The sequence below is a fragment of the Marmota flaviventris genome, chromosome 11 (assembly GCF_047511675.1).
Source record: "Marmota flaviventris isolate mMarFla1 chromosome 11, mMarFla1.hap1, whole genome shotgun sequence".
Classification (NCBI taxonomy): domain Eukaryota; kingdom Metazoa; phylum Chordata; class Mammalia; order Rodentia; family Sciuridae; genus Marmota; species Marmota flaviventris.
The window spans coordinates 93,156,832-93,217,614 of NC_092508.1; the positions used below are offsets into that span (position 1 = coordinate 93,156,832).

General features: G+C 38.3%; 1 protein-coding gene and 2 non-coding genes across 3 annotated transcripts; 2 read left to right on the top strand and 1 right to left on the bottom strand.

The window, feature by feature from the left end:
• Nucleotides 1–13,821: 13,821 nt before the first annotated feature.
• Nucleotides 13,822–58,328, top strand: Mcm6 (minichromosome maintenance complex component 6). Its single transcript, XM_027936816.2, has 17 exons — nt 13,822–13,991; nt 21,112–21,258; nt 23,336–23,446; nt 24,829–25,078; nt 28,182–28,347; nt 28,606–28,751; nt 29,961–30,111; nt 34,445–34,586; nt 37,389–37,530; nt 38,252–38,359; nt 39,702–39,857; nt 41,222–41,350; nt 46,048–46,209; nt 50,147–50,282; nt 50,972–51,127; nt 53,650–53,789; nt 57,824–58,328. Exons 1-17 carry the CDS (start codon nt 13,885–13,887, stop codon nt 57,938–57,940), a joined length of 2,466 nt encoding a protein of 821 aa, XP_027792617.1. The 5' UTR covers nt 13,822–13,884; the 3' UTR covers nt 57,941–58,328.
• Trnat-agu (transfer RNA threonine (anticodon AGU)) lies at nt 20,167–20,237 on the bottom strand. Its single transcript has one exon. It is a non-coding gene; the product is annotated as a tRNA-Thr (tRNA).
• Nucleotides 31,323–31,395, top strand: Trnav-uac (transfer RNA valine (anticodon UAC)). Its single transcript has one exon. It is a non-coding gene; the product is annotated as a tRNA-Val (tRNA).
• Nucleotides 58,329–60,783: the final 2,455 nt, after the last annotated feature.

Here is a 60,783-nt window from a genome sequence, read left to right on the forward strand (position 1 = left end):
TGTGGCATTCTATTATAACCACAGAAAACAAAGATATTTTCTTTTCTTCTTTAAGGTTTTTTCCTAGTTTGGTAGGTTTGGATGGGGTGGGTTTTTTGTTGTTGTTGTTGTTTGTTTGTTTCATTTTTTTCTTTCTTTCTTTAGTTGTTTTTTTTCTAATAGTGAATACTTAATTTAATATACTGACTTATTTTTTTTCAATTTTTGTGCCTACCTCTGTTTCTTCTATCTGCATATTCCATCTGGGTTCTCCTTTCTTAGTACCTCTTTAATATTTCTTTTAAGTTAGGGTCTATTGATTGTTAACTCTAGAATGTGCTGCACTCAATAGTTTGGCTCAATATAAAATTCTTTCTTAGGCCAAGAGTGGTAGTGCATGCCTATAATTTCAGAAACTCAGAAGGCTGAGGCAGGAGGACCCCAAGTTCAAGGCCAGCCTCAACAAGTGATCAAGACCCTCAGCAACTTCATGAGACCCTCTCAAAAAACATTTAAAAAGGGGTTGGGGTTGTGGTTGAGTGGCAGAGTGCTTGCTTAGCATGTGTGAGGCATTGGGTTTGATTCTCAGCACTGCATATAAATGAGTAAAACAAAGGTCCATCAACAACTAAAAATATTTTTTTAAAAATTAAAAATAAATAAAAAAATAAAAAGACTAGGGATGTAGCTCAGATAAACCACCCCTGGATTCAATCCCTAGTACAAAAAAAAAAAAAAAAAAATCTCAATTAGAAGTTGTTTACTCTTAGCACTTTGAAGCATGATACTATGATACTATTGAATTTGAACATTTTTTTTTGTTACCTGTGAATAGTTTGCTGTCAGTCAAATTATCTTTCCTTTGTAGATACTCTATGCTTATTCCTTGGAAGCTTTTAAATTCCTTTTATATCCTTGTTCCACCAGTTTTCTGTGATTTGTTGAACAGTTATTTATCTTGCTCAATTTTCATTTCATTTCCTATGTAGGACCCACATCTGTTTTCAAATATGAAAATTTATCAGCAATTATTTCTTCAAATATTGTTTCTCTACCTCCTCTATCTTTTTCTGAGAAGGGGTCTCAATGAGTTGCCCTGGCTGCCCTTGAACTCTTGGACTCAAGCAGTTCTTCCTCAGCTTTCCAAGTAGTTGAGACTATAAGCTATGCCACTGCACCCAGTTTTTTTCCCTGGCGCTAGTAATTGAATCCAGGGCCTCATGGGTACTAAGCATGCACTCTACTACTAAGCTATACCCCCTGTCCTCAGTGCTAGCTTCTAATTTATTTAACTATTCTTCAAATATGCCTGATCTAAAATTCACCCTATTTGTTGTATTATTTATTTCAATAACTATATTCTTCTTTTCTGAAATTTCTAATTAGTTTTCTTCTTTCTTTTTGTGGTACTGGGGATTGAATCTAGGGGTACTCTACTGCCGCAGTCTGGCTGGGCACACAATCACGAGCCACCACACAGCTTGTAGATTCAAACAGCAACTCTTTATTCCCGAACTCACACCAGCCGTCTACAATCACGTTCTGGGGAAATCCACGTTCTCTGCCCAAATCCACATCCACTGGGCTTCTATCTCCCAAAAATATACTGTCTGAATCCCGTGAGAACTCAAGGGGAACTCAGGCAGCAGGATACGCCCTATTCCCAGCAGGAATAATCTTAAACCTTAAACCTGGAACCTAAACTGGGAACGCCCTAAACCCGATTATCTTAAACCGGGAACACCCTAATCTGCCCTGGTCCTTGAGCAAGGTCACCTACATTCAATGTCACTGCAAAATGTCAGCAACATGTGGTACGCTGGCAAGGAAATTGTCATACCTACTTGGCTAATGGCTCCCAGCACTCTACCACTGAGGTACACCCCTAGCCCTTTTTATTTTTGAGAGAATCTTGCTAAGTTGCTTAGGGTCTATCTAAATCACTGAGACTGGCCTCAAACTTGGAATCCCCCTGTCTCAGCCTCCCAAGTCTCTGTGATTATAGGTGTACACCATCACACCCAACCTAATTAAGGTTTTTCAGTAACTTAACAGCAGGCCTCATGGGAAATTTTCTCTTTGGCCATTGTATGAAGCATGAAGATTTATATTATGAGACCCTAGGAAAGCCCCTTCAAACCTTCATTTCCCAGGTTTGCTTCTGTTATTACTTATAAGAATGACTTTTATGCTTCTGAAGCTTCTAAGGATCTTCTAAATACCCATCTGTCCACTTGATTGTTGGCCACAGGCTAACTGGAACTTTAGACCATCTCTTGTGTTGTATAACTTATGCATTTTGGATTTTTTCTTTTTCTCTTTTACTTATTTCTATGTAGGAGAACTTAACTAACTCAAACTAGAACTTGTTTTGACTTTTAACCAATTTTCCTTTAATTGATATTTTTAAGATAATGTTTTTTTCCATTACTACATATATTTGTACATTACTATATAAATTACTGGGTATATATAATACCTTGTAATTTTTATAGATTACTATATAAATGATCTAGTATATTTTTCAGCAAGCATAAACTTCTGAAATCTCTGGAAGTATTCAGATCATTAGAATAGTCTTACAGGTGGGTCAGCCCATTTGTTGTTGTTTTTTAAGGATGCAATTATATAGACTTTTAGGTGACACTGCCTTTGGCACTAACTTTGGAGAAAGTACAAAATTCTCCTAATTTCTAATTTAGCTTAGTCTGCTGATGTTGAGGACTTCTCTAGATTTTGAGTTATATTTGTTATCTAAAAAAGTCAAATACTCTCAGATTTAAACAAAAAAAAATTTTTTTTATTTTGCCACTTTCTGGCAAATGTCAACACCTGCACCAAAGAATATGCTTACTAGTCAGAGTAGCACTGTTTTGCACAGTGACACTTCCCCTGATCAGTACAATAGAACCCAGATCACAGCTCTGATGTTCTGACTTTGAATGGCCAGCATTTATCATCTCTTGCCTTTGCTCACCCATAAAACAAACATTGTCCTTTTATCACATGAGACCCTAGGAAAGCCCCTTCAAACCTCCATTTCCCAGGTTTGCTTCTGTTATTACTTATAAGAATGACTTTTATGCTTTTGAAGCTTCTAAGGATCTTCTAAATACCCATCTGTCCACTTGATTGTTGGCCACAGGCTATTCAGTTCATAAAAGTAGACGGTCTTACTGTGAAGACCACATGGTTCTGCACCTAATTAGTCTTTAAAATTACTGTTGCTTTGTTGCTTTATCTAGGTTTTAAACAATTTAGTACAGCAATGTGGAAGCAGAAAACTTCAGGTTCAAATCTTGAAATGACAATGGATATGTAATTCTGAGTACAGAATTAACCTTTGTACAACGGAGTTAACTGTGAGTATCTTGCAGGGTTGTGAGGGTTAAATGAGATACGTGAAAGCTCTCACCTAGTTCCTGGCATTAAAAAAATGTATTCACTAAACAGGTATTGTTGTTAATAGTGAGAGCAAGGACCACATCTTAAACTTTTATTTTTTTTCCTTGTGATGGAGTCTCACTATGTTGTTCAGGCTATTCTAAAACTCTGGGCTCAAATAATCTACCTGCCTCTGCTTTCTGAGTAGTTTGGACTACAGGAATGCCCCACCATACCTAGCTTACATCTTAAACTTTTTTAATATTTATTTTTTAGTTATAGGTGGATACAATATATATTTTATTTTTATGTGTGATGTGCCTCACACATGCTAGGCAAGCACTCTATCTCTGAGCCACAACCCCAGCCCATCATCTTAAACTTTTTGTTGTTCCATATTTATAGAATAATAATGTATAATAATAATAATGAATAATAATATGGCATGTACCTGATATTACTTATGAGTTGATTTATTAGTTTAAGAGGTCACAGATGAAGCTATTAATAATAAATCCCAAATAAAATATATCTATAAGAGGAGACTTTTTTGGAGCGTGGGGTACCAGGGATTGAACTCAGAGGCACTCAACCCTGAGCCACATTCCCAGCTGAATATCATATTTTATTTAGAGACAGGGTTTCACTGAGTTGCTTAGTGCCTTGGTTTTGCTAAGGCTGGCTTTAAACTCACAATCCTCCTGCCTCAGCCTCCTGAGCCACTAGTATACAAGCATGTACCACCACGCCCAGCTAAGAACCTTATCTTTATAATCACATTTAACCATGTATTGTATGCCTTTAAACCTGGCAGTATGTATGTATATTTAGTTGGAGGATCAAAATGTGATCCATAAACCTCTTCATAAATAAGTTGTCTGACTAAGAGGAGTAGCCACTAGTTTACAAAGTCTTACCACTTTTTCTCAACACTCTTGAAGTTGTTGTTTGTACCTTGGCTGACATAAAATAAACTGCAAGACTCTTAATGGCTGCCCAGAGAATTGGGCTGATAGCTGCTACTATTTCTTGTAGATCAAGATGTCCAAGATATCTTCATGTCCCTTGAGCAAGGAAATGCTTCATTCATATCAGTAATCTTTAGTAAATTATTTTTCTAAATAACTTTTTTTTTCAGTGCTGAGACTGAACCTTATGCATGCCAGGCAAACATTCTACCACTGTAAAATGGGGGCTACCTACCTAGCCCCCAAATAACTTTTTAAACCTTATCTCTTTTTTAAAAAAATAATGTTGTATTTTTATACCTTTATTTTATTTATTTATGTGTAATGCTGAGGATCAAATCCAGTGCATTATACATGCTAGGCAAGCACTCTACCACTGAGCTACAGCCCTATCCCCTAAACCTTATCTCTTAAAGATGTTCAAATTGCCTAGTAATCAAATTGAAACAAATGAATATCAAACTGACAGTGATCATAAAATATGCTTTTCGTTCACCACAGAATGGGGAATTGGAAACTTTCAGGTACCATTTGTGGAGCATAAACTGGTATAGTCTTTCTGACAGGCAGTTTAGCAGAATCTTTAAAAATGTGAATATGAATCCCCTTTGATCTGGTAATCCCTCACTCTTAGAATTTATCCGAAGAATACAGGTGTACAAAAAAGATGTGTATAAGGATATTTACTTCAGCTTTGTTATACCAGTGGGAAAAAATGCAAACAACCTAAAAATATCCATTAATAGAGGAATAAATAATGCTGCATTCATATTATAGAATGTTAATCAGCCACTGAAAAGCACAGTACAGGCCAGGTGCAGTAGCACACAACTGCAATCCCAGTGACTCAGAAGGCTGAGGCAGGACGATCACAAATTTGAGGCCAGCCTCCACGTTTAGCAAGGCCCTGTCTAAAATTAAAAAGAGCTGGAAATTTGGCTCAGTAGCAGAATAATAGTGGATTCCATCCCAGAAACAAAAAAAAAAAAAAAAAAAAGGAAAAGAAAAGCGTATACTACATACTGGGTACAGCCAGGCATAGTGGTGCATACCTGTAAACCCAGCTATATAAGAGGTTGAGGTAGAAGGATCACAAGTTCAAAGCCATCCTCAGCAACTTAGTGAGGTTCTGTCTCAAAATTAAAGAGGGATGTAGCTCAGTGATACAGAACCCTTCTGTTCAGAACTCCAATACCCAAATTACAAAACAAAAAAAGCATAGGGAAATTTGAAAAGGAACAATTAGAGGAAGAAAAGTTTATTTGGGAGCTCACAGTTTCAGAGGTTTGGTCCATAGATGGCCAACTCCATTCCTCAGGGCTTATGGTGAGGCTGAACATCATGGCAGAAGAGTGTGTTGGAGGAAAGTGGCTCTGGACATGGCACCAGGAAGCAGAGAGAGACTCCCCTCACCATTGGACAACATATATACCCCAAAGTCACTTCCCTATGACCCACCTCCTCTAGCCACACCCTGCCTGCCTATATTTACTACCATGTAATCCCTGTCATCAGATTAACACGCTGATAAGGCTATGACTCTCATAATCCCACTTCTAAACTCTCTTTCATTGTTTTACATGAGCTTTTGGGGATACCTCATATCTAAACCGAAACAAGTGGTATAAACCCATAATCCCAGGATTATCCTCAGCCTATTTAGGAGACTGAGGCAGGAGGTCTGCAAATTTGAGGCCAGCCTGGACAACTTAGTGAGACCATCTCAAAATAAGTTGAAAAAGCTGGGTGTGGACCATGGGACTGGGGTTGTGGCTCAATGTTTGTGGTTTAACATGCTCAAGGCCCTGGTTTTGATCCTCAGCACTATAAAAAAGAAGGAAGAAGAAGATTATACAATAGTGCTTCATGTGGAAGGATGTACATCAACAATGTTAAATAACATTTCTGTGTAGTACAATTTTAATTGGTTCTTATTTTCTTTTTGCTTTTCTGTATTTCTACTTTTCTTCAATGAATGTGTATTACTTGCAACTGTAATATAGAGAAAGTCCCAACAGAAGGACAGACTGAAGGACAAGATGACTTGTAGTAGCACCCCCTTTCTCCACAGAAAAGTCTTAACTGGGCTTCTCTGGAAATCTTCATCGTGGCTGATTTTAGGACTGTTAGCAAAAGAGTCTCTACAAAAGAGTTCAGTGTAGATAAACTTCCAATTTTCATGTTGCCCTATTTTACTTGGCCACTGGCTGGGAAGAAATCAGCACTCCAGGTGCTGGACACCCCCTTACTAGTTTTTCACAAACATGTATCCAGTATAGTAGTTTGTAGAAATGTGTAAACAGGCCTCTGGCCTTGAGCTGGGCTTCACAGAGATGTCTACATTTTTAAGATAAGAGAAGTTACCAACTGGGCTCCATGGTAACAGCTGGCAGGGGGAGGAAAGAAACGGGAGAAGAAGCTCTCCCCTTCTCAGGTGTTGTCCTTGAGGGGTTAACTTGCCCAAAACAGTGAAAGAAAAAAGTTGCTTTATGTGAATTTCTGCAGACTGTGAACTTCTGAGCCCCTCCCCTTACATGCTGGGTATAAAACTCTGAAATTACCTGAACTCGGGGTTCAGGAGATTGATTGATTACAGCAAAAGCTGTGCCCTCTGAACCTGGCTGCAGCCAAATAAAACTGTTTCCTGCTATCTGCAGTGCCTTCCCTCGTTTGTCCCTACAACAGACTAACTGAAGGACAGATGCACATATAAAGAAGTATCACAGAATGAACCCAGAGCAGCACAGAACACTACAACCCTTTGTCCTCTTCCTTAAAACAGGACAACACACACACACACACACACACACACACACACGCACGCGCGGGCAATGCCCTTGAACATTTTAGTCTAATTCACACTGGGTATCAGACTAGCCATCCTTATTGCTCACCACCTACTGTGCAATTAATTGCTTTCTGAGAAGCTGCCATCATGCATACAATTCTCTGAAACATCTGAGAGCAGTAGAGGTTCTTTTTGGCTTTTTATTTTGTGTTTTCTTTTATTTAATTGCTTCAGAATAACTTGTATTCAGATCAGAAAAATGTTTCACTTGGTTCCACCTGAACTACTTGTGAATGCATCTTTTTCTGAGCTGCCTATCAACGCACCAATCGGCTATGTCTAGAGTGAGTCTCTTGGGGCTGAAAAGACGTGATGTTCGAAACCCATGGTACCTGTGAAGCTTGTCACAACTGCACATCATGAACAGTACAAATGTCTTTTGTGTCCTGAAAAATAGGATGAGGTTTTCTTTTTCCATTTCAAACCAAGAAGATAGGTTTTATTTCTCTGTGAAACACTAGGTGATTATTGAGCTCTGCACTATACAAGAAATAATTTACTTGCTAAGGCTCAAAAACAAGTGATAATAAATTATATAAAAATCTTTTTTTTTCTTTTTTTAAGACAGAATATCACTATATAACTCAGGCTGGCCTCAAACTTTGAACCTCCTGCCTCTTCTCCCAAGTAGCTGGGATTACAGGTGCACACAATTACTCCTGGTTTATATCAAAGTCTTTAGTATATCCAGCTCCCTAGAAAATAAGCTTCATGAGATGCAAGGATTTTTTTTTTTGGGGGGGGGGGCGGTACAGGGCATTGAACTCAGGGGCACTTGCCCATTGAGCCACATCCCCAGCCCTATTTTCTATTTTATTTAGCGACAGGGACACAGTGAGTTGCTTAGGACCTCGATAAATTGCTGAGGCTGGCTTTGAACTTGGGATCCTCCTACCTCAGCCTCCCAAACTGCTGGGATTACAGGCGTGTGCCACTGCACCTGGCTGAGATGTAGGGACTTTTATGTTTTATTCATTGTAGTGTCACTAGTGCCTGCCACAGTACCTGATAAGAGCAGGTGCTCAGTAAATATTTGTTGTTGTTTGAATAAATGAAACAATGGAGTAATTTGGGGGGTATCTGAGATCTTCTAATGCTTAAATAATCCTTCCCCACTAAGAGAGTGAAGGCTATAATTCTGAAGTCAGAACTTAATCCATTTGTCTTATAGTTCTTTATTTCACTTAAATTGAAAATGCCAGCCAGGCACAGTGGCATGCACCTATGATCTCACCTGCCTGGAAGGCTGAGCTAGGAGGATTACAAGTTGGAAACCATCTTGAGTAATTTAGCCAAACCCTGTCTCAAAATAAAAAATAAATAGGGCTTGGGATGCCAGGCACTGTGGTGCACACCTGTGATCCCAGTGACTAGGGAGGCTGAGGCAGGAGGATCACAAGTTTGAGATCAGCCTTGGCAACTTAGAGAGGCCCCAAGCAACTTAGCGAGACCCTGTCTCAAAAAAATAAAAGGGGTTGTGGTGCAGCTCAATCACTATGCTCCCCTGGGTTCAATCCCCAGTACCAAAAAAAAAAAAAAAAAAGTGAGGGGTTGGCGGGTGGAGAGGTAGCTCAGTGGTAGAGAGCCCCTGGGTCCAATCCTCAGTAAAGAAAAGAAACGAAAAGATCTGTAATGCCAGCAACTTGGGAGGCCGAGGCAGGGTTATCATAAATTCAAGTCCAGCTTCAGCAATTTGTGAGGCCCTAAGCAATTTGGTGAGAACCTGTCTCAAAAAGGGCTGAGGATGTGGCTCAGTGGTAAAGTACCATTAGGTTCAATCTCCCAGCACCAAAGGAAGGAAAGAAAGAATGAAGGCAGGAAAAAACAAATGGAAACTTATTTGTACTAACTTAGTGATGTAATGTTTTCAGCATTTAGGGAAAGGTAAGAACCACAGGCTGAGAGATCAGAAAGCCTCATGGAGGACAGAGATTAAGGACAGGTCTAATAATAGTAGATAAATAATCCCATGTTAGTAAGGGAGTGTCAGCTGGGTCAACATTACATGAGTCCCCATAGCAAATCTTTAGGGTACATTGACATTTGCTCTTTGGCCCTCCTTAAAAACTCTGAAGTCAGGGCTGGGCATATAGCTTAGTGCTAGAGCACTTGCCTAGCATGTGCAAAGCCCTGGGTTTGATCCCCAGCACTGCAACAAAAAACAAAACAATTTTTAAGATGACTCTGAAGTTAAGATGTGATTGGTTTTGGCCATGGTTTTTCCCAAAGCACATAACATCTTCAGTTTCTCCTCCCAGGTAGCAGTTAAAACACCATTCAGAATGTCCATCTTCCACCACTCTCTAATTGCCAGTGCTAAAAGAGCCAAGTCGCAGAATACATCCACTTCAGCAGATGGTAGTGTGCAGTTTGACCATGCAGAGAGCTTTACTGGTGCAGAGTACATGGTCCAGGGGACTACAACAGTCTCTTTGGTTGAGCACTCACTTGTAAGAGCACCAAAGCTCTCTACTTCCTCAACCTCGTTTACTCTCCTACGATTTGACTTGTGCTCCCTCCACACCACTGAAACTCTTTCCACCATGTTCAGTGTTTATGCTCCTTAACTGTTCTGGAGCATTCCCCATTGTTGATGGGTTCTAGAATCTCCTCTTTTGACTTTCCAATTCTCCTATTTATCTGGCTGTTCTTTTGTAGTCTTGCCCCATGTCATTGTCCTCCTCAGCCTCTCCTTAAGTGTTATTATTTGCCAAGGTTTTATGATTGGGCCTGTTTTCTTCATCAAATGCTTCTCTTTGGATGATTTCATTTACTCCTAAAGCTTCCCCACCACCTCTTCTGAGGATTCTTCAATCTGTATCTGCTGCCCAAATCTCTTCCAAAGTTGAGGGAAGGAGGGGGAAAGCCCAGTGGATTTCAACACACCTTTGTTATATACTTATTTATTTTAAATCTCCAGCTCTGCAAAATTAATGAAAATAGAGTTCATTCTTTTTTTCTTTTCTTTTCTTCCTTCCCTCCTTCCCTCCCTCCCTTCCTTTCTTTCTGTTTTGGGGATTGAACTCAGGGGCACTCAACCATTGAGCCACATCCCAGCCCTTTTTTGTATTTTATTTAGAGACAGGGTCTCACTGAGTTGCTTAGTGAGGCTGGCTTTGAACTTGTCATCCTCCTATCTTAGCCTCCCAAGCTGCTGGAATTACAGGTATACACCATTGTGCCCGATAGAGTGCTTTCATTTTATAATGTACTATAAATATGTTTTAGTCAAAACCTTGGAGCTGAAGATTAGGCCATTAGATGTAGGGGGAAAGTCTACTCCTTAACCTCCTTATCATTGTAGTGTTTTCATTGTAAATCAATTAGCCAAATCATACATACAGTATTTTGTTAGAAAAAGTCTGGCTTTTTAATTCAAAAAAAATTAATATGTATTTCAAGAAATACATATTAAAATCATTGAGAAACAAAGTATAGAACATATGCTATAAAACTGACAATTAAAAGAGTCACACTTAAATTAATATAGGTATAATTAACATCCATTTTATAATAGTTAAAAAACAAGAATAAATTTATACATCTAGGGCTGGGGTTGTGGCTCAGGAGTAGAGCACTCGCCTAGCACATGTGAGACCCAGGGTTTGATCCTCAGCATCACATAAAAATAAATAAAATAAAATAAAGGTATTGTGTCCAACTACAACTAAAAATAATAAATATTAAAACATTATACATTTAGCAGTTTCTTACATGTAGTAGTTTATAAGGTGTATTTAACAAGATAATGAGGCTGGAGACATCTGCCTATTGAAATGGGGACCTTGGAGAATGGGATCCCACCACCCCAGATTAAAACTCTAGGCAAAAGTTACTTTCTTGTTTGTTTTTGTCTGCTTGACTGGAAGGTCTCACTCACACTTGGGTACCCATATATTCTGTTACTGCCCTAGGAAGGCAAAGCCACAATGGTAATGATATTTCCTTGACTACCTTAATATTAGTCAACCCCAGAGAGTTGTTTTGAACCCAAGCAATTATTTTGTTTTAAGGAACAAGTATAGGACAAACTCAGGTTAACAAAGACATTAAACCAACCTATTATGGAAATAAATTGAAATTGTACACTTTCAATTGAGTCAGAAAAAAGAGCCATCAAGAGAGACTTTCCAATGAAAGGTTAGTTCCTCATCAAAATAGTATAAAAACCCCTAGACAGAGAACCACCAACTATACCCTTTGGACGTTACCTTCCCCATGCTGTGGGAGCTTTTCTTGCTTGCTTCGAATAAATCTGCTACTGAATTCTCATCCTCCATTGTCTGCATACTTTATTCTGGTGTGTGAAATAAGAATCCTCCAACACTCACATGATCCTGTTAAAATCAGTTATTATGAATGGAAGACTATTATGAAAGTTATAACCAAATTTCTCCAGAAAAACAGAACTAACAGGATGAATAGATGGAGAAAGGGTGAGAAATTTATTATGAGGAACTGGTTCATGCAATTATGGAGGCTGAGAAATCCCACAATCTGCCATCTACAAACTGGAGACCCAGGAAAGCTATTGGTGTCATTTCTTAGTCCAAAGGGCTGAGAATATGAGGGGGAACCTATCATGCCCATGTGAGGGCAGGAGAAGATGAGATGTTCTAGCACAAAAAGGAGGGCAGAAGAAAGAGAATGAATTTCACCTTCCTCTGTCTTTTGTTCTAGTCAGGCCCTCTGCAGAGTGGATGATGCTAACCACATTGGAGAGGGCAATCTACTTTATTGAGCCCACTGATTCAAATGCTAAACTCCTCCGGAAATACTCTCATAGAAACAACCAGAAATAATGTTTAATCTGGGTGCCCAGGACCCACTCAAGTTGACACATAAAATTAACCATCATAGTGTGTGTGTGTGTGTGTGTGTGTGTGTGTAATCCTGGTGTCCAGCTTCTAAGATAAAGAATTGTATAGAAATAAGTTTTTTAAAAAATGCCATCACTTGTACTATCCTCACCACTTATTGTTTAGTCATCTTGATCGAATTTTCTTAGATAAGTAACTGAGGAGAAAAACCTATACTGCTTAAAAACTGGTCAGCATCTAGCATATTTTATTTTTTGGTATCTAAATAAATTAATAAAATAAAGGTCCATCAACAACTAAAAATACATATGAAAATAACTTTAAAAAAGAGTTAGTCCCATTATTCCTTTTCTTTTGACATATTTCCCCTTAGCTTCTTTGCTTCTGTTTATTTTCTACAAATTATTTACCTCCCTTTGCTTTCTCATATACTTTGAAGGTAGTTTAAAGAGGACCCTAAAGTAATTTAAAGAACCCTAAAGTAATTTAAAGTCTCTGGGATTACAGGTCTGGACACCCTGCTCAGCTATATCTTAATATTGCGCTATGTTGAAAAGAACTACTTGAATTTGAACTTCTGTCCATTTTGTTCAGTTTATTTGTTTGGTTTTTGTACTAGGGATTGAACCCAGGGTAGGTCTACCACTGCAGTTTGTCCCCAGCCCTTTTTATTTTTCTTTCTTTTCTTTCTTTATTTACAGACAGGGTTTAAGTTGCCCAGGCTGTGCTCAAATTGTCAGCCTACTGCCTTGGCTTTATCCATCTCAACCTCAACCTCCCCAATAGCTGGGATTAGAGGTATGTCACTGCACCTTGGGGCATTATCATTATTATTTTAGGTACTGGGGATTGAACCCATGATACTCTACGACTGAGCTACATCTCCAGCCCTTTTTATTGTATTTTGAGACAGGGTTGCTGAAATTGGCCTCGAATATGCCATCCACTTGCCTCAGCCTCCAGAGAAATGGGGATTACAGATGTGCAGGTTTTTATTATGCTGGAAGCTTCAAAAAGTATAAGTGGTCCGGGTTTCTGAGTCTTGGAGGCTCAGAGAAAAGTACTGGTGAAACACATTTTGAAATCATCAGCAGCCAGACATTATTAAAGTCAAGAGGCTTAAGGTGGTCCCCTAAGACACCTACAAAGAAGGTTAACTAGAAATAGACAAAGTGCTGCAAGAAAACTAAATGAAGTCAGAAAAAGATGGGAAGGAAAACAGAAGGCAAGAATGCATTTTAAGAAGGGGATTAATCAACAGCGTTAACTATTTTGCTGACTTTCTTCTGTAGCACCAACCAGGAACTCTACCAACTCCTTTGTTTTAAGGAACAAGTATAGGACAAACTCAGGTTAACAAAGACATTAAACCACACCTCTTTGACTCTTATGGAGGGGGGATTCTAACTCTTAGTTTACAGTTTATTTCCTCCAAATGGACCGCTCAAGGAGGTTTGAATCTTAATCACTCTTCTATTTCATACAGCCTTATTCCTACAGTTCACCTAATATCAGTTAAATGACTTTAAGAACATTTTAAAAACCACTCGGACAAAACTAAAGACTTTTTACGGTCTCGAGAAGCCGAAATACCCCCGGGGCACGATCACACTGCGCAAGCGCAAAGGCAGACCTCTAGCTTTCCGCGTCTTTGCATTTGGCGCGAAATTCGCGCTCAGTGGGCGGGGCTCTGGGCAAAAACGCCATTCATTGGGCAGGTTTGGCGCGAAATCCCCGAGCTCCTACGCGACGATTGGCTCCAGCCGTTCCGACGAGCGAGGGGGCGGGACGGAAGCGGCGGCGGCGCGCGCAAAGCGGCGTCTAGGGAGAAGCGACTCGTGGCGGTATTGGCTTGGCGGTAGCGGTCCCGCGGTAGTAAGCAGCAATGGACCTCGCAGCAGCAGCAGAGCCAGTAGCCGGTAGTCAGCACTTAGAAGTCCGCGACGAGGTGGCCGAGAAGTGCCAGAAACTGTTCCTGGACTTCTTGGAGGAGTAAGTCTCTCGGCGTGCACCCCGGGCCTCCCCAGCCGCCCGCCTCCGGCCCGCGGTCTCCGGGCCGGGCGGGGCCGTGAGGCAGGCGGGTGTTCCGGAACCTAGGGGGTCTCTAGCCGGGGAAGAGCGGCCCCCGCCCCATCTTAGACTCCAGGCCAGGCCTCCAGGAGGAGCCTGGGACCTGTGGTCTGGTTTCATGGGTAAAAGCCTCCTCGATCCCTTGCTCAAACCCCTGTTGCACCCAATGCCTTGTGTTCGGCATTGTGCTTTTATCATTTCATGCTCACAACCTGGGAGGTCTGTGTTTACATGGCCTGGTAACCTTAGGGAAATTCAGGCGCGGTGAGGATGAGCACCTGCCCGCTTGGGCCGCTGGGCTCAGTGGGGTCGATGAGAGGCCGAACTGGCCTTAAGTTCTGGAAGACCCCATCAGACCTCACCGCCAGAAACCTGGCGCTGCAGGCGCCGTGGGCTCGCATCACCATTGGAGTCTGTGTTGGATGAAAGTAATGGCGTGGACATTGAGGTTGGGTAGGTGCTCAGATAGGTTCTGCCCTGCTTAAAAGTAGCTGAAATACCCCTTGTTTGGGGTTGCAGGCTCCAACCGCACTCGCCTTTTAAAGTTGCCTTGTAGGTTCCTGGCTTCTCATAACTCCCCTCCCTAGCTTACACCGCCCATCTTAACTTTTCTTAGTGCAGGTACACCAGTGCTCTCCCTAATGTATGAACTCTGCTGCCTCGAGAGTGAAGTGGTAAACTCTTTGAAATGTCTTATGAATTTCTCTTCATTTTTTAAAAAATTGTAAAATATATATTACATAATTTATTTGTTTAACCAGTTTTTAGCTTGCAGTAAAAAAGTGCCAGTAAGTGTGTTCATTGTACAACTACCACATCCATGACCTAAATGCTCTTCAGCTTCCCAAGCTCTGTACCCACTAAAAGGTAACACCCACTCCCTCCTTGTCCTAAGCCCTGGCAACCACACTGTGAATTTGATTACTCTAAGTGCCTCATATAAGTATGTTGTGTGTGGTTTTTTTTTTTGTGTGGTGCTGGGGATTGAACCCAGGGCCTTGTGCATGTGAGCAAGCACTCTACCAACTGAGCTATATCCCCAGCCCTAAATACGTTTGTATATCTGGCTTATTTCACTCAGCATAATGTGTTATAGTTTATATCCTAATTTCTATCCCCCTCGCCCAAATGAAGTCTTACTATGTTGCCAGGCTAGTCTTGAACTCCTGGACTCTGGGGATCCTCCTGCCTCTGCCTCCTGAGTGCTGGAATTGCAGGCATGTGCCACCATACCCAATTTTTTGTTTTGTTTAGTACCAGGGATTGAATCCAGTGGTGCTTAACCAGTAAGCTGTTCTCAGCTCTTTTTAATATTTTATTTAGAGAAAGCATTTTACTCGGTTACTTTAGGACCTCGCTAAATTTCTGAGACTGGCTTTGAACTTGCAGTGTTCTTGGCTTCATACCCAGTTAAAATTTAATTTTTTTCTTGAGATTGGTGTTGTATGTATATATCACATTTTGCTTATGTATTCATCTGTGAGTGGACACTTGGGTTGCTTCCACTTTTGCCTACTTGAATAATGCTATATTAAGAAGTTTTGCGGGGCTGGGGATGTGGCTCAAGCGGTAGCGCACTCGCCTGGCATGCGTGCGGCCCGGGTTCGATCCTCAGCACCACATACAAACAAAGATGTTGTGTCCGCCGAAAAACTAAAAAATAAATATTAAAATTCTCTCTCTCTCTCTTTAAAACAAAAAACAAAAAGAAGTTTTGCTATGCTTAAAACCATCATTTAAGGGGCTGGGATTGTGGCTCAGAGGTAGAGCACTCGCCTAGCATGGGCGGGACCCGGGTTTGATCCTCAGCACCACATAAAAATAAAGGCATTGTGTTGTATCCATCTACATCTAAAAAAATAAATATTAAAAAAAAAGTCATTTAATTTCTGTTTCCAAAATTACATGCCGTAATCCCAGCGGCTCAGGAGGCTGAGGCAGGAGGATCTCGAGTTCAAAGCCAGCCTCACCAACTTAGTGAGGCCCTCAGCAACTTAGCAAGACCTTGTCTCTGAATCAAAATACAAAATAGGGCTGGGCATGTGGCTCAGTGGTCCAGTGCCCCTGAGTTCAATCCCTGGTACCACCACCTTCCCCGCACCCCCACCCCCCCAAATGATTTAATTTCTGTTTCTAGCCAAGTGCAGTGGCTTACACCTGTAATCCCAGCTGCTAGGGAAGCTAAGGCAGAGGACTGTGGGTTCAAAGCCAACCAACCTCAGCAACTTATCAAGAACCAAAGCAGCTTAGCAAGACTCAGTCTCTAAATACAATATAAAAAAGGGTGGTTAAGCACCCCTGAGTCATCCTCAGTAACCCCCAACCCCCAATTTTTTTTCTATTTCCCTGCTACCGGCAATATTCTTCTCAGTCTGACAACTCTTCATCTTTCAAAGCCCGAGTAGACTGTAATCTCATCTACTCCAGAAGCTGATGCAAGAGGATCACAAGTTCCAGGCCAGTTTCTGCAACTTAGTGAGACCCTGTCTCAAAAAAGGACTGGAGATGCAGCTCAATGATAAAGCACTCCTGGTTTCAGTCCTCAGTATGGGGGGCCATGGGAGCCCAGCTAAAGGCTCATCTTTGTGAAATTCTGTAAACCTTTCAGGGATCAAGCACCAATCTGTTCCCTTATGCTTCCAGGGTTCCTACCATTTTCCATATATCTTTACCTGTCAGCCACATAATCTGGAATATGTCCCATTCACAATCAAACTTAGCTACCATATCACCTTACAAAGGTCTTCAGTAAATGTTTCATTTCAACACATAATGTATGTGCCTTCACTTTATCTTGTAGCTAGATGCCACGGATAATGATAAACAAGACAGACCCTATACTTTGTTTAAAAAGTCAACTTGCTCTCACAAAACCAATTTTGGTTTGTCATTGCTTATGGAATAGTCCAAATTCTTCCCTCATTTCTAGTTTCATTATTTATCATCTACACTTCTTCCCATACCTTCTCTGACTTTCCCACATACTTGCAAACATCTATAACCAGTCTTCTACCACCTTTTTCTCTTTAGTTTTTTTATGTCTTTCAAGGCTGAATTCCAATTCTGTTTTTTTAAGCTCTCTTCAATAATAGTAAATTTATTGTGTGTATGTGTGGTGTTGGGGATTGAACCTAGGGCTTCACACATGCTAGACAAGGGCTTTATCACTTAGCTACATCCCAGCCCTCTTAAATTTTATTTTAAGGCAGGGTCTCACAGAGTTGCCTGGGCTGGTCTTAAACTTGCAATCCTCTTGCCTCAGCCTCTGGAGTACTTGAGATTACAGATGCCTGCCATACCACAGCCAGCTAGATACTGTTTCATGTATAGAAGAATCAGAACATGCTGTATTTAGAGAAGGAGTTGATTTTTTTCCTCTAAAGTTAGCCTGTATATTTTGCGGGTGATGGTTTTTCCTATTTTGTTTGTACTGGGGTTTTATCCCAGGGAAGATCTACCATGAATTGACACCCCTAAACCTTTTTATTTTCGTTTTAAGAATCTTGCTAAGTTGCTGAGGCTGGCCCCAAATTTTTATCCTTCTGCCTCTGCCTCCCAGTTTGCTGGGATTACAGGCATGCACTGCACCCAGCTGCATATTATGTTAAAGAGAATAGAAAATAACTTTGATATTCTGTTGGGCTTTGGTGAGTTTATGTTTTTGCAGTATTGGGAGTTGAACCCACGGCTTCCCACATGGTAGATAGTACTCTACCTCTGAGCTACATCTGCCCCTGCTTTATTTTGTTTGTATGTGTATTTCCATTTTCCTGAGATCTTAGGCAGTACCATAGTTTTTTTTTTCCCCCATAGTAAACAGTTTTTTATTGACTCAGCAGAATCTTTATCACAGTTTTTTTTTCTTTTTTTTTTTATTGGCACATTATAGTTGGGTGGGATTTGTTGTTACATATTTGTACATACACACAATAGAACAATATAATTTGACCAATATCATTCCCCTGTATTTCCCTTTTCCCTCCCCCAGTCCTTTTCCTCTACTCTACTGATCTCTCTCCAGTTTTCTTGAGAATCTTCCTGTCGCCCCCTACCCACTGGTCTTTCTTTTCCTTTTTCCTCTCTAATTTCTATATATGAAAGAAAACATGACCATTGACTTTGAGTTTGGTTTATTTTGCTTACTATAATGTTCCATCCATTTTCCTGCAAATGACATAATTTCATTTTTCTTTATTGCTGAATAAAACTCCATTTTGCCTGGCTATTGTTTGTATTCTTGATGATTGCCATTTTGACTGGAGATGGAATCTTAGTGCAGTGTTTTTGGTTTTGGGGGCAGGGAAGGGGTAGTTGGGATTGACCCCAGTTACCTTTAACCACTGAGCCACATACCTGGCCCTTTTTTGTATTTTATTTAGAGGCAGGGTCTTGATGAGTTGCTTAGAGCCTGGCTAAGGTGCTGAGGCTACCTTTGAACTCATGATCCTCCTGCCTCAGCCTCCTGAGCCATTGAGATTATAGGTGTGTGCCTCGCTTTCAGTGTAGTTTTGATTTGCATTTCCCTAATTGCTAATGATGTTGAAAATTTTTTCGTGTATTCATTTGCCATTTGTATGTCTTTTGAGAAGTGTGCTTGATTAATTTGCCCGTTTATTAACTGGGCTACATTTTTGGTGTTTTTCAAGTTCTTGATATATTCTGGATATTAATTCTTTCAGGTGAGGTGAATAGCTAACAAAGATCTTTCTCCCTTTCTGTAGGTTCTGTTTCGCATCTTAATTGTTTCCTTTGTTGTTCAGGAAGCTTTTTAATTTGATACTATCGTAGTATTTGTTTATTCTAGGCATTATTTCCTGAGCTTTAGGAGTTCTGTTGACAAAGTTGTTGCCTATGCCCACATGTTGGAGTGTTTACCCTATGGTTCCACCCCCTCCAAGAGTTGCATAGTTTCTGATCTAGTTCCTAGGTCTTTGATCCATTTTGAGTTGAATTTTCTGCAGAGAGAGAGATAAGGGTCTAGTCTCATTCTTCTACATATGGATAACCAGTTTTCCCAGCACCATTTGTTAAAAATTCTGTCTTGGAGCTGGGGCTGGGGCTCAGTGGTGGCGCACTTGCCTGGCATGTGTGGGGCACTGGGTTCAATTCTCAGCACCACATATATTAAAAAAAAAAAAATCTATCAACAACTAATATATATATATATATATATATATATATTTTTAAATTCTGTCTTATCTCCAGGGTATGTTTTTAGCACTTTTGTCAATGACCAGATAACTCTAGATGTATGGTTTGTCTCTGTCTTCTGTATCTTTGGTCTGTATGTTTTCATACTAGTACTGTGCAGTTTTTGTTACTATTGCTCTGTAGTACAACTAAAAGTCAGATATCTTAATACCTCCAGCATTGCTTTGGCTATTCTGGGTTTTTTATTTTCCAAACAAATTTTAAGGGTTTTCCCCATCCCCACCCCTTTTTCAGTTCTGTGAAGAATTTTGTCAGTATTTTAAGGGGAATTTCATTGATTCTGTACATTGTTTTTAGTAGTATGGCCATTTTAACAATATTAATTCTGCCTCTCCGTGAACATAGAAATCTTTCCATCTTCTTGTGTAGTCTTCAATCAATTTTTTTCTTCAATGTTCTGTAGTTTTCATTGTAGAGGTTTGTCACCTTCTTGGTTAGAATTATTTCTAGTTTTTTGGTTGTTTCACTTTTTTGAGTGGGGTGGGGGGGTAGCCAGGAGGTACTGGAGATTCAACTCAGGGGCACTTGACCACTGAGCCACATCCCTAGCCCTATTTTGAATTTAGAGACAGGGTCTCACTGAGTTGCTTAGCACCTCTCTTTTGCTAAGGTTGGCTTTCAACTCAAGATCCTCCTGTCTCAGCATCTGGAACCACTGGGATTACATTAGAGAACTACTAGGATTATCTGCGTGAGCCTTCATGCCTGGCTGTGAGCCTTCATGCCTGGCTATTTTTTTTAAAGCTATTGTGAATGGAATAGTTTTCCTGACTTCTTTCTCAGCAGATTAATTATTGGTATATAGGAAAGCTATTTTTTTTTTTTAATGTTTTTTTCTTTTAGTTGTAGATGGACACAATACCTTTATTTTATTTGTTTACTTTTATGCGGTGCTGGGGATCGAACCCAGTGCCTCATGCATACTAGGCAAGCGCTCTACCACTGAGCCACAACCCCGGCCCTGAAAGCTATTGTTTTTTGAATGTTGATTTTGTAATCTGCTACTTTGCTGAATTTGTTTATTAGCCCTAGCAGTCTTTTGGAACACATCTCACTTCTGTGGTGTTTCCCCCCACCTTGAAATTTTTTTTGCAGTGTTATGGATCCAACCCAGGGCCTTGTTCTTGCTAGGTAAGCATTGCACCACCAAGATACAGCTCCAGCCCCTTTATTTCTGCTTCTTAAATATGACTCATCTGTCCATTTTCAAATTTCTTAAGGAAGATGAATCTTTGGGTTTTTAACTTGAATTTTTCAGTGTAACATTTTCTGGTCTTAATTTAAAAAACAATATTTAAAAAAAACAGTATTTGGGGCTGGGGATATAGCTCAGATGATAGAGTGCTTGCCTCGCATGCACAAGGCCCTGGGTTCAAACCCCAGTACCACCGCCCCCCCCCCAAAAAAAAAAAAAAAACAGTATTTGTTTTTCTGGGAGTGAACCCAGGGCTTCACACATGGCATACGAGTTCTGCCACATCCGCAGCCTAGAAAATGTTAAATAAATGTTTAAAGTTAAAAATCTAAAGACTCAATTTTCCTACTATTCCAGACATTGTACAAATCACTTTATAGGCATTCCCTCATTTAATCTTTAATTTAATTAGCAATTTTTTGAGATAAAGTGATGTTTTGATTTTTTAAAAAAATAGCAAAAAGGAAGTTTAAAAAGGTAAGTAACTTGCCTCAAGTTGCAGAACTACTAAACAGGGACCTGTCTGATCCTAAAGCCGATAATCTTTAGCCAATTCATTGAATTTTCAGGCATGCAGTGCAGATTCTTATTTACTGCCTAGTTCCTCATTTAAATCTGACCCACATATATCTTCAGATTCCAGAGCAGCGATGGAGAAGTTAAGTACTTGCAGTTGGCAGAAGAGCTAATTCGTCCTGAGAGAAACACACTGGTTGTGAGTTTTGTGGACCTGGAGCAATTTAACCAACAACTTTCCACCACCATTCAAGAAGAGTTCTACAGGTATATTTTTTGTTAATCTTCATTACTTTGAATAGGGATAGAGCCTGGGAAGCCAGCTCCTTTTGGACTGGAAGTGTTCACTTTGAGGCAGAAAGGCAGCTGTCACAGTTATTTCTTTGCAAATAATAAAGGCAGTGCTCTGAACTTAATGTAGGCTTTTGTGGAGCTAATCTTTTTTTCGTGTTCATTTTGCTTTCTGTATAGTTTTTTAAATAGGAGAACTGTATTTACTTTTTTTTTTTCTTTTAATTGAGATGATTTGTCACTATGTTGCCCAGACTAGCCTTGAACTTCATGGTTCAAGCATTCTTGCCTCAGACTTCCAGAGCAGCTGGGACTATAGGCATGCACCATTGTGTCTGGCTTAAGGATATCTTTATAGTAATGAGGTTGTGCTTGTTCCCTTAATGTTTAATTTTTTTGGCTAAATCATCTGTATGTCTGTAATCCTCCCACTAATGAAAACCACCATTAGGATCTACTAAAACAAAGTTTCAAAGGCCTTCCAAGTCTGCAAGTGCAGAGTTTTGTTTAGAATCTCATTGTATTTTTTAATAATAATTATGTTTTTAGTCATAGATGACACGATACCTTTATTTTATGTGGTGCTGAGATCGAACCCAGTGCCTCACACGTACTAGGCAAGCACTCTGCCACTGAGCTACAGCCCCAAGAATCTTGTTGTATTTCGATGTCTTTAATAGTATTAACATTTTTTATGCCATATAAAATTCTTTGAAAACATTTAATGAGTGTGATATCTATTGGTAGAAATACTATGTTTAGACATTTATGTTTAGTAACTTAGGCTGACTTTTATATATATCACAGTTGGTAGAGTGCTTGTCTGGCATGCACAAGACCCTGGGTTCAATCCCCAGCACCACCACCAAAAAAAAAAAAAATTGAGCAGGTCATGGTGGTAGATGCCTATAATCCTATTGACTCGGAAAGCTGATGTAAGATCTCAAATTTCAGGCAAGAATGGGCACTATAAGGAGATCCTGTCTTGACATAAAAAAAAAAAAAAAGGCTGGGGATATAGCTCATTGGTGGAGCACTTGCTGAGCAAGCACATGGCCCTGAATTCAATCCCATTACCACCAAGAAAAAGGGGCTGAGGAAATAAGCAGCATAGTTTGTTGTGAAAACATGCAGAGGAAAACTTGCATTGACAAGCGACAGAAAAATCAGATTGAAGTAGAAGCAGCTGTGCCATACCTTCTGTATAAGCCGTGCTTCAGTTTTCTCTCTTGAAAGGAGCTCTTTTTTCAGAGGGCTTTCAGAACTCACTACTTAAACAAACCAAGCTGCAACAGCCTTTGGGAACTCAGATCAAAAGACCCACTTCAGTTAAATAGAACGTTTCTGCCAGTTTGCTCTCACATCAGGACATAAATTCTTCCCTGTCTTCTTGCAACTTTATTAATCAAGAATGAAACCAACCTGGGTTCGATGGTGTACACCTGTAATCCCAGCAGCTCAGGAGACTGAGGCAGGAGGATCAAAAATTCAAAGCCAACCTCAGCAAGGGCGAGGCGCTAAGCAACTCAGTGAGACCCTGTCTCTAATTAAAATACAAAAAAAGAGCTGGGGATATGGCTCAGTGGTTGAGTGCTCTTAGTTCACTCCCCAGTACCCAATGCCCCCCCCCAAAAAAAAAAAAAGGAAACCAAAAATATACTAGGACTTAGCACACCAAAAAGAATGCTGCTTTACTAGATTGTAAACAGACCAGAGAAAACTCACAGTATTGAGCATAAAACTGGCAGGGTGATTGTTTAGGTTGAGTCACCTTGGACAGAGAAGTGATCTGCAGTATGATTGCTGTATAATGAAAGACAATAGATAGTCAGGTACAGCATTTTATCTTTGATGTTTCTATTTATGGTGGGACAACAGAGGATTGAAAGAGGCTCCTAAACCCAAATTAAATAGAAGGTTCCTGCACAGGTAAGTTCCATGGCTTGATTGGGACCAGATGAAATTACTTAGCTGTAGGCAAGCATGAAAAGGGAAAGACGCCTTGCGGGTAGGACTCTAAAATGTCAGTTGTCTTTGTTTTTTTTTTTCCCAGAGTCTACCCTTACTTGTGTCGGGCCTTGAAAACCTTTGTCAAAGACCGAAAAGAGATCCCTCTTGCCAAGGATTTTTATGTTGCCTTCCAGGACCTTCCTACTAGACACAAGTAAGAAACCCTTTGGAAGAAAAGGAATTTACCAGTAGTGTACATGACAGTAATCAGTTAGAAAAGTTGGGAGATTGCCTAAATCTGCTGTTAGTTGGCTTAATGTCACATGAATCACTCTTACTTTGCTAAGCCTCATTTTTCTCATCTATAAAGTCTTTTGGCTTAGGTTTTCTACCAAATCATGCAAAAAGATGGATTTGTTGCTGTAACATTTTTTACACCTAGTGGTGACAAGAATTGTTATAGAGAGTATTTATAAATTGCTATAGTACCAGGAGGATACTGGGATGTTAGTAGATCACATGCCTAGTATATGCCAAGACCCTGGGTTTGATCCCCAGCCCCATGTATATACATATATACATACAAACATAAATAAATATAATACCAGGAAGGAAAAAAGTTTTTCATACACATTTTGTAGAAAGTTGGCTTTTAAAAGAGTTCTGTCCAGTTACCCTGAAAGTTTAGTGTTGGAGAAACATGTTTTTCTTTAGAGATGGCATAGGAAGTAAGTGAAGTGAACCAAATGCTTAAGATTGTCACATTTTTAGGGCACCATTTAGGGAATTTGGGAGAAAAGATTGGTCAAGTGATAAAAATGCGAAAACTCAGAACAATTGCAGAAGTGCATGAATCTTACAACACTCTAAAGCTTAAATTCATAACTTTCAACCATCCCTTTAGTGGTTACTTAAAGAAGAAATTTACTGGAAGAAGCTGAAGTGATATGTTTTGAGAACTTAATTTCTCAAAATCACTTAAAAATTACCACATTATTTCACGTAAAATGAATTTGTAAGGTAAAGGAAGTGTTTTGAACTTCTAAGTATAAACTATTTTCCCATGATAACTTTGTTATGAAAATATACTTTTTTTTCTTTTTAGCAAATTGTAGGTAAGCAAAAGATGGGTTTGCATATAAAACAATGGGATCATTCTGTTTTACAATTTTTAATTTTTATTTATTTAGTTTTTCATATTCATTTATATATTTTCATGAATTTGTGTATATTATATAATTTAGGAATGGGCATGTTCACTAAATTATTTGTCGTTTGATGTTTCCTGAGAAGGATAATTTATCATTGGATACTTTCATTAAAATAAAAAATTGGGGGATTTCCCATACGGAGAAGTTGAGCCAGGCCCAATGGCACATATCTTTAATCCCACTGGCTCACAGGTGGAGGAGGCAGGAGAATTACAAGTTCAAAGCCAGCCTTAGTAACTTAGCGAGGCCGTGTCTCAAAAAAAAAAAAAAACAGGCTGGGGATGTGGTTCAGTGGTTAAGTACCCTGGGTTCAATCCCTAGTATAGGGAAAAAAAATGTAATTGAGAAGTAGGTATTTATTAATGAAACACTTATCTTTAAACAGAATTCGAGAACTCACCTCATCCAGAATTGGTTTGCTCACTCGAATCAGTGGGCAGGTGGTGCGGACTCACCCAGTTCACCCAGAGCTTGTGAGCGGAACTTTCTTGTGCTTGGACTGTCAGACAGTGATCAAAGACGTAGAACAGCAGTTCAAATATACACAGCCAAATATCTGCCGAAATCCAGTTTGTGCCAACAGAAGGAGATTCTTGCTGGATACAAATAAATCAAGATTTGTTGATTTTCAGAAGGTATTTATTTACTTGTGTTTAGACTGGATTCAGTCTATGCTATTTAGTAATTCACTCTGGGGCCCTTGAAATAGCTTATTTGTAGTAAGAGTGACTTCAAGGGGCTGGGATTGTGGCTCAGTGGTAGAACGCTTGCCTAGCATGCATGAGGCACTGGGTTCGATCAGAACCACATAAATGTAAAATAAAGATATTGTGTCCATCTAAAACTAAAAAATAAATGTTAAAAAAAAAAAGTGACTTCAAATTTAAGCCCCAAACTCTTAATGTAAATTTTAATTGTCAGTATACAATTGTGTTTTAAGGGCTGGGGATGTGGCTCAAGCGGTACCGCGCTCGCCTGGCATGCGGGCGGCCTGGGTTCGATCCTCAGCACCACATACAAACAAAGATGTTGTGTCCGCCGAAAACTAAAAAATAAATATTAAAAAATTCTCTCTTCTCTCTTTAAAAAAAAAAAAAATTGTTTTAAAGTTTAATGACTTAGATTAGAAGTTCCTTCAGATTGTGACAAAATTTGTCAAAAAATAACCAATAACTATTATTATAAGCTGCATTTAAGAAAGCTTTGGAGGTAGCAACTTGTTAGTATAAAACTTTGAATTTGGTGGATAGAAAGGGTGAAAGCCTGAGTGAAAATTCAGCAGACTAGCATGGAAGCGGTGAGGATTATCATGATTGTAGGAGAAGAGCTGGGTTGGAGATGATCTGAGAGATGATTTGATACGAGGCCTGAAGATACTTAGATTTTTACATTTTAGACTGAGAAGTTTAGGTCTGTGTTGTTAGGGATTGAAGCCAGTGCCTTGCACATGATAGGCAAGTGTTGTACCATTGAATTAGGTCCCTATCCCCTAGGTCTATCCTTTTTTTTTTTTTAATATCTTTAATTATTCATTTTTATGTGGTGCTGAGGATAGAACCCAGGGTCTCACACCTGTGAGGCAAGTGCTTTACCACTTAGCTACAGTCTCAGCCCTCCCCTAGGTCTATCTTGATAAGCAGTGTGAACATATTTTGTTGTGGATGTGGGGGAAGGTATGTGTTTGGGGTGATTTTTTTTGTTTGTTTTTTTACATGGACACAATATCTTTGTTTTTTGTTTGTTTGTTTGATGTGGTGTTGAGGATTGAACCCAGTGCCTCACATATGAGGCAAGCGCTTTGCCACTGAGCCACAACCCCAGCCCTGTGTTTTTGGTTTCTTAAGGAAGCTTAATGGGACAGTGGTATATGGTATTTAACAGAAACTAGTAGATAGTTGTCTGGGTAAGAGGTGATGGATGATAATAAGAATGAAGACAAATTAAAATCTCAGCAGCGTTTATGCAATATGGAATATGAAAAAAAAGTTACAGCAGCCCAAGAATGGAGAATGGGGCTGGAGATGTGGCTCAAGTGGTAACGCGCTCGCCTGGCATGCGCGGGGCGCTGGGTTCGATCCTCAGCACCACATAAAATAAAATAAAGATGTTGTGTCCACTGAAAACTGAAAAATAAATATTAAAAAATATTCTCTCTCTTTCTCCCCCCCCCCCTCTAAAAAAAAAAAAAAAGAATGGAGAATGATCAGAGTAAAATAATTAATAATAAGGGTTTTTTTGTTTGTTTATTCAATTAGTTTTTAGTCCTTAGTTTTCTTATGTTAACCTGAAAGTTTATAAGAAGCATATGTTCTACATCAGCTTTGGGTAAGAGGTGCTTTATAGTTTTCAAAGATGATATAACAATCAAAGTATGAATCTAGGTTGGGTGTTGGTTTGCGGGGTGGGGGGAACCTCAACTGTAATATAGGATATTTTGATAATTGGAAACAATTGAAGATGGACTAGATAAGAGGAGATAGTATGTAATTTTATGGAATTGAGTACTATTAATTCTCTGGATTGTGTTAATGGTAGTATGGCTATATAGGAGATTGTCTTTATTCTCAGAGATGAATGCTAAAATATTTAGCCTTGAAGTTATTTGATGTTTATAACTTTCAAATATTATAATTGAAAATATGTATAGCTACATAGGTAATGTTGACAATCAACGGGTTGAAGTAGAGGATATAAAAGTATGTTGGAACATGCTTATAATCCCAGTGACTCAGGAGGCTGATGCAGGAGAAGCACAAACTTGAGGCCAGCCTCAGCAAATTTATTGAGGCCCTAATAATCAACTTAGTGAGAAGAGCTAGTAATGTGGCTCAGTGGTTGAGCACCCCTGGGTTCAATCCCTGCTACCAAAAATAGAAGTATATTGGAAAGTTTTTATAAAATTCCTTTGCAAAGTTTTAGGGAGAAGATGAATCAGAACAGAGTCGGGGGGCGCATCGTATTGGATATTGAATCTGGGCGTGCTCTACCACTCATATACATCCCCAGCCCTTTTTATTTTTTCATTTTTTTGAGACAGGATCTTGCTAAGATGCTGAGGTGGGCTTCCCAATTTGGAATTCTCCTGTCATGGCTTCCTGAGTAGCTAGTATTAACAGGCATGTACCACTGCATGCATCTGATAGTCATTTTGAACAAGGAAATTTTGAGGGTGATTGAACTCGGGGCACCCAACCACTGAGCCACATCCCCAGCCCTATTTTGTGTTTTATTTAGAGACAGGGTCTCACTGAGATGCTTAGTGCCTTGCCCTTGTTTAAAGTGCTGGGGTTGAACCCAGGGCCTTGTGCATGCAAGGCAGGTGCTTTACCAACTGAAGAAAATCCCCAGCCTTTTTATTTTTAAAATATCTCTGTAGTTGTAGATGGACACTAATACTCTTTTTTTTTTTTTTTTTTTTAATGTGGTGCTGAGGATCAAACCCAGTGCTTCACACATGCTAGGCAAGCACTCTACCACTGAGCTACAAATTCAGCCCCTAAATATTTGTCTTTCAAGGAATTTTTAGTAGGGGTAATCCAAAGAATTTTAGGGTAGAGTTTTTGGTTTTGGTTTCTTTGTGTTTGGATAGAGAATTTTAAAGTGAAAGTTGGGACATGTCAAAAGTCCACAAAGAGTAAGATCATTTAGAATTCTGCCAGTGTTTGTGTCATTAACTTTAGATTACATGGTGTATGAAAGGGATCTCTTCTCATTCTTGGCTGTTTACTTTTGTTATAGGTTCGTATTCAGGAGACTCAAGCTGAGCTTCCCCGAGGAAGTATCCCCCGCAGTTTAGAAGTAATCTTGAGGGCTGAAGCTGTGGAGTCAGCTCAAGCTGGTGACAAATGTGATTTTACGGGGACACTGATTGTCGTGCCTGATGTCTCCAAGCTTAGCACACCAGGTGGTAATCTATGGCTCAAATTTAACAAATTCTTGGTTACCTGAACTGCAAGGTATTCAACTTCTCTTCTTTTTGGCTGCCAATCAAAGGAGAAACAAAAAAGTGTGATGAGAATAAAAAATTGATTTTCCTACAATATTGGCTATTCTGAATGTTTCCAAAGTTTATAAGGAAATCATATTTATATCTGATTTATATGAGCAGTGTTAGTTCCCAGCACCTATAGTATTTGAAATGGCCTATCATTTAATCTTTCAGGAGCACGTGCAGAAACGAATTCCCGTGTCAGTGGTGTTGATGGATATGAGACAGAAGGCATTCGAGGGCTCCGGGCCCTTGGTGTTAGGGACCTGTCTTATAGGCTGGTCTTTCTTGCCTGTTTTGTTGCACCAACTAACCCAAGGGTGAGTCTTTTTTGCATGCTGGAGATTGAACCCAGGGTCTTGCTAGGCAAATGCTCTTAACACTGAGCTACATCCCTCATGGTGAATCTTAATAAAATGCCAGAGCTTGACAAACAGCTCGCTTGAGGCTGCTGCAATTTAATATGCTTCTAAAACATCTGAGTTATCTAGTCAGTATAAAAGTCTAAAGGGTTGGGTTGATGTTGATTCTTCAGTATTAAAACCAAATCTTTTCGGGGCTGGGGATGTGGCTCAAGCGGTAACACGCTCGCCTGGCATGCGCTGGGTGCTGGGTTCGATCCTCAGCACCACATAAAAATAAAATAAAGATGTTGTGTCCATCGAAAACTGAAAAATAAATATTAAAAAAAATCTTTTCATGTCTTTCTGACCTTGAGGAGAAGCCTTATTGTTTTCATACATTTTGAGGGTAATGGCATGTATTATCCATGTTTTTTATTTTGTGTAAGTATTATAGTTCCTCTGACATGCTCTGTGGAGAACGTACTGATAAAAAGACTTAGTAACCTGGGAAGTAAAGTAAATTGCTATTTCTGAGAGTGGTGGATTTCTGGCAGTATTATTTAGTTAATTCTGTGTCTTGAAATGGAAACGGGTTTGGGAAAAATAGTCCAATCCAAAAAAGAATAGGAAAATAGTACTGAAAAAGAAAAAAGAACATAATATTCTTTGATTTTGTTTTCTTTTTCATATCAGAGATTAACATTCAACTATGTCTCATCTCTTGAGCATCCAGATACATTTATAGAGGGCTATAAAACAATTGTGGTAGCTTTTTTTGTTTCGACTCACTTGACAAATGTCAACCTTAAGTAGTTTCATTAACTGAAGCTTACTAGTTAGGGAGTTTTTGTTTTGGGGGTGTTTTGTGCTGCTGGGGATAAAACCTCATACTTGGTAAGTACTCCACTGCTGAGCTATATCCTAGCTTTATTTAATTTTAATTCTTGGGCTGTCCTCCAATTTGCAATCCTCCTGCCTCAGCCTCCCAAATAGCTGGGATTACAGATGTGTGCCACCATGCCCACCTTGATTTTTGCTTTTTTTTTTTTTTTCTTCAAACCTTTCTATTTGATAAATTGTGAATTTGACCTTCTGAGCTATATTTTGCTTGTAGTAGTTTGTTTTCCTTTTCATTGTTTTGGCCACTTCTATACTAATATATTTTCCTTTTTTTCTCCACCTTAGTTTGGAGGGAAAGAGCTCAGAGATGAGGAACAGACAGCTGAGAGTATTAAGAACCAAATGACTGTGAAAGAGTGGGAGAAAGTGTTTGAAATGAGTCAAGATAAAAATCTATATCACAATCTTTGTACCAGCTTGTTTCCTACTATACATGGTAAGAGTTATATCTATTTGTGCACAAACTTGAAATCTAACTAATTATTACAAAGAGCAGCATTTAATTTTTTAAAGTACATAGATCAGAAGATAAAGGTTTCTAGTGGGCTTAGAACGGGTTATTTACAAAAGGACAAATACAATTTCACTACGCAAGGTCTAGACATTCTAGAAGTAGGCAAATTCATAGAGACAAAGTGGAATAGAAATTATCAGGGGCTGGGGGCACGTGGGAAATGAAGAGTTTTTCAAAGAACAGAGTTTCTATTTGGGATCATGAAAAAAATTCTGGAAAGGGGTAGCAGTAAGTTATTCAAATAAAGTATTTAATGCCGGGCTGGGGATGTGGCTCAAGTGGTAGCGTGCTCGCCTGGCATGCGTGCTGCCCGAGTTCGATCCTCAGCACCACATACAAAGATGTTGTGTCTGCCGAAAACTAAAAAATAAATATTAAAATTCTCTCAAAAAAAATAAAATAAACATGTATTAAAAAAAGTATGTAATGCCCTTGAACTATATACTTAAGTGGTTACAATGGTAAATTTTATGTTATGTATATTTTGCCACAATTTTAAAAGAAAATCAATTTTTTCTGGCCTTATGGCCAAACTGCTATATTCCAATACACTAAACTAATCTGGGCTTGCTTTACTAAAATTTTCATACATTTCATGAAATTTCATGATGCTTTTGGTTACTTGTATTATCTATGCTTTTGGCAGTTTTCTTTTGTGTTTTTCTGACTCTTAATTGCTAGCTGTCACCGTTAGTCATTATATCCCCTTCTTGTGTTGAAGGACATGAATAAATTTGGGGGCCTGAAGTTTTACCCTTGAATTAGTCTATCCCTGCCTTCCATATAAAGTTGGGGTTATGTAAAGAACTGCTGAAATTATGGGTATTTCTCTTAGGTATAGGTGTAACCTTTTTTTTTTTTTTTTTTTCTTTTCCTGTTTGATCAGTGGAACAACTGAACCCTTTTATGTTAATTCTTCATGGATTTTAGAGTATCCTCTCAAATGGAGTGGGTGTCACCATTTTTGTGTTTCTCCCTTCCTCCCATAAGTAATCTCTTGTTATAAAACTCAAATTTAGTGAGTTAAAACAGTACTGGTTCATGGTTCAAGAATCTGGGAGCACCTTAGCTGGGTGATGCTACTTCAGGGTCTTTCATCATGAGGTTGCAGTTAAGATGTCAGCAGGTGGGCTGGGGATGTAGCTCAGTTGGTAGAGTGCTTGCCTTACATGCACAAGACCCTGGGTTCAATCCTCAGCACCACCAAAAAAAAAAAGGATGTCAGCAGGGCCTGTAATCATTGACTAGGGCTGGAGGTGCCACTTAACAAGGGGGCTCACTCAGATGACTTCCAGTTAATGCTAATTGTTAACTGGCCATGTCAGTTCCTTCCCATATGAATCTTCCCAGTAGGGCTGTTTTGATTATCTTCACAGCACAGCAGCTTGCTTCTTCCAGAGCACATGGTCCAAGAGAGTAAAGCAAGGAGGAAGCAAAATGCCATCAAAGACCTAGCCTCAGAAGTTCCAGACTTTTACTTCCACCATAAGAATTTGTTAAAATGAAGTCACTAAGTCCATCCCCCACTCAGAGGAAGGTGAATTGGATTCCATCTCTTATAATGAGGTGTGTCAAAGAATTTGTGATGTGTTTAAAACCACCACACCCTCAACACATTTTCTTCCATATAAGTCACAGAAGTAAGTTCATGGAATGGATTTTCCCCCCTGTACTGGGAATTGAAATCACCTACAGATGCACCCCAGCCCTGATCATGGTCCCCAAGGACTCACTAAATTGTGAGGCTCCACTCAACTTTCTTCCTGGGATTATAGGTGTGAACCACAGTGCCCAGCCTGGGGGATGGATTTTTAATTTTCTATTTTTATGGAATGATTTATGCAAATTTGCATAGCATTTAATTGGTGGAGTTCAAGTTTAGAAGTGGTTGAAAATTATACTCAGCATCTTATTTACTCCCTATTAGTTCATTACTGTATATAGGTGATGATAAAAGTAATGTCTTAAAACTCTTGATGGACTGATCGCATTTCTTCCATGAAGTGTCCAGTTCCTTTGCCCATTTATTGATTGGGTTTTTTGGGGGTTTTAGTGTTTTTTTGAGTTCTTTATATATCCTAGAGATTTAATAGTCTTAAGTTCAGGTGGCAAAATTTTTTTCCCATTCTGTAGGCTCTCTTCACGGTCTTGCTTCCTTTGCTGTGAAGAAGCTTTTTAGTTCGATATCATCTCATTTATTGATTCCTGTTTTTACTTTTTGTGCTTTAAGTGTCTTGTTGAGGAATTCAGTTCCCAAGACAACATGATGGAGATTTGGGCCTACTTTTTCTTCTAGTAGGGTGCAGGGTCTCTGGTCTAATGCCTAAGTCCTTGATCCACTTTGAATTTTGTGCAGGGTGAGAGATAGGGGTCTAATTTTATTTTGTTACATATGGATTTCCAGTTTTCCCAGCACCATTTGTTGAAGAGGCTATCTTTTCTCCAATGCTTATTTATAGCATCTTTGTCTAGTATGAGATAACTGTATTTATGTGAGTTTGTCTCTGTGTCTTCTATTCTGTACCATTAGTTTTCATGTCTGTTTTGGTACCAATACATGCTATTTTTGTTACTATAGCTTTGTAGTGTAATTTAAATTCTGGTATTTTGATGTCTCCTGCTTCACTTTTCTGAGAGCATTGCTTTGATTATTCTGGCCTCTTGTTTTTCCAAATGAATTTCATGACTGCTTTTCTATTTCTATGAAGAAATCATTAGAACCTTAATAGGAATTGCATTAAATTGTATAGTTTTTGGTAGTGTGGCCATTTTGATAATATTAATTCTGCTTATCCAAGAACATGGGAGATTTCTTTCTTTAGTGTTTCGTAGTTTTCATTGTAGAGGTCTTTCGCCTCTCTCATTAGATCGATTTCCCATTATTTATTTATTTTTTATTTTTTTGAGGCTATTGTGAATGGGAAAATTTTCCTAATTTCTCTTTGAGTGGATTCTTCACTGATGTATAGGAATGCAGTTGATTTTGGGGGGTGTAAATTTTATATCCTGCTACGTTGCTGAATTCATTTATGAGTTCTAGAAGTTTTCTGGAGTTTTGGGGGTCTTCTAAATATATGAAAACATGTTCAACATCACTAGCAATTAGAGAAATGCAAATTAAAACTACACTGAGATTTCATCTCACTCTAGTCAGAATGGCAACTATCTAGAATACAAGTAACAGTAAATGTTAGTGAAGATGTGGGGAAAAAGGTACACTCATAAAGTGCTGGTGGGATTGCAAATTGATGCGACCACTCTGGAAAGCAGTATGGAGATTCCTCAGAAAACTTGGAAAGGAACCATCATTTGACCCAGTTGTTTCACTCCTCAGCATATACCCAAAGGACTTAAAATCAGCTTACTACAGTGACGCAGCCACATCGTTTATAGCAGCTCAGTTCACAATAGCTAAGCTATGGAACCATCATAGGTGCTCTTCTATTACTCAGCCATAAAGAAAAATGAAATTGTGACATTTGCTGGTAAATGAATGGAACTGTAGACTATCATGCTAAGTGATAAGCCAGACCCAAAAAATCAAAGACCAAATTTTCTCTCTGATATGCGGGTGCTAACTTACAATAGGTGGAAGGGGTGGGGTGGACAGGGAGGAATGGGGGGAAGAAAGGAGGGATGGGAATAGGAAAGTAGAATGACTCAGACATTACTTTCCTTTGTTCATATATGAATACAAGACCATTATAACTCCACATTATGTACAACCACAAGAATGGGTGGGAAGTTATACTCCATGCATGTATGATATGTCAAAATACTTTCTACTGTCACGTATAACTAATAAGAACAAATGAAAAATTAACAAAACCTCCTAATGGAACTGGAGAGCTCCCATTAGAAAGAACCAACAAATGGACTGGAGGTGTATCTCAGTGGTCGAGTGCTTGCTCAGCATGCACAAGGCTCTGGGTTTAATCCCTAGCACCACCAAAAAACAATTAGTAAATGTGATGGACATAGTTCGTTTGTGGATACAGATCTTTAAGGGTTAAGAGATAGGAAAGGCTCTTAGGATTGTGAGCAGGGGCACCTAAGACATTATGAGAAGATATTGGAACAATTGGCTAGATAAGTCCACAGAGCAAGAACCAAGATCAGAAGCCAGGTAGTTTTACCTGTTTTGCTTAACATCGGGTGTTTCTGCCCTTTGGTTGGTAAATGCTTTTAGTTTTCTTTAGAATATTTGCCTTTATGTCAAAAAATGAATTTTTTATCTAACTACTTTTCATTTTAGGCAATGATGAAGTAAAACGTGGTGTCCTGCTGATGCTTTTTGGTGGTGTTCCAAAGACTACAGGAGAAGGGACCTCTCTTCGAGGGGACATAAATGTCTGCATTGTTGGTGATCCAAGCACAGCCAAGAGCCAATTTCTGAAGTAAGTTTTGCCTGAAGTAGTACAGGAAAAACTTCATGTAGTTCCAGCCTTACTGTGCTACCAAGAATACAATCAGTATGAATATGATGAGTGTAAATTATGACTCTTGCATATATAACACTCATAAATTAAATACTATTAAATTAATTTTTTAAATAGGCTATAATATTTTATAGTTTTTTGAAATATGGAAAAATTGCCTATAATCCTACATAGAACTCTTAATCTTTCTATATTTTTGTATAAATGATCTTTGTATAAACTTTTTTAATATGTAAATTTATATTTATGTATATGAGTGGTTTATCCATTGTATTTTGTTTACTCATTCACTGGTGGACATTTCAGTTTTGTCTACCCTCTGGCTATTGTAAATAATGCTTCAGTGAAAGTTGGTATACAGAGTATCTGAGTCTCTGCTTTTAGTTGTTCAGGTAGTTTTAGCTTTTAAATTTAAGTCTTCACTTTATTTTTTTATTTCTTTTTTGGTGGAGCAGGGGATTGAACCCAGGAACTTGTGCATGCTAGGCAAGCACTCTACCAACTGAGCTTTATCTCCAGCCCCAGGTCTTTACATTTTGAATTGATTTTTATATAAGGTATAATGATGTCCAATTTTTTTCTTTTATATACATAGATATCCAGTTGTTCTAACACCAAGACTGTTCTTTCCCTGTTGAATTGTTTTGGCAATCTTAACAGAAAATCAACTAACCATAAATGTAAAATCTGTTTCATTTATAGTCCATTAATTTCTCTAAGGCCAATGCTATGCTGTTTTAACTACAGCATCTTGGTTATAAGTTGTGAAATTGGGAAGTGTGACTTTTCCAATTCTGTTCTTTTTCTAGGTTGTTTTAGCTTATTCTGGGGCTTCTGAGTTTCCACATGAATTTTAGGATCAGCCTCTCAGTTTCTACAGAGAAGCCAACTGGGATCCTGGTAGTAATTACTACCAGGCAATGATGAAGTAAAACAGGGTGCCCTGCTAATGCTTTTTTTGGTGGTGTTCCACCAAATTGAATTCATAGATCAACTGAAAGTGCACTGCGGGTTGGGCATGGTGGCACATGCCTGTAATCGCAGCATCAGGAGTCTGACGCAGGAGGATTGCAAGTTCAAAGCCAGCCTCAGCAAAAGCAAGGTGCTAAACAACTCAATGAGACCCTGTCTCTAAATAAAATGCAAAATAGGACTGGGGATGTGGCTCGGTAGTTGAGTGCCACTGAGTTCAATCCCCAGTGCCCACCTCCCCCAAAATGCACTGGGATGGGGTGAGGTGGCTACTGGGAATTGAACCCAGACCACTCTATTATTGAGCTATGTCCCCCAAGTGTCCCCTCTCCTTTTTTTTTTTTTTTTTTTTTAATTATTGTTAATCTTGAGACAGGATCTTGCTGAATTGCTGAGATTGACCTCAAACCTGCAATTCTCCTGCCTGACCCTCTTGAGTAGTTGGGATTACAGGCATACACTACTCCAGCTGTACTATATTAACATTTCAACAACATTAAGTCCAATTCATGAATATGGAATATCTATTAACAATACTTTTTAGTATTCAGAGTGGAAGTTTGCACTTTCATTGAATTTATTCCAAAGTAGTTTTTCTTCTTGATGCCATTAGAAATAAAAATTATTTTATTTTGGGTCTTTCACTGCAAGTTCAGAGAAGATTAGTGGTGGTGGTGATGGTGGTGGTTGATTTTGTTTGCCAGGGATTGAACTCAAAGGCACTTAACCACTGAGCCACGCCCCCAGCCCATTTTATTTTTTGAGACAGGGTCTCACTAGGTTGCTTACAGCCCTATTAAGTTGCTGAGGCTGGCTTCAAACTTGCAATCCTCCTGCCTCAGCCTTCCAAGCTGCTGGGATTACAGATGTGAGCCACCGTGCCTGGCCTACAATTGATTTTTGATATTTGCACCCTTGCTGAACTCATTCTGTTTTTAGTAAATTCCATGGGATTTCATATGTACAAGATCATATATCTACAAAATAATGATGAGTGAAAAATTTCTCCTTTCCAGTATTTCTCCAGTATTTCTCCTTTCCTTTTTTCTTGCCTAATTTCCCTTGCTAGATTCTTTATTATAATGTTAAATAGAAGTGACGTAGAAGTAGACATCTTTGTCTGAGATCTTATTCCTTACCTTAGGCCAAAGCAGTCAGCCTTTAGCCTTTAAACATAATGTTAACTGTGGGGTTTTATAGATGCTGTTTATCAGATTAAAGAAAAATCCTTTAACAGGTTTAGGGCATAGCGTATTGGTTTTCAGTTGTTAAAGTAATTGAACTTCTGGAATAAATCTCACATCTAGTTTTGTCTTGTATTTTGTTTTTATTGCAAATCTTCTAATAGAACATTGTTGCCAAATTGTCAAAACTTTTTTATTTTCCATTTCACAGGATTGGTTTTAAATGCATTTAAAAAGTCAAAGAATATAAGGTTTCCCATTCAGTTTGTGGCGTGTCTTTTCTTTTTTGGGGGGGGTACTGGGGATTAGACTTAAACCCAGGGATGCTTAACCACTGACATACATCCCCACCACTTTATTTTTCATTTTGAGAAGGGGTCTCACTAAATTGCAAGGCTGGCTTCAAACTGAGGCTTCCTGTCTCATCTTTCCAAGTTGCTGGGATTATAGGCATAAGCAACTGTGATATGTCTTTATGAATTGCTTAAGCTTACTGCAACTCTCAGATGTTTTTCATTGACATAACCTGTCAGCTGATTTTCCTAGAAAGGGAATGTATGTGTAGTCACATTCTAATGAGTCTTTATATGATAACCTTGAACAGGCATGTGGAGGAGTTCAGCCCCAGAGCTGTCTACACCAGTGGCAAAGCATCCAGTGCTGCTGGCTTAACAGCAGCTGTTGTGAGAGATGAAGAATCTCATGAGTTTGTCATTGAGGCTGGAGCGTTGATGCTGGCTGATAATGTAAGATTGTTTTTTTTACTCTTGTGTATAAAGAAGTCAGATTACCTCCTTATCCTATCAGTAAGGACTTATAGTTTCTAGTAAAATAGATATCCTTTTAAAAAGTATTTTTAACATGTAGGTCAGTTAATTAATCTAGAATTAATTGGGATTATTTTCATTAATCAACACTTTCAAAGCTTTCCTAGAATGTGATAACCTGCTCTGAACATGTGTGAATGCTGTGACTTGGCAGCTTTTTGTTTTTTTTCCTCCTCCTTTGCAGCTTGTGAGATCTTTATGAGTAGATCTCTACACAAGTGCATATTGCGTTTTATGTATATTTGACATTGATCTGTTAGATTTATGAATATGTGTAAATTGTAGCTATACATGTTTATATTCATTATATCCTACCTTCATTTTTCACTTCCCCAGCCTTAAAATCAATGCTGAGAGGGCCCTAGGGTGTATTGGTACCAAGGCTTACACAGTTTCACTGTTGCATAAAGTATCTTGATATTTTTAGGTTTGGTCTTATTTTTTTGGGTGAATCAAGTGTTTTGGTCCTTCAAGCTCTGGGATCTGTCTAAATTATTTTGCTTAAAAGAGGGAATTAAGAATGCTTATTTACCTACTTTCTACTTGTTTAGGAGAATGGAAAAGACTCTGGTAGCAAATTGTGAGCTGGTTATTTTACATGCACAAGGCAGATTCTTATGCTAGATCTGTTTGGTTATAGGGTGTGTGCTGTATTGATGAATTTGATAAGATGGATGTGCGGGACCAAGTTGCTATTCATGAAGCTATGGAACAGCAAACCATATCCATCACTAAAGCAGGAGTGAAGGTATGTGTGTCCACTTCTGTTCCACTGCATCATTCCTTAACCCTGTAGATGAATGATAAAATTTAGTAATTCAACATGCAATGCTGTTTGTTAAAATGAAAAATAAAGTCCTGAGAACTAGTCATCCAAACTATAGATGTTGTTTAGGGTACTCTGTAAAAGTGTTGCTTTGACAGAAAGTAGAGGAAGTACTAGTAAAAAATTTTAGTGTTTCACTTCAAAATTTTTATGAACAAAGCTTGTATATTTGATTAAACCATGCTTTTAATTATAACAAAAATAACCATTGATTTCCAGTATCACCAATATAAAAAAAGATCAACACATTATTTAAATAACCAATTATAGAATCTAAACTTTTTTTTAAAAAAAGATAATTTTTATAAGTATTTTACTTGTGATATAATGTGTATGAAATGTAGGATTTTTTTTTTTTTGAGAGAGAGAACTTTTAATATTTATTTTTTAGTTTTTGGTGGACATAACATCTTTGTTTGTACGCATGCCAAGCGAGCGCGCTACCGCTTGAGCCACATCCCCAGCCCAGAATCTAAACTTTTTTAAAAGCAACAGTTTCAAGTAATTAAGAAAAAATTAAATAGTATACTAAATTACAAATTTAAAAAGAAGTCTTTCCCTGTAACTCCCAACACAATAGATATTCAGGAATGTATCAAGTATATCTCTTTCAGTAATATTTTATACATTAGTAAGCAAATACATGTAGTATTATTCCTTGCTCATTTAACTTTATAATTTTATTTTGACAGTATTTCTATACCAACGCATAGATCAACTTTATTTTTTATTTTATTTTAATAATTTAACCTTTATTTATTTTTTGTTGTTTATTTGTTTTCATGTGGTGCTGAGGATCAAACCCAGGGCCTCACCTGCCTTGGCAAGTGCTCTACCTCTGAGCCACAATCCCAGCCCTTGATTTATTATTATACTTTGGAATTCAGTTGATGGTACCATAGTTGGGTTCTTTACACTCTGGTAAAGTGACATGTAGGTCATGTTTAGACTTTTTTGTATGACAGACAATATTGTTGTAAACATCCTTGAATACAGCTTCTTGTATCTTGCTGTAAGATTATTGCTAACAAATTGCTGGCTTAAAGGATGTGCACATCACACCACCGGCAGAATGTAGGATGCCTGTTAGTTGCCCTGTCTTTTATCAGACTTTACTTTTTGATGATCTGATAAATAGAAAATGGTTGCTTATTATTTTGGCTTGCTTATTTAGTTACTTATGAGGGGGATTGGGCTTTTTGTTATGTTTGTTGGCTGTTTCAGGTTTCTTTGTAAATCTCACAATTCTTTCTTTTGTGGGCAGGCTACTCTAAATGCCAGGACATCCATTTTGGCAGCTGCAAACCCAATCAGTGGACACTATGACAGGTCAAAGTCATTGAAACAGAATATAAATCTGTCAGCTCCAATTATGTCCCGATTTGATCTCTTCTTTATCCTGGTGGACGAATGTAATGAGGTAACCATGTGAGCTCTTGCTCTTAGCTTCCATTTTATTTCTAGTTTGAATAATTCAGTGAGACAAGGCTGAAAGATAGCTGCCCAACAGCTAGTGCATGCATGTGCATTGACCTTTCATTTTCCTCAGGGTGTCATGGGCTTAGACAAAGGATTTAGTAATAATTGCCTAAATATTAAGGTATATCAAGTTTTTTGGTTTGTTACTTCTTTAAAATTTTCACAAGAAAAAAATATATCACAGTTGACTCCCAAACCACAATAAGATTTCTATACAAATTTTTTGTTTCAGCTGGGTGCAGTGGCATATGTCTATAATCCTAGCAACTCAGGAGACTGATGAGGGAGGATCTCAAGGTCAGTCTTGGCAATTTAGCCAGACCCTGTCTCAAAATACAAAACATAAAGGGTTGGGGATATAGTAGCACTGGGTTTAACCCCCAGTACAAATATATATATATATATATGTAATTTTGTTTTATTGGTTGCTTTGATTTAATTTTTCAGTCACTTTAAAAATAACTGGGATGCTAAACAGATTTTCTTTTTCTAAATCATGAGTCATTTGTCTTCCTATTTCATTCCATCAACTTGTTAAATATATAATACTTTTGTCTATCTGATCATGTGATAGTTTAAGATTGAGTGAAATCCCTAGCACTCCCTCACAAAATTGAGTGAAAAATTCTAGACTTATTTGCACTGAGACTTAAATATTAACATTTAACATCTCAGAAGTGCACAAGTACAATATGTAGGAGCTATTATTAGAAGTTGTGCTTTTAATTGCTGAGCATGGAGGTCTTCCATTTCATTGAGCACATTGTATAATTCTTGATTCCAGTGGAACTTCAGAAATTATCTTTAATAAAATTTCATCATGTGAATGTTTAGAGGGCTTTTTTTTTTTTTTTCTTCACAAATGTATAGGTATATATAACCCTCAGATAATCAGGACTTGTTTCATTTTCATATATTTCTGTTTGTGCATGACTTATTAAATGAGTTTTGGGAACAGGGGAGATCAAGTTATAAGCCTTTAAACATTTTCGTTAGAAATAATTTAAAGCTTATAGAATTGTAAGAAATAGTTTCCTCAGAAACTTGTTATGCGGGCTGGGGTTGTGGCTCAGTGGTATAGTGCTCGCCTAACGTGTGAGGCACTGGGTTTGATTCTCAGCACCACATATAAATAAATAAATAAAATGAAGGTCCAATGACAACCAAAAAAATTTTTAAAAACTTGTTATATAATACTTAAGTGGCATATTAAAGGTTGTTTTTAGCTCTGAAATTCTTATTGCCTAGGATAATCTGGAGTAGATAATGCTGTGACTGACAAGTGATTTTCTTGTTTTGAATTAGGTTACAGATTATGCCATTGCCAGGCGTATAGTAGACTTGCATTCAAGAATTGAGGAATCAATTGATCGTGTCTATTCCCTTGATGATATCAGGAGGTATCTTCTCTTTGCAAGACAGTTTAAACCCAAGGTAACCTGCTCTTCTGTGCTGGGATAAAGCATAGAATGTATATTATTAAAGTGAGATTAAAGCAAGTGGGTTATGGAAATTAACTAAATCTGTACTTGTTTTTTACATTTAAGTTTGAAAAGGTTTTTTTTTTTTTTTTTAATATTTATTTTTTTAGGTGTAGATGGACACAACACAATGCCTTTATTTTTATGTGGTGCTGAGGATCGAACCTGAGTCCCGCCCATGCTAGGCGAGTGCTCTACCGCTGAGCCGAGCCACAATCCCAGCCCCGAAAAGTTTTTTCCTAACAGTAATTTGTTTCTTTTAAAAGGGGATTTTTTTTTTTTTTTTTTGGTTAGGTGCTAATAAAAAGATTCTTACCAGAAAAGAGTTTTGGAAAATCAAATAACTGGATTCCTTTTATCACCAAGAATTTTTAAAATGTTTGCCTAAGAGTGCTTCCTTTGCGTGCACAGGCCCTGGGTTCAATCTCCAGCACCAAAAAAAGAAAAAAGGAAAAAAAAAAGAAAACACTGGATTCCTCTAGGCTATTATGATGAATATGAAATACTGTTATAGTAATAGATGTAGTTCTATTGGATTGAATCTGTACTGGATCAAAGACCCTATTATGCATTTGTTTTTAAAAAATAAAATCCATATATCAAAATGATACAAATAGGAAAGAAGTCAAACAATCCCCGTTTGCTAATGACATGATCCTATATCTAGAAAACCCACAAAACTCCAACAGAAGCTTATAAAATGAGTCTAGCAAGGTAGGAGGATACAAGATAAACACCCATAAATCATAGCTTTCTTATACTCCCAGTAGTGGTTCAGCTGAGGAAGAAATCAGGGAAACCATCCCATTTACAATAACCTCAAAACAAACCAACAAACAACAACAAAAAAACAAACTTGGGAATTAATCTAACCAAGGAGATAAAAGAACACAACAATGAAAATTATAGAACACTGAAGAAAGAAATTTGAAGAAGGCTTTAGAAAATGGAAAGACCTCCTATGTTCTTGGATAGATGGAATTAATATTGTCAAAAGAACCATATGGGGCCCAGGGTTGTGGTTCAGTGGTAGAGTGCTTACAGAGTACATGTGAGGCACTGGGTTTGATCCCAGCACCACATAAAAATTAACAAAATAAAGGTATTATGTCCATCTACAACTAAAAAATATTTTTTAAAAAAGAACCATATGACTAAAAGCAATATGCAGATTTAATACAGTCCCCATCCAAATGCCAATGAAATTCTCATTTGAAAAAAACAATTCTTAAATTTATGTGGAAGAATAAGAGACCTAGAATAGCCAAAGCAATACTTACTGAGCAAGAAAAGTGCTGCGGGAATCATTACATTACCTGATCTGAAATTATATTGAAGAGCTGTACTAACAAAAACAGCATAGTGTTAACAATAAAATAGACATGAAGACAAATGGAACAGAATAGAAAACACAAAGACAAACCCACATACTTAAAGCCATCTGATACTTGACAAAGGAACCAAAAATATATTTTGGAGAACATAGAGCCTTTTTAACAAATGGTGCTGGGAAAACTAAATAGCTATATGTAGGAAAATGAAACTAGATCTCTTTCTTACTCTGCATAAAAGTCAAATTGAAGTGGATCAAAGATTTGAACTAGATCAGAAACCTTGCAACTATTAAAAAGAGAACATAGGGGGGCTGGGGATGTGGCTCAAGCGGTAGCGCGCTTGCCTAGCATGCGTGTGGCCCGGGTTTGATCCTCAGCACCACATACAAAGATGTTGTGTCCGCCAAAAATTAAAAGATAAAAAAATATATATATTAAAAAAGAGAGAGAACATAGGTCAATACTCCATCATATAGGTGCTGGCACTAACTTTCTCAACAAAATTTCTGAAGTCAACAAATAAACCAAGAATCAATAAGTGGGACATCATCAAATTAAAAAGCTTCTGCACAGTAAGGGAAAAAGAGTGTGAAGAGACAGCTTATAGAAAGAGAGAAAATCTTGGCCAGCTACTTTACTGATAGGGGATTCATATCCAGAATATATATAGAACTCAATACACACACACTCACGCACACACACTCATTCTCTAACCAAATTAATAAATGGGAAAAATAACTAAAGAATCACACCTGTAATCCTATCAGCCTCAGGAGGCTGAGGCAGGAGGATCACAAGTTCAAAGCCAGCCTCAACAGTTTAGTGAGGGCCTGAACAATTTTACAAGACTCTGTCTCAAAAAAGGATTGGGTATGTGGCTCAGAGTAAGTGCCCTTGGGTTCAATCCCTAGTACCAAAAGAAAAAGAAACAAATAGGCAACAAATGCTCAGCATCCATAGCAATCATGGAAATAAATCAAAATGAAACTAAGATTTCATCTTATTCCAGTCAGAATGACAGTGATCATGAGGACAAATGCTGTGGGGGGATATACTTCCACATTTTTGGTGGGATGGCAGACAGGTACCACTTAAGCAGTGTGGGAATTCCTCAGAAAACTAAGAATGGAACCACCACATGACCCAGCTATCCCAGTCTTCGGTATTTTCCTAAAAGAACTAAAATCAGTATGCTATAGCAATACAGCCATCTCAGTTTTTATAGCAGCATAATTTACAATAGCTATATTATGGAATCAACCCAGTTGCCTATCAGTAGATGAATGGGACCCAGAATGTGGCTCAGTAGTCAAGTGCTTGCCTAGCATGTATAGGGTCCTGGGTTCAATTCCCAGCATCATAAAATAATAATAAAAATTAAAAATAGATACGTGGGTTAAGAAATTGTGGTATGCATACATAGATAGTTTTTCTTTCTTGTGGGAGTATCAAGGATTGAACCCAGAGGCACTTAATCACAGAGCCACAACACCAGCCATTATTTGAAACAGGGTCTATCTATTTAAGTTGCTTATTAGAGCCTTACTATGTTGCTGATATGGCTTTTTTTTTTTTTTTTTTTTTTCTAAAAAGGGGGTGGGAGGGAAGGTTATGGCTTTTTTTTTTTTTTTTAAGAGAGAATTTTTAATTTTTAGTTTTTGGTGGACACAACATCTTTTTTGTATGTGGTGCTGAGGATCGAACCCGGGCCACACACGTGACAGGTGGGCGCGCTACTGCTTGAGCCACACCCCCAGCCCCTGATATGGCTTTGAAGTCACAGTCCTCCTGCATTAGCTTCCAAAGCCACTTGGATTATAAGTGTCTGCCATTGCTCCAGGGCTATTTTATTTTTTGAGATGATCTCACTAACTTGCTTATGGCCTCAAACTTGCAATCCTCCTGCCTTAGCCTCCCAAGTCACTGGAATTACAGGTGTATACCTCTGTGTCTACCTTACACAATGAAATTCTACTCGGCCATAAAGAAGAATGAAATTGTGACATTTGCTGGTAAATGGATGGAAATGGAGGACATCATACTAAGTGAAATAAGCCAGACTCAAAAATCCAAAGGTCAAATGTTTTCTTATATGTGGAAGCTAGAGTAACATAAAGGAAAGGAGGAAGAAAGGATAACACATCAAGAAGATATAGGGAAGACAAGTAATGTAGAAGGAGATCAAAGTGAGAGAATGGAGGGATGGGAAAGGGGAGGCAATGCAGAATTAATTTTTTAAAAATCATGTGTGCATATAAATAGGCCACAGGGAATTTCACTTTATGCATAAGTAAAATGAACCAGTCAAATATAAATAGATGAGCTGGCCATAGTGGCACATGCCTGTAATCCCAGCAGCTTGGGGAGGTGGAGGCAGGAGGATCACTTGTTCAAAGCCAGCCTCAGCAATTTAGCAAGGCCCTAAACAACTCAGTGAGACCCTGTCTCTAAAAAAAATACAAAAAGGGCTGGGGTTGTGGCTCAGTGGTTAAGTGCCCTGAATTCAATCCCTGGTACTTAGAAGGAAAAAAATAAATAATTATAGATGAGCAAAAGGAAATCTAGCTGAGTAGAGGAAGGAGAGAGGATAGGATAGAAAATAGGGGAGCATGTATAATTTTTGTTGGGATGAACCCACCTACTGTGTATAACTGTAAAGCTCTAATAAAAATAAGCAAACCTTCACAATGTGCATCTCTTATTGTTGGCATTTTCCTACAGTAAACTATGAAAAGGAAACATTTTGTTTTATTCTAGTTGAGGTTTTTACACTTATCTGACTTTAGAGAATTCTCTTTAGCTGTTTATTGTCTATTACCTTCACTTGATTATTCATGATATTGGGCTGCTCTTATTCTCCCAGAGGAAATTTAGTTGTGTAAAACAAAGGGTTATGAGTGACTTGTGTGTAAAAAGTATGTTTTCCATGACTGTATCTTGGTTCCTATGTGACCCTGGCACACTTCCTTAATATGCTGAGTTCTTGCTTTAAAAAACGATCTTTGGGTTGTAAATTTACTGAAATAGCCAATATATATTTATGTTGACTTCCTTTTTCCCCAAAACAGCATGAGTTAAGTAATTGAGCCTCAAGGTAATCTGAGCATTAATTTATTTAATGAGCTTTGACATCCAGAGATGTATAAGGTGTTACATCTTATTCTATTATAAACATCATTGAGAAATGGCCATTTGCTTAAATACTAAGTCTACTGTCTCCATGTTCTTAAAATTAGTATATGGAATTCAGAGGCCTCCTTGGCATTAGTTTCTGTAGTAATTCATTGTTGGTGACATCATTGCTGTTTTAAAACAGATTTCCAAAGAATCAGAGGACTTCATTGTGGAACAGTATAAACGTCTCCGCCAAAGGGATGGTTCTGGAGTAACCAAGTCTTCATGGAGGATTACAGTGCGTCAGCTGGAGAGCATGATCCGTCTCTCTGAAGCTATGGCTCGGATGCACTGCTGTGATGAGGTATGAGTCACTTTGACATGATGAAAATTGAAATTAATTTCTTGGCTTATAGGCATATTTCTATCTTTGGTATGGTTCATCCTAGAATTATTTGCAGATTTATTTTTATGTAACTGCTACACGCTTACAGGATACATGACCATGAAAATTTTTTCCCTTTAAGAAGGTTGCTATCAAGCATCTATTAAACTCGAGTGGTTATATCAATATTAATGAGATAATCACGGATAATAGTGAGCTACCATTTATTCAGGAAAAATGTATTTAGTCTCTACAGTGTGCTAGGACTCTGGGCTGAGGAAATAGGTATGATCATGTAATCTCTGGCCTCAAAAGAAATTCTTAGGTTTTTATAATATATGGGGATTGTTTTTCTTAGTTGGAGTTTTTTATTTTTTGGTACTGAGAGTTGAACTGGGCCTCATACATGCTAAACATGTACTTTACTACTGAGTTATATCCCCAGCCCTATGGTCTTTTAAGTCGTTATTTGATCCCTGGGTTCCATAGGAATATATTAGAGAGTGTTGAGGTAAAAAAAAATTTGTACCTTGGAAGGGTATTCAAGCCCCCCATCTCTGCTTCAGCTGAAGTAGCCTTTATTTAATTTTTTATATTAGGTTAGATGTAAGATTTTGTTTATCAAAGGGGCTTGGATTTATTAAAAGTATATATATATTACATAGAAGAAAATGTACACCTTGGTGATTTTTTTGTTTCCTTTTTTAATATACATTCTTAATGACTGCTTTGCTGAAGATAAAAAACATTTCTATTCACAAGTTCAAAGCCAGCCTCAGAAATTTAGCGAGACCTAAGCAACTTAATAAGACCCTGTCTCAGAATAAAATATACAAAGGGCTGGGGCTGGGCACAGTGGCACACACCTGTAATCCTGGCGGCTCTGGAGATTGAGGCAGGAGGATTGTGAGATCAAAGCCAGCCTCAGCAATGGTGAAGCGCTAAGCAAATCAGTGAGACCCTGTCCCTAAATAAAATACAAAAAGGGCTAGGGATGTGCTCAGTGGTTGAGTGCCCCTAAGTTTCAATTCTCAGTATCAAAAAAAAAAAAGAAAATCTATATTCCTGAAAGTTTCCTTATTTCCCTTTTCAGGCTTAGCTTCCTCCACCCCCCAAATAATCATTTTTCAGACATTAGGCACTGTTTTTATCTCATAAATTGTTTTTCCTCCTTTTTTTTAGATTTTCTTGGGTTTGTTTGTTTGTTGGGGGGGGGGGGCGCACTAAGGATTGAACCCAGGAGCATTTCATTGCAGTATATCCCAAGTCCTTTTGGCTATTTTGATACATTTGCTGAGGGTCTCCTAAGTTGCTGAGGCTGGTCTCAGACATGCAATCCTCCTGCCTTGGCTTCCCATATCACTGGGATTATAGATGTGTACCACCATACTGAACTAAAGTTTTCAGATTTTCTGATGCATTATTTGACAAGGTACTTTTACACTAACTTACTTAATAGTCTTTGACTCACCAAATGTTTAATGTATACCTTTGTGAAATAAAATATGAATTGAGAGCCCTAACTAGTGGGAGTGAGATATGCATTTAATTAAACCTGTAAGGAATGAAGGAATATATATTTTTTGAGAGGAGAATGTTATGATAGAACATCACAAACAAGAGTACAGAAGTCAGAAATCAATTATTTTATTCCTCAAGAAGAGGAGAGTTTGTGGAGGTGCTAGTATTTAAGCCTCATCCCTGAAGAGAACAGAATTTCAAAATGAGTTCCAGAAAACTAATATGTGACTAGGCATGGTGTTGCATGCCTATAATTCCAGCAACTCCAAAGGCTGAGACAGGAGAATCACAAAATCTAGCCAGCTTGGGCAACTTTTTGAGACTCCATCTCAAAAGGGCTGGGGATGTGTGACTCAAGTGCCTCTGTATTCAGTCCCCAGTACCATACATAAACACGCAAAAAAACTCATCTGTGTCTTAGGGCAATCTCTAATATAGTTATCATTTTTTAAAATTAGTCTTTATTTTATTTTTTATAGATGGGCACAACATATTTTATTATTTTATTTTTATATGGTGCTGAGGATTGAACCCAGTGCCTCACACATGCTAGGCGAGTACTCTACCACTGAGTCACGTCCCCAGCCCTTAAAATTAGTCTTTAAATAGGTAGAAGGGTCACATAATCTAAAAATAAGTACACATAACCTATACACACAAATAACTTGTTTTGAATGAAATTGGGTATCTTTTCATATATTTTAAGAGCTTGTATTATCTCCTTTTATGTTTATTCTTTGTCAATTTTTTATTATTTTAGAAGGTTTTCCTCCAATATTGTTTGAACTTTCCCATTATTTCCTCTAAGAGTTCCATCATTTGCATTTAAATCATCTAAACATTGGTATTTATTTCACTATAAGATATAAGACATGGGGCTGGGGTTGTGGCTCAGAGGTAGATCGCTCACCTACCATGCGAGAGGCCCCGGGTTCGATCCTCAGCACCACATAAAATAAAGACATTGTGTCCACCTATGAGTTAAAAAAAATAAGACAGGAATCACTTGAAACCCTGGCCCCTCCCTTAATTCTTTTTTAAGCTGTTTTCCAACACCATTAGTTCATTTTATTCTTTTCACATTGGTTTGGTATGCCTTTATTCCATATTCATATGGTTGCTAGGATCTCTTTCTAAAAGATTTTCTTATTTTGTTCTATTAGGCCTATCAGGTCCTGTCACATTGGTACCCTGATTTTTTAATCAGTGGGACTTTATATTTTAAATGTAGGGCTACGCTAGTTCCAATGCATTGTTTCTTTTAGTTGTTAGTAACTTGGAAATCAGCTTGCTTAATTTACAAACAAAAAGCTATTGAAATTCACATTGATATAACATTAAACATATATTATAACTATGAAAATTCACTTTTTTTTTAATGTTGTGCTAAGAATTGAACTCAGTGCCTTGCACATGCTAGGCAAATGTTCTACCACTAAGCCACATCCCCAACTCAAAATTCACATCTTTATGATTAATTTTCCTAAGTCAAAATGTTATAGCAGTTAGAGTGGATTGGAATTTGCTACTATAAAAATCTCGGCCACTTTAAGACAAATCTTTTTGATCATGCTACATGTCCCTTTAGTCAGCAGGGGCCTCTTTGTGTCACTCAGATTCCAGCTGATGGAGGCTGATATAAGGGCTCAATCTTGAGCCAAGTATCTGTGAAAGCAAAAGCAAGGAAAAGAACAGGTAGAGAGCCACCTTGCTCCTCTTAACCATCAATCCAGAAGTGAAACTTCCACTCACATTTCTGTGATCAGAGAAGTTAATGTGGCTATATAACCTAAATTTAAGCAGGTAAAGAAGTGACTTTCTTCCAGATCCCCAGAATGGGGGAAAAAAATTCTGAATTCTAATGACTACCACAAGTATTGGTATCTTTTGTTTCAGTAGTATTTAAATTTTTCTTTATGTGATTTTTACCTATTGTTTTTTGATATTTTGTCATCCTTTTTTCTTGTTACTAAAGGTAGAATCTTGTATTTCATTTTCTAAATGTACATTTTCATTGCTGTATTATAGTCTGTTGACAAATATGCCACAATTTGTTCATTCATTGTTCTGTTACTGAACGTTTGAGTAACTTGTAATTTTGGTTCTTATGGGACATACTTGTGTATGTGTTCACATTTTTGTGAGTACATATCTAGAAGTAGAATTATTGGGTCTTTGATATATATTTAGTAAAAACTGCCAGTTTTATATCAGTTTGTATGTTTGCTGTGCATTCCTGCCAACACTTAATATTATCAGCCATTTTAGCCATTCCGGTAAGGTTATAGTACGATTTCATGGTGTGTGGGTGTGTGTGGGTGTGTGCAATTTTTTAATCTATTTAATATGTCAAGAAGATTGACTTAACTGAATTACTTCATCATTCTTGGTTTAGGTTCAACCTAAACATGTGAAGGAAGCTTTTCGATTACTGAATAAATCAATCATTCGTGTAGAGACACCTGATGTCAATCTAGATCAAGAGGAAGAGATCCAGATGGAGGTAGATGAGGGTCCAGGTGGCATCAATGGTGAGATTTTTTTCATAACTCTTCTTACTTAGGGACTAAAATCTTCTTTTAGATGTCATATGATACAAGTATACTTGTTGATGGTTTTGAAGTGTATTTAGTAAAAGGAGAAAACATTTAAATTGTTTTAACCATTTATAAGTTAATATAATATAATTAAATAGTTGATATAAAATATGTATATGCTTAGCTGGGCATGGTGGCACATGCCAGTAATCCTAGTGTTTTGGGAGGCTAAGGCCAGGAAGATTGCAAAGTTGATGCCAGCCTTAGCAACTTATTGAGACACTATCTGAGCTGGGGATATAGCTCAGTGGTAGTTCAGTCCCCAGTAATCAAAAAAAAAAAAAAAAGGCGCGTATGTGTGTGTACACGCTTGAAAGAAATTCAAATGATGGTATTAGACTTAAGTCCTTTGGCCTTCACCCTTATTTTTAGTATTGTTACTTTGATCTTGAATTAAAAACATTTTTCAAGCATATTATGACAAGTAACTTAGAATTGTTAGTTTTGTATATGATATTGTAAATGGACTTTTATATCATGAAATCTTTGTCTTCTATCCCTCATATTCCTTCATATCTTCACTAGTAAAGTCTATCAGTTTGCTTCTAATTTATTTGTAAATGTTTGATAAGGGAATGTTGAAGTCATAAAAACAAGATGCAGGTAGTTAATTTTTCATATAGGTCATGCTGACAGCCCTGCCCCTGTGAATGGAATCAATGGCTCTAGTGAAGACATAAATCAAGACACCATTCCCAAAGCTTCCTTAAGACTGGGCTTTTCTGAATACTGCCGAATCTCCAACCTTATTGTTCTTCACCTGAGAAAAATGGAAGAAGGTGAGGCTATGTCTAATATTGTTCTGTGCTCACTTATATAAGCTGTATTTACATAAGCCACTTTGGATTGCTAAATATTGTATTGTTCTAGCAAAAGAAATGATAAATCATTACACAGACTCGCTTTTTTCCCTTTTCTTTTTCCCCTCCCCCACCCACTTTCTGCATTTTATTTTATCACACACTCACTTTAGCAAAGTAAATTTATGGAGTATCAACATAACCTGCCAGCCTGAACATTTTCCAGCAAGTTTATTGTCAGAAGTTTTTGGATCAGGCTGGGGATATGGCTCATTTGGTAGAGTGCTTGCCTCGAATGCACAAGGCCCCGGGTTCAATCCCTAGCACCACCAAAAAAAAAAAAAAATTATGGATCGTTCTTATTTAATGATCTTGGCCTATTTCAGTAATTTTGAAGCAGAATTTTTGGATCTGATAACATACAAAGATACACATAGGACTGGGGGTGTAACTCGGTGGTAGAGCACTTGTATGTTGTTTGCAAGATGCAAAATTACTACTGTTGGGCTGGGGATGTAGCTCTCAGTGGTAGTGCACTTGCCCACCATGCACATGGCTCTGGTTCCATCCCCGGCACTACCAAAAAATTTATCAGCAGAGATTGTCTTACCTTACTGAATATTTGAACTCTGCAGTTTCTGCCCTTGTTTCCCTGGAAACTGTGGACGAGTAGAAGGAGAAGATGCAATAAAGTGGTCACTACAACACATCAGCTGTTTTATCCCCACTCCTTTCTCTCATAAATTAAAAATTAGGGAGCTTGCGTTTTTTTGTTGTTGTTGTTTGTTTGTTTGTTTTTTTCCTGTTGTCTTGGGGGGGGGTTCAGGGCTCAGGTAATTTGAGCATGTTAGGCAAGCACTTTGCCACTGAGTTATACCTTTAGACTCCATGTTCTTGTATTCATGTTATACTTCATTATTCTTTTTACATGTTTGTTTATATTTATATTATTATCATAAAATACAATTTATATAATATTTATATATTTATTATATTTCTAATATTATTATATTTATTTTTTAGTTGTTGTTGGACACAATACCTTTATTTCACATATTTATTTTTATGTGGTGCTGACAATCGAACCCATGGTCTCACACATGCTAAGTGAGTGCTCTACCACTGGGCCATGACCCCAGCCCTCCTGGGTTTTTCTTTTTTTCTTTCTTTTTTTTTTTTTTTTTAGTTGGTAATGGGCCTTTATTTTCTTTATTTATATGCAGTTCTGAGAATGTAACCAAGTGCCTCACACATGCTAGGCAAGTGCTCTACTACTGAGCTACAACTCCAGCCCCTGTAACTAAGTTTTAAACATAGCAAACTGTTGATGGAAGAAAGACATGATTATCACCCAGACATTGCATTCCACAAGTAAAGTGTTTTTTTCAAGTATTTTTTTTTAGTTGTTGATGGACCTTTACTTTATTTGCTTATTTATATGTTGTGCTGGGAATCGAACCCAGTGCCTCACACGTATGAGGCAAGTGCTCTCCCACTGAGCTACAACTCCAGCCCCCACAAGTAAATTTTACTTGGTTTTCTCTTCTTACCGAATCAAGTAACTTGTTATTTCTCAGTCCCCAAGTAATTAGCTGTTTTCTAGCATAGGGAATACAACTTTAAACCGTGGAAGTCACTTGTTCAAGAACTTTTGGACAAAAACACTGAAGTTTTACTGCAGCCATAATAAAACTTTTCAGAGGCATTAACTACTACTTGAAGAAAATTAAATCTGCATTAGACTCTGAAAAGGAACTAATAAATTAAAAATTTACCTTTTTTTGGTGGTTTTTGTTTTTGCTGGTGCTTGGGGATTGAACCCAGGGCCCAGTATGCGCTGAACCCAGGTCTGTTCTGAGTTTTAGTTCCTTAGAATTTTCCTGATTTGATTTTGTATTTTATTTGAAACTGCTTGAACCAAAAAGTAGAGTTTTCTTTTATTACCCTTTATATCTATGGTGATTGTGTATCTAGGTTCCAGCTTTTTTTGTGAGTTGAGAGTTCTACCTTGAACAGCTATTAAGTTGGCATGGATAGACCTTGATAGAATAAATTGTTAATTTTTTATTTTGAAGGACCACCTGTGAATTTTACATCTTAGTTGACTCCAGTGCCATAAAGTTCTTTTTTCCAAAGAGGAAATGTTATATCTAAGAAGTTTTTGCTTGCTGTTGCTTTGCTCCTGATTTATGCTTTCAGTTTCTCTTAGTGATGAAGCATAACATGAAGGAAAGACCTTCATACTTTGAGATCTTAATAGCTTTAGGACACTTATCTTATCTCTGTTTTATCAGGTTTTTCTTCTTTTCTGGATAAAGTGTACTTTAATACAAATAATATGATAAGTTATTTCCAGCTTAATGCTGGAACATAGTAAACCTTATTTCAGCAGATGCACTTTGTGACAGGTTGATGGTTATCTGTTCTGTACATTATCTTGTGTATGCAAACCCCCAAGGAATGTTTACTGAATTCTTGTAAAATGCATTTTTTTGTTGCAGAGGAGGATGAGTCAGCATTAAAGAGGAGCGAGCTTGTTAACTGGTACTTGAAGGAAATTGAATCAGAAATAGACTCTGAAGAGGAGCTTATAAATAAAAAGAGGATCATAGAGAAAGTCATTCATCGACTCACGCACTATGTATGTACATAATGGCATTTGCTTTAGTAATTAATGAGGGAGTTCATGTCTCCTATCTATATGGGCTCATTAACAAAATGTATTTTTAATGTGTTTACCTTGAATTATTGGGGTGTTAACAAGTAAATGACTTACTTCCTTTGCTAAAACAAGCAGAATTGGGGGGAAATCAGAGAAAGTGGCTTTGGTATCTTAACTGTTTGGGTGTTTTTAGTTTTAAACCTCTTATTTTCCAGCATTATCACCTGTTTTTTGTATTTCATCTTTCTTATATCCTTATCTCCCATCTTTGCTTCTTCAGCTTTCTTCTCTCTTTGTCTTACTTGTCAAAACCCCAGCCTTGGTTAAATTTAATTTTTAATATTTATTTTTTAGTTGTAGTTGGACACAGTACTTTTATTTTATTAATTTATTTTTATGTGATGCTGAGGATCAAACTGAGGGCCTTGCATGTGCTAGGCAAGCACCCTACCACTGAGCTACAACCCCAGCCCAGTTCTTAACTTTTTGTTTTGTCAACTTCACAATAACTGTAAAGCACTGTTCCTTTTCCTTAGACAGTTCATTTTCCCACTCTTAACTATTACATTGCTTTTCTCCACCCCTTGAATCAGCTGGTCATTCTCATTATTCAGTCTGTCTGCAGCATTTGTTAGTTGATTACTCCTTCTAGAAAACTACCTTCCCCTTCTCCTTCGTCTTTTGTGTCATTTAGTTTCTTTTCCTGAATCTTTCTCTCTTTTTAGATAATAGACACAAATGTCTTTAGTGTAAGCATTCTCATTTGGTTTTATGAATTCATCCAACTGTTGATGACTCCCAAATTTATAGCTATCTCTCTCACTTCTATAAACTCCAGATGTATATAATCAGTTGACCGCAGAATGAACTAATAGACTTTTTGCCCTTAATGTGTTCAAAACAGAGTTCTTAGTGGAACATAGTGATGCGTGCCTATAATCCCAGCAACTTGATGAAACCCTGTCTCAAAATAAAAAGGGCTGTTATAGAGCACCCCTGGGTTTAATCCCCAGGACCACAAAAGAAAAAAATTCTTTCCCTCTTCCTCTGTTTTCCCATTTATTCAGTTGCTATAGGCCAGATTCCTTGGAACAATCCTTAATTCCTCTGTTCTTTTAATGAAAAGAACTAATGAGTTCTCCAGCTTACCCAGGTCGCCAGGCCTGAACCCCTACATCCACTTGAATATTGGCTCTCTGCCCCGCAGCCAGTCAGGGTTTTTTAGAACAGAACATAGGTTATTTTTCTTCCCTACTATTAAGTGCTTTATTCACATTTAGAATAAAATTCAGTCTCCTTGGCATGCCATGCAGAATCTGGCACAGGTTAGCCCCTGTCTCTCATTTGTTTCATAGCTCTCTTCCTTTTTGCCCATTCCTCTCCAGTGACACTGCCTTGTCATTATTCCTTAGATACACCAAACATGAAGGGCTTTGCACTTGCCTTTGTCTCTTTTTTCTGGGGTCTCTTCAAATGTTACCTTCTCAAAGAAGCCTTTTTTGCCCAACATGTCACGATAACAGCCTTCTCTATCATCCTGCTTTGTGTTGCTTCACGATGGTTTTTATTGTCTATTCTTTACTTAGGTGTTTAGTTTATCACTCTCAGAATGTAAGCTCCATTCTTGGAGGGCCAAATAAAACTTTGTTTTATTCACTGCTATATTTCTGGAATGCACAGTGGTACCTACAACATAGAGGGGTCAAATATTTATTGAATGATAGGATTTTCCAGTACACATGGCAGAGAGTCAACCATCATGCCCATTCACTCAGTAATGCTCACTATTTAAATATTACACCTCACGTGTTAGGGTTGTATCACCTGAAAACATTACCTGTGGGGTTTAGATGGATATGTGATTATAGGTGTGTGTAGAGGGGTGATAACTAATGCTCAGGTCAGGATCTAGTAAATAATTTGTATGAAAATTTAGGCTGGATTGAGGTAGTGTGCATACAGAGTTGTCTTTCTAGTGGTGGGAAATGTCTTTGCATAGGCCAGGCCTTCTCTCCCTAGTGCTCCATGGGATCAATACAACATAAAATATCCAGACAAGAAATTTGTGTGAGGATTATAAAACACACCAGGGAGCTAACTGATCTGAATCAAGGTTCTTTTTAGTTTGACTTACCACGGAATGATAGGATTTTCCAGTTCAAGACAAGAGAACCTGTGCTGTGCTGCTCAACATGATAGAGTGCTTCAAAGGGTCCAGTCCCCCATAGTGGCAGCAGTGCTCTAACTATGGGGCATTGCCAAACTACTACTACTATTTTTGTTTGTACCTGGGATTGAACTCAGGGACATTTGACCACAGAGCCATATCCCCGCCCTATTTTGTATTTTATTTAGAGACAGGGTCTCAACTGAGTTGCTTGGTGCCTCACTTTTGCTGTGGCTGGTTTTGAACTCCTGATCCTCCTGCTTCAGCCTCCCAAACTGCTGGGATTACAGGTGTGCACCGCTGTGCCCAGCTGCCAAACTTCCTAGGATCAAATCAGTTCTTTTCCATGGGGTTGGCTAAAAGCTCTTCTCATTTATGGATATTTTCCACTAATTAACAAATATACTAGACTTGAATTTAAGGCTGGGCTCAGTGGCGTGTACTGTAATCCTAGTGACTCAGGAGCATAAGACATTCTGAAAGATTAAGCATATGCCACATTCTGCATGTGCTGATATAATAGGCTGAAGCGTGAAAATATATGAAAGGTGAAATGGATCCATTGGGCCAGTCTTTGAATAACTATAAAACAACTTTATCTTATCAGAATAAAGAAGACTGAAAGTCTCCATGTGATATTCATTAGTCAGAGGTTTTCAGAGTTCCATTATGTTTATCAAAATAAGCATTGTGATTGTGATTGGCAGTGATTATTAATGGTAATTGACTAAGGATCTTTCTCCATAAGAGAATCTGAATAGAAAAGTCAGCCATATAATCCTATCATTCAAGTCTCAAACTCTGGTTTTTGTTTAATGTTTCCAGATCTCAGGTCTGCACGTTTTCTATGCATCCAGTTCTGAAGTTGATACTTTCAAGGATTAAAGAAATTTTAGCTAGGTGCATTGGCACATGCCTGTAATCCCAGCAGTTCAGGAGACTCATTGCAGGAGGATCACAAACTCAAGGCCAGCCTCAGCAGTTTAAATCCACAGTGCATGGATGGATGGATGGATGGATGGATGGATGGATAGATAGATAGATAGATAGATAGATAGATATGTAGGTCAGTTGTAACGTGCCCCTGGGGTCAGTCCCCAGTACAAAAAAACGGTTGAGGGTATAGCTTACTGGTAGAGCACTTGCTAGCATGCACAAAGCACTGGGTTCAAGCCACTGCACTACAAAAAAAAAAAAGCATTTTCTACTTTGGCTTAAGTAGATAATATTAAATAAAATTAAACAGATTTAAATATTAGAGAATTTTGCATAATTTTAAAACTCAAGCATTATCTTATTTTTCCCCACATTCAAGCATTACTTTTTTCGAAGTTATATTTATAATCATTGGATGTAATGTGCCAGGAAACATTAAATCACATTACCTGTTGAGCTTGCTTATATGTTTCTTTAATTTTTTTTTAAGGTTTATTGTATGAAAAGTTCAGCAACCTAATGGAAAGGGTGTTTAGCAGAACACTGATAGTGAGTTTAAGGAATAGTCCTTGTCCTGGAAGTTTTGGATGGTGAAATCAAACAGATATCGGTGATAAACCTTCAGGAGGATTAGTATATCTGGACTTTTTTTTGCCAGGCACAGTGGTGCACATCTGTAATCCCAGCAACTCTCTGGAGGCTAAGGCAGGAGGTTTCCAAGTTTGAGGCCAGCCTCATCAACTAAGTGAGGCCCTAAGCAATTTATACTCTGTCTCAAAGAGCTGGGGGTGTAGCTCAGTGGTAAGACACCCCTGGGTTTAATCCCCAGTACTACAAAAGTAAATTTAAAAGTGTGTCTGAACATTTTTATAATACTGCTAGAGACCTGAGGGAAATGTTTGTTTTATAGGACCATGTTCTAATTGAGCTCACCCAAGCTGGATTGAAAGGCTCCACAGAAGGAAGTGAGAGCTATGAGGAAGATCCCTACTTGGTAGTTAACCCTAACTACTTGCTTGAAGATTGAGATATTGAACGTAATTGACCAGAGCTAAGTCACTGTGCCACACCACCTCCTGACCTGGAGCCTGGATGGAGCTCTGCTAGGATGAGAATTGTTTCTGGGAATGATGCTTCAGGATTTGTTTTGAGAAACAGGAACTGAGGTGATGGTCCTGTGTATCACATCTATTACATGCTTTCTATCAACATGGGCTTCAGCTTATTCCTTGTGTATTTCTTGTCTTAATGAAGTTGGACCCCCAATAATGTGTGGTTTCTGGAACTGAGACCTTCGTTTTCATGTGAGGAGGAGACCTGTCACTTTCATGGTATATAGTATCCTATCAAGGAAATCACTTTTCCAGTTGCCAACTGCTGCTTTTATTCATCAAAATAAAATAACTTGTTCTGAAGTGTCTGTTGGATTTATTTCTACTCTGCTGTGATTATCATGTCCATATACTTTCAAGTGCTAGTTCTTTTTTGCTAATCTGGAGTGAAGGTGTGGGTGGCATTATGGATTTGGAATTAGGTTCCTTGAAGAGGAGTCATTAGAGAGAATGAAAGCTAGAGACCTTGGAGATGACTTTCCAAGGGTAATTCCAGTGTCTTTTTTTTTTTTTTTAAGGTAATTCATAAGAAAGTTTTTCATTAATTTTTTTTTCATTACTCTTTAATAATTTCTTTTACTTCTGTGTTCTAAGGGAAATTTTTAAATTGCTCTTATAAAAGTAATGTCACTTTCTGTATTATAAACTTTGTCTTCAAATTTTATGACTTTTCTAGAAAAAATTATTGCTCTCCATAAGATTTAGCTATGACCCCCAAAAAAAACTTTTGTGATACTGGGATTGAACCCAGAACCACTGAGCCACCATGATGTCTTAATTTTTTTTCTCTTATTCTTTTTCCTTTTGGGGTGGGAGAGGTGGGAGGCCAGTGCTAGGATAAACCCAAAGCGTTATGCAGGGGCTGAGCTATGTCCTTAGCTCTTTTTTATTGATTTTTAGTCTCACTAAACTGCCTGGGTTGGCCTCAAATTTGTGTTCCTCCAGAGGGGGGCCCCAGGCTGGGACAAACCCTCTCCTCTCCGACAGAACAAGGGGAGGCGGCCCCAACACCCTTCTTTTCAACATGGACCTCCTCCTCACTCTGCTGCAGCATCCTAGGGGCAGGACCCCCCCTTCCCTGGGACTGGGGTAGTAAGTAAGGCAGCCTTTTGCACCCCAGTCCCCCTTCCCCATTAGGAACACCTTGGGGAGAGAGGGGAATGTGGCAGAACAGGGGAGGCAAGAGGATGAACGCCTGGCACTGGTAGCAGCAGTGACTGGTGTCTAAGAATAAAACACTGAAAAAAAAATCAACACAACTGTCCAGAGGTAGTTTGTGAACAGAGGAAAGGATGGAACCAGAACCATGGGGGTTGGGGAGGAGTCAGAGAGGCAGTGTGGGCAGGGCAGGCTCCTTGTTAATAGTGCCCCAGCATGATGCCACCTTTAACAACAGATGGCCTTCTAGGGGTCTGCGCGACCAGTGAGTGTTTCTGTGTGGTTAAGTTCTCCAGTCAGGTACATTGGCATGTGCCTATAGTTCCAGCCTCTCAGGAGGCTGAGGTAGGAGGATTGCTTAAGCCCAGGAGTTTAAGAGCAGCCTGTGCAATGTAGTGACCCAGTCTCAGAAGAAAAGAAACCTGACTTGAGAATGATGGGGTGAGGCGATCTGGAATTCCACAGTAAATGCAGGGTAAAAGTTACCGTCAATGTATATTCCTAATTAACAAGGTTGAGACACTGACAATGGGATGAGGAGGCTCATGGTAAAAACTCAAGAAAGCAAGAAAGCCCTCTCCCATGTCTAGTAGGAAGTTTCTTTTTTTTTTTCCCCCCCCATCCCGCCCAGTCCCCTCCCTCCCGCTCCGCGCCTTCCTCCCCCCAACTCCGTCTAGCACTCTAGACACCTCTCCCCAGCCCAATTCGCTCCTCCCTCCCTGTCCTCCCCCAACTCCCCAGCCTCTTTCCTATTTCGCCCCGCCCTCTCGGGCCACACCTCTTTATGCCACGCCCCTCCGTCCTCTGGGTCTGAGCCCCGCCCCCGCAGGCAGGTCTCACTGGTAGGTGTAGTAGGAAGTTTCTTTACTGATTTGGGGTGGGGAGGTCCTGAAAGGAAACAACTTGACTAGAACTGAAACATTAATTTGACCAAATATATACCCCAAAGAAAACTTTAAACCCAGGAAAAATGCCTTCCTTTTTGGTGAATTTGTCCTCTCCCCTCCAGTCGTGCCATTAGAGAAGAGGGGACTCCACAGCAAGATCATGACTGCAAACAATGAAATCCATTTTCATAGCTTACACATCCTCTTAATGCAGTACTTGGTAGGGAGCTAAAGTGGTAAATGGGTTATAGAGCATGTATAAGATCTTGATGAAAATTAGAAAAATATTTAAGGTGAGTATAGACTGTTCCGAAAGGAAAAGTTTTGAATTTTGTAATGTTGTCAACTGATATATAAATTTAAAGGATTTTTAACCAAATGTCAACAGATATCCATCAGTAAGGAAATCATAAGTTGTAGTATTGGTTTACACACAAAATTACATAGTCATAGATATTGTGAAATGGGGACTATCTCTAGGACACGTGCAAGAGGAAATATATAAACACTTCCAAGAAGATTCTGGGAGAATGCATGATAGGAGAGGCCTTGTCCTGTCAGAAAGAAAAAAAATACTACACAGGTATAGAAATTAAAATAGTGTGTTAGTGGTGCTGGAATAGGTAAATAGGTGGAAATCTATAAACTTCTGCACATATAGTTTTTCTTTCCTGGTAAATTAGCATTTCAAATAGTTCAGAAAGATGACTTGA

Coding starts and splice junctions, on each gene's coding strand:
- Mcm6 (XM_027936816.2), top strand. CDS start 13,885: ATGGACCTCGCAGCAGCAGCAGAGCCAGTAGCCGGTAGTCAGCACTTA. Junction 23,447..24,828: donor GACCTTCCTACTAGACACAA/GTAAGAAACCCT, acceptor ATCTTTAAACAG/AATTCGAGAACTCACCTCAT. Junction 41,351..46,047: donor CAAGACAGTTTAAACCCAAG/GTAACCTGCTCT, acceptor GTTTTAAAACAG/ATTTCCAAAGAATCAGAGGA.